A 67567-nucleotide genomic window follows, 5' to 3' on the forward strand; every position below is an offset into this window, starting at 1 on the left:
TTTAAAAGCCACAGAGCCAGCATAGGGAAACTGGCCATTCCACATAGGTAGTCCCAGCTGAAGAGCCAGGAGGACATGCTCATGAGGCACCCCAGGTCTGACCCTGCATCCATCTGGCTGCAAAAGCAAGGCAGATTAAGATCTCCCCTTTCAAGAGCTCTTACTTGCTTCCTAAGCAGTTGTCCTCAGTTTAATCAGTAAATGAAAAAGTGGGATGAAATCTTGGCTCAGTTGAAGCCGAATTACCGACATCTGTGACAGCAGGATTCCCCTCCTGGCTCCACCGCCTTTCTCATCTGGGTCACACAAGAAACTACCAACCAGTCACACTTGACCTGTTCCCAGTGAGATGGGTTCCTGCACCTTTCCAGTGCATGCCCTGACATCCTTCAAGAGGCCAAAGGACCTCCAGCTGCTCTTCTATGGCTCTATACCAGCTCACAATGCAGCCACTGAACAGCAAGCATAGATCTCAGCTGGTGTGGTGCTCTGAACACCACACCAGAGGAGCTGCTGGACCTCCAGGAAGCATTTTGAGAGAAGAAAACAGAGCTGTTCTCATAACATGAGGTTCAAGAGCAAACAGAGGCTCTTGCAGAGCTCTGCAAATCACCCCTTCAGCAGTCTGTGTCTGGCTCCCTTCCTGGGACCATCCCTTCCCATCCTCCATGGGCAGAAAGAGATACCGGAGAGCCACGTGAGCCAACATCAACATCCCAGGAAAAGGGAAAATCACGGTCTTGGAGAAATAAAAACAATTTTGCTTAGCAACAAGAAGAAGTGCCTCTCTCCCCCCAGGGTAACGGCATCCAAAAGACAGCTCAGCAAAACATTACCCACCTAAGACTGGCTCATTTCTCCTCCAGCAGCTGTGTTCAGGAAGGGAGAGATAGTCATAGCCAGAGGCTGCATAAGGATGCAAAGGCTGGTCTACCAAAAAGGGTAATCTAGGAAGGTCAAATGCTGCTAAAAACACTAAAAAATAAATAAGAGAAATGGTATGTGGCTACTGGAGCAGCATCAGGGCACTCTGATAGTGTGAAAGGGTAGAAGAAATCCAACCAGACACACCTGATTCATCAGGCTTTTCAGGAAGAGAAAAGCCCTCATGTCCTCACAGTAATTGGGCCAGCACAGCCCAGTGTTAAAAGATGCTGCAAGTGTGAGCTTGATTAGCTCATCTGCTGCAGGCTATATTTGAAGGGAGCTGTGGCTAATCTTATTTTGATTGCATTAAAATTTAGTTATGGGGAAAAGCCTGGCATGTAAGCAGATATATTAATTGTTTTGGAGCAGCCTTGTCTCCAAAGCTGGTTTTGATTAAAAGGGAGCACAACCAACAGGTACTTCAGAAAGCCGGTGCTGATTTTGACTGCCTCATTTGGAGCAGTTCTTGATGTTCCAACATGCCTGGCAAACCGTTTGAGACCAATACTTGCATTTTCTTGTGTTCAGTGAATGTTTCTATATCATTCACATTTTAAGGATATATAAGTAAACAGAGAAAAGGGATTTGCTTCCTCCTGAGAGGTTAAGATTAAAAGTCAAAATACTTTATATAAATGCATAAGCAGTAAGTACATCTTTTGAAGGTTTCAGGCTCAATTTGCGAGAGCTCCACAGTGTTAAGAGGAGGCATCTCTACCCTGCATGGTTGGGAAACGGTGTTTAGGTAACCGCAAAGGAGACTTCAGGCAAAGAGTCAGAAAAGATCACCTAGAGGAAAGGAAGGATTTTCCCTTCTAACTCGTTATTAAAAATATATATTAAAAATATTATAATCTGAAAAGCTATTTTGCAGCACCATGTTTGTTATTTTGATTGTTTTCAGTTGGGTAACTGTGGAGTGGATAAATGCTTTCTCAGCTGAGAACAAGAGAAACCACTAAGCATCCAATTCCTGTCCTAAATTTATGATTAAGGCAGCTGGAGAAGCAAAGGACCAAAGCCTGTTCCTGTTATCACTCTGATCACTGGCCTGGAGATGGCAACCCCTTGGCATCCTCTGCAGGGGGACACAAATGGTAATCCACATCCCTGCATCAATGCAGCTCTGTGATGCACAGGGAGTCTTTAGCCCCAGGACAAAACCTCACTGCCCATTGGCTACTGACTTGGTTACTGGTGATGCTTGGGGGCCAAAACTAAGCCAATTCCTTTGTTCCCCAGGAGAAATGGGTCTCTGGACGGACAGGGCTCCAGTCCCAAGGATGCACAGTGTTCAGAGGTACAGGAATCCCAAAAAAAGCATTAGCATGTCTTGTCCCTCCTGATGTGTAAACGCTCTTACAGAAGTTTCCTTAATTTAGGTGTAATCCATTTTTTCCTCTGTGACATTTTCTTGGAAGGCAGGAAGAACACTAGCTTCCCCCCCAGCAGAAAACCCCTGTGTCTCTGGACTCATGCGTTACTCCGGAGCAGTGTGGGTTTCTTCAGGCTGCAGTACCCCCGCTCCATCCCTCAGAGGCCAAAGTCTTCGTGGTCATGTTGCGATCAGAGGAAAGGACATGGTATCCACTTTGCTTCTGCTCCGGTGACACTCCACCCTGCACAGGTACAGGGAGATAAGGGTAATTTTGGGACCGTGATGAGGAAGGTGCTGCCTTGAACGTTCCCCAGAGGGGAGATGCAAAAGACCACTTTGTCCATAAAAATGTGATGGCAGGAATGACCTCATCAGTCCAGCAGGATGCTTGTGTATGGTTAATCCATATTTAACCATTCCTATCTTTAAAGCACCCACCTCTGAAGAAAGTACCTCTTGGGGAGGTGGGAAGTAACACCACAAGCTAAATAAAGGACTCGGGAGCAACACGACACATTTCTACTATGTTGCTTACTTTTTTAAATGCCTTTTTTTATACCAAAGGTCAATGAGCAATATTTTCTCCATAGGGAGACTGGGAAAGGGTCCTCTACCACAAAGCTAATTTTTTCATTAAATTTGCTGGAATTCTTTTTTCTGTGGGATTTCTACTTCCTGTAGAACTTGTGTGGAGGAGGGTGGGGAGATGCACAAACACCTATGCTTACCCCATAACCCTCCCGTTGGACATTCACCAGCCCAGTCGCTTTCCCATACCAAAAGAACCCCACTCCAGTCACAGCTAGACCCTCACCCACTAGAGAAGCTACAGCCACCTACAAAACATCATTTTCTGGAGAGCACACATGGATTGCAAGACCCTCACCCCAAAAGTGAAAAGCCAAAGCCTAACCACTGTCAGGGTCAAATTCCCTTCAAATGGTGAAGGTAATAAGCATACAAGAGAAGCTGCCAGGATGAATTACAGAAAGGAGCAGAAGTCAGAATTAAGGTTTTGTTCTTTTTTTCTTTTTTTATTATAAAAAACCCCAACTATTCAGAAGTCCAAATGCAACGGAATATAACTGGCACCATCTAAGATACCTAAGTGTAAAATCCTGGAACGTTTGAAACCCCTGGCATGAGCTGGGAGGTGCTAGGGCTGGCCAGGACAGCTGGCCTCTCCTAGCCCCCATCACAGCAGGCAGCCCAAGGGCCAGGAAACAACAGTGACACCAACAGTCTCTGTAAAACCATTCAGTTTTAGAAACCAAGAACATTATGGGGAAAGAAAAATCATCATCTAAAACTCTTTTTCTCCTTTATCAAAAGCCCTGCTTTAGTGACATGCAAGTCCTGCTGGAAAGGTAAAACATGCACAGCTCTGTCCAGAACGTGGTTAAATTGACCAGTCAACTCCTAGTTCAGGACACCTTCCTCCTGTTGTTCTAACACGCTCATAAGTGCATTGTGGCTGCTCAAGTTACAGCGATAAATGCTTCTGCAGACTTCCCAGGTCTGGGAACCACCTCCTGCAAACTCCACTCCAAGCTGAAACAAATCTCATCCAAGTCTCCTCTGCTGAGCCCTCCAAGCTCACCCTCAGTCCCACCTGGAAGCCCTCCAACAGCATCCTCAGGAGTTCTGCCTGCTCTAGCCGGGTGAGTCATTGGAACATCATCTCCTTTTTCAAAAAAAAAAAACCACCACTTTTTTTTGTCATTTTTATATTTAAATAGAAAAATACTACTTCACTCTGTGTTATGAGCCAGAGACCAGTTGACTTCCAGTGACAGAACCAGGAGCTCTCCCCAGTGCTCCTACACTGAGACTGAGCTCAATGCCAGAAGATTCCAAAGAAACCTCAGAGTGGCCAAAGGGTGAAGATCTCCCCCTCACACCATACAGGCAGGAGCATGCGGGGCTCCATCACAGCTCCTGTCTCCCATTCTCCACAAAAAAGTGCTAACCTTGGAGAACCATAAGCCTGCAGAGAGCCAGAGGTGGGGCTAATACCCCAAATTTGACTCTTGGGGAAGTCAGCTAGAGTTTTAAGCTTTCCACCCACCTACTCACTTTTTGTGTCCAGTTTGTCCCTGGAAGCCACTGGATCCCATCACATGTACACATGAATTAGACAAAAAATAAAACAGTGGTTAAAAGTTCTCTAATACCCTCTCCTTTATCATCTGAAGAGTCAATGACAAACAGACATCAATAAAACTAAATTTGCCCTCCTCCCCATTTCAAGACAACAAGAGTTACTGAGACACAAAACGTGTTATCTTGTACCCTTGGGATTACATCTAGAAAGGAAGTTTAGGGGTGTGGGAAGTGTGGGGGAAGGCAGTGTTTGTGGGCGCAGTGCGCTTAGTTCTTGTACTCAAAAGGTTCGTCTCCAGTTTCGTTGAGGAGACATGTGCGGACGAGGGCCTCTGTCACAGCATAAGGATCACAGTTGGCGGAGGGACGGCGGTCCTCGAAGTAGCCCTTCTTCTCGTGGCCCACATTTCTGGGAATGCGGATGCTGGCACCACGGTTGGCCACGCCAGCGGAGAATTCGTGGATGTTGGATGTCTCATGGAAACCTGTCAGGCGTCTGGCATTGTCCAGCCCCCCTTTGGGGTCGTAGGCACGGATGTGGTACTGGTGACGCTTGCTCAGCTTCTCAATGGCCTCTTCAATGTGCCTGCGAAGGGCAGAAGGAAGAGAGGAAGACACTGAGTGCCTGATAGATGGTATGAGCATCCAAGTGACAGCAGATTCACTGCTGTCCCCAAACCACTTCACGATGAAGCCTATGCCCTACAACCTACTTTTCTGATCATCTCAACACAGGGCTTCTCTCCAGTCCTACTTCTGGCCCAGGCTGGTTCTTGGAAAAGGATTCCCATGGTCTCAAAAGGTCCCTTGGGAGTGCTGTGTGGGACACCAGCAGTTTGACCCTTGGCCAAATCCCACAGACACATTGCCCTGGAAAACCTGCTCTCAGAGGGGAGATTGCTTAACACAGAAGCTTCTATCTGGGAAGCTAACATTGTCACAGGTTGGCTCATTATCTCAGAGCATCACTGAGATTAAGTCAGGAAAACATAGCTGCCAGAAAGAATCCCTTCATAGAGCTCCAGTGCAACCCAGTGCTGTAAGGTCCCCGCCTGCACATCAGCACCCTATAAAAACTCTGGTTTTATATTTTCAGGATTTTCTTGTTAAAGAAAACATGGCATTTGCTTCCACAGCCCGGCCTAGGCAGAAGAAAATAGTCTCTCTCTTTCATCACAGATATAAACAAAAAAAGGCCTGTGCTGAGTTTGTTTGCAGCACTGGCAGTTCAAGAGCTGGACAGCCTGTTACAAAGAGCTGCATCCTGGCCACCTGTGCTTCTGTCAGCACTGATGGAGCTCTACTGCTCGCTGAACATCCCACCCAGCATCAAGAAGGGATTATACCATTGTAGGAAAAAAGTCCATAAGAAAGGTTCAAACATAATGCCAAGCACCAGAGTGACATCTCCCCTGTGGTCAAAAGCTCTGCAAAAAAGCTCGCTGCTACCAACCAAGTCCAGCCTGCTGCCTAGCAAAGAGATACTACTGGCCCATCTCAAAAAACTTACTTGAGACCTCCATCTTCCCGCATGTTCTTGGTGCTGAAGTTGGTGTGACAGCCAGCACCATTCCAGTTCCCAGGGATGGGTTTGGGATCGAACGACACAATGACACCAAAGTCCTCGCACACCCGATGGAGGATGAAGCGTGCAATCCAGAGGTGATCCCCCATCTCAATCCCTTCACATGGTCCCACCTGGAACTCCCACTACAAGAAGGAGGAATCACTGGCTCAGTGGTGCAGAGACATTCACAGTGAGACACTTCCCACCCCCTTACGCTCTGATCATTGATGAAACTACATGGCTCAGAGCCAAAAGTTCCCGCTGCCTCAGATTCTTCCGTACTACCTCATTCCACAAGGCACCTAAAACAATTTACCTGGGCTGGCATCACTTCTGCATTGGTTCCTCCAATTTTCACACCAGCATACAGGCATGCTCGGTAGTGGGCCTCCACAATGTCTCTGCCATAGGCTTTGTCTGCCCCTACCCCACAGTAGTATGGACCTGCAATGGCACAGGTGAACAAACAGCAAGGGGAACATGAGTTTCCAGGAGGAAAAAGGCTTAAATTCAGTGATGACCAAGCACACGTAGGGAAGAACTCTCCAAAGGCTTGGGATGTGTGGTAAAGCCCCAGAATCTGTTTTTCATGGAAGCACTAGCAAAGCAGAACACTGACATAAAGCAAGTCCCTCTGAAAGTCTGAGCTTGTGCTCTGTCATGCTGGGCAAGAGTTTAAGTCACCTGCAGACTGACAAACAAAGCAGCAAATTTAGATGAGGCCAATCTTCATCTTAGCCTTTCTGTAACGATCTTAACTTCATGGGTTAGTTTTTGCCAATAGCCTCCTTGCTATTGTCCACCTTCAGTTCTAGAAACACCTCTAGTCTTTTGGCTCTCCTGAAGCACTTAAGATGTGCCACAGATTACAGTTCAAATATGGCATTAAGGACTCCTGACTTGGTCCAGCACAGATTCCTGAGGGGTTACCTTGGGGTCCAGGGAAGCCATTGGAAGGCCAGCCAAATGGATGTCCATCCGTCCCCAGGAGAGTGTACTCTTGCTCCATACCAAACCAGGGGTGCTGGTTGGACACCATATCCATAATCCGCCTGCAGGTGTGTCGGAGGTTAGTTTCTAGAATGGAAAAGCAACACAAGGCTTATTAGCATCTCTACCTCCATTCCCCACTTCCACTTCATTTACAGTTTGTGTCCCAGCAGTGTTGTTGAAGAATCCCAGGACCAGCCCTTTCTCCACCACCAGTACTTTGTTTGCCTTTTATTTTTCAGGGCAGGGATTATCTCTGCATCACGTACCGATGCTAAGGGCACAAACAGCATTTGGATAGGTCTCCCCTTCCTCTCCCCAGAAACACCACCTCCACCAGGAGAAGAGAGAAGGTCCATTCACCTGCAGATTGGCGGTTGTATTTGAAGACCTCACAGAGAACTAGTTTGTTGGGATCCTTGCGAAAAGGGTCCCGAAACATAGCAGCAGGTCGCAGGTACATGTCACTGTTGGAGCCTTCAGCCTGGAAGGTGCTGGAGCCATCAAAATTCCACTCAGGGAGATCTGGAGCGGAGAAAGGAACAAGCCACAGTGACCCAGGGTCCACCACCATTAGGAAGATGGGCTCCCTGCCACCCTCCAGTATTACAGAGGTGAAGATGGTTATGAAGAGCAGGCCTACAATAGTTTTAATCCCAGCTCAGCTGATTTTGTTCCAAATGGGGGAACAAACAACAACAACAAAAAAACAAAACCAACAAATACAAGGGAAAACAGAGGAGTGCAACTCCTCGGCCACCCTGGGAAACACAAGGAGCTGGGCTGCTGGCCAAGACCAAGCGAACCGAGCAGCACTGAGGATGCTTCCCAACAGCCACGGGGATAAGCAGAGCACCCGGTTTCCTCACAGCGGTGGCTAAGCAAGCTGGGAGAAGGCAGAGCATGAGTTATCTTCAAACTGTAGAAATAAGGGGAGACATGAAATACTCTTATCCATGTTGCATGGCCCAGAAAAGGTGAGAAAGTGTAGGTGGAGTCTCATATGGAGGAGGAGTACGGCCAGCTTGGCCCCCTCACCCACCCCTCCTGGCTGTGCACTGCCCTCCAGGTCAAAGCACAGTGGGAGCAGCAGTGAACTCCACCCGGGCAATGTTATCTCTTCTATATCCTGGGGGGGAAAGCGGGAGGATGGGAAGCACAAAGATTTTGAAGGATCTGTGCCAACCACTCCCTTAGAGGGAAAAGGAGAGGGAAAAAAAAAAAAAAAAAGATAATTCTGCTCAGTCACACACAGTATTTTCATTTCATAACTGTCTCCAGCCAGCACCATGGCAACCTGGGGAAAATCCTAATGCTATTATTGTGTAAGCTGGGACTGTTTGTTCTGAGGGACACAAGCTCTTAATTACACCGGATAGCTCCATTCTTTCCCCTCCACTTTCTTCTGCCAAACTACTTCCGGCCAAAACGAGTCCTTGAGAGTCAATGGGCTGCCGAGCCCCTGCCAACAGCCCCCAGCCCCTGCCAACAGCCCCCTCCACAGCAGGGGCAGTGCCAGGGATTGGCTCCAAACCCTAGGCATCTCACTGAAACTCCGCATCTGGAGAGCTGGGAACTTCCCCCCAGGGTATCTGGGGAAGGAGGTAACTGGGAAGGAATAAGGAGCAGCATCTTCCCCAAATACCATCCTTCTGCCATGAGAAGGGAGAAATGGCATCCTTTCTCTGCAGCAGCCAAGCACAGCTGCTTCCTCCACCTGGCGAGGGGCTGCAAATCCTGCACCTGCCCTCTCACCTTCAAGGCTCTTGGGCTCGTGGTCCAGCGTGCGGGTTTTGCAGCGGAGGTGCTCCCCCGTCCCATCGATCCAGATGTACATGGCCTGGACCTTCTCCCCCTGCGGCAGCTTCATGTACATGTGCTTGATGGCTTTGCTCAGGTGGGAGCTTGCCGAGGTGGCCATGGCTGCAGACCGGACAAGGGGGTTCCTGCAGGGATACATAAACAAACCCCAACTGTAAGGCCTTCCCTGTGCTCCCAGATTTTTCACCCATCAGCCAGGGAGGAGCGGGAGACAGCTCGGCCATGGGGCTGGCTGCCAACTCCAGCAGTCCCATGCCATTCCACGGGCAGAAAACACAGCGGCTCACGCAGATGCAGGCAGGTAGGAAAGTCCTGCTCCAGAAGCAATGACTTCAAAATGTCCCATTAATACCCAAATTCCTGCCAATAAACTAAGCCTTATCCACCAGACTAAGCCTTCAAAAGTGCTCCTCAGCCCTGTGTGAACTTTTCACCTCCACACTCACCACAACTCTGGAGCAAGGCTAATGCACAGGAAAGCTTGGCTGGGGCTTTCTTAGTATACTTCCTCCAGCACGGAGGGCTTGCCAGCCCCAGGTGCCTTCTCAGATCAGCTGGTCTGAAGTTACACAAGCCTTGTCTAGGGCAGGAGGCAGTGCAAAAGAAAGCAACAGGCAGCACAACCAACCCTGAGCAACCCAGGCAGCAGCCTCCAGGCAGGGGGAGGAAGGCTGAAGGGGCTCTGGTCCCAGGCGGTGAGGGTTGCAGCATCCCCGAGAGCCCAGCACAGCCTGGAGCTGGGCTCCCAAGAACAGCCAGCCCACGTGTGTCAGGATCACAGCAGCCGGGGGACACACGCGTTTGCAGGAGCTTGGAAACGTAAACAATTTGGAAATCTGAAGTGACTTCGAAAGTCACTCCGACACCCTATCCCAGGCTCAGGCTGCCCTGACCAGACCTCCCCAGCCCGCCCCGCTATGGCGGGGCTCCTCTGCGCTGGCCGCGGGGTTCTGCTCGCCCCGAGGGGGTCCTCACCGGCCCCATTCCACTGCGAGAACCGTCACCCACGCGTACATCTCCCGGCAGGGAGGTAGGCAGCTGTATTTAAGAAAGCAGCTAAACAGCCTTGCGAAGGAAAATAAAAACTGCAAAAAAGCAGTTGTTTTCGAGAGAAAAACCAGAGCTGCCTCTCTACGCTCCCCCTCCCCCCCCGGCCAAAAGAAAAAAAAATAAAAAGGCGAAGCAAGAATTTTCCCCTAGAAGGTCTGTCCGTCCATCCCCCGGCTGTCTGGCAGCCGGCGGGGAAGCCCCGCGGGGCCGTTACCTGGGCTGGGCGGCGGGCGCTGGGCTCCCACGCCGGGCTCCCACGCTGGGCTCCCGGGGCCGCGCCCGCCGCCGCTTTATGGCGCCGCCGCGCCGGCCCCGCGGCACCGATTGGGCAGCGGCGGCCGGGCCGGGGGGGCAGGACGGGGGGGACGGAGGCCGCCGCCGCTCCGCCTCCGCCTCCGCCTCCTCCTCCTCCTCCTCCTCCGGCGGCAGGGCTGCCCCTGGCCCCCGCCCGTCAGGGGCGGGGGGGGGGGGGGGGGGGGAGGGGGAGAGGTTCCCCGCTTCTCCTCGCACCGAGGGAAGGGGGAGGGGGCGTTACAAAGCAAAGGGAAGGTGGGGGTAGTTTTTGGGTTCTTTTCGCAACCTTCCCGGCCCGAAAAAATAACCTCTCGTCTTGCATACTTCTGGGAAAGCGGTGGCGGGAGCAGATCCAGGGCTTTCTACGGCGTTTACATGAACGGCTGCCTTTGCATAACTCATAGGGATGGAAATCAGCCGGCCTGGGTAAACAGGGCAGCGGGGAAAGAGAGGGAGGAACTTGGAGCCCCCCCAAGCCCTGGGCCCCGGCTCTGGCTTAGTGCACATGTTTCGGGGTGAGGGAACAGGCAGTGCCTGCTCAATGCCACACTTCACCCCTTGGAGCAGGTAATAGGCTCCCACACCTGGATTTGCAGCCAAGACCTTCGCTCCAGGGCACAGGCTCAGTCGCTGTCACATGAGGGAGAAGAAATCCCCAAGTCCCACCGTGGGTGCAAGAGCACCCACTTCAGAGGCACCCAGCAAGCTGCAAGCACTGCCTAGAAATTTTCCATCCCAGCAGCTTGCTCGCTGTCCTGTCTCAGCCCCTGCTCAGCCCTTTGCACCTCCCAGCCTGGACCCAAGGGGCGGGAGAGCGATGCCAGCACTAGCAGAAAGAGCTGCCACCTGTACATACACTCCTATGTGCACACATACAGGTACCAGGCCAAGCATAGGCCACCCACACACCTGCCTCAGGATGACAGGATCCTGGGCTGCCCCATGCCAGCCTCAGGGCAGTGGTACCAAAATTGCTATTCCTCCAGAAGTTGGACCCTCCTGACCATCACAGCCACCCTACTGAAGACACAGCCTCCCTACTGAAGACACAGCCTCTCTACAGTCAGAGTCTAGAGGGGGGGAAGTGGCCAGGGAGAGCTTGATCCTCAGCCAGGAGGAGGTGGAAGTGCTGGCTAAGGCCTCGCCTTGATTTATTGCCCATCAAAAGAGCCAGGTCCCCACCTTTCCTCCAGGGACAACCCATCTCATTCTTTACCACAACCTCGCAGCAGCTATAAGAGCGTGTTAAACCCCCGAGGCTGCCCAGGACAGGTGAAATTGAGATGCTTTTCACCTCCTCATATTGCTCGGGCAAGGCAAAGCTACCACGTATTTAACAATAGAAACTCGCTTCCCCCACACTACCTCAGTTCCTGCACCCCATGTATAGAGCAAAGGTTTCAACACAGACCCAATGCTGTGTTTTACCGATAGAAACTAGCTCAGGATCCCATAGTTCAGCTGTGGTTACCTGAATCTAGCAGCTCAGCTAAAGAAAAAGGAAGCAGGAGCTGGTGCTGAGACCCAGTAATGCCAGAAGAGACCCAAAATAGCTCCCATAAATGGGAGCTGTCAAGCCACAGGTAAAGCCAAGCCCAACCCTTTTCACCAAGTTTGCAGAGAGGCTTTGTTACTGACAGCTCCGATAGCTTCAAATTCTCAGAAATGTGCCTGCTACCTGCAAATTTCCCAGAAACTTGGCCACCTCCTGTGCTGGAAAAGGCTCAGCTCCACCTGCAGAGGTGGCTGCAGAGAAGCTCAGGGTGTTTACGGGTGGAAGTCCATGCGACGTGGGGTGACCCCCATGCCATCCAAGCCTTGGGGCCAGGCAGCTCTTCTTTTCACCCGCTGAGCTCCAAGCGACCCCAAAGGGAAGGGGGGAGCAAAGGCAGCTTACAATGTAAACATCTCTCCATCCAGTGAATGCATGCCGGCTAGCAAACCCCCGCCTGGGAAAGACCCCCAGCGCGGGGCAGGGTTTCATGTCCGGGGGGGGGGAGGAGAATGTCGCTCTCTGCCTCGGGGGAGGTTTGGTGGCAGTCCCACGCCCGTGTCCCCTCCCTGCACAACATGTTTACGAGCCAGCGGAGAAGAGCCGGCGCTGGAGCCGCGGGGCCAGCGCCCTCTCCCGGGAAGCCGGCGGGGGAAGAAGCGTCCCTTTGCCGTCTCGCAGGGTTCCCGGCAGCTTGTTTACCGCCTGCCTTCCCCTCCTCCCCTTGCGGGCTGCCGGGATTTTTTCGGGGAAACACGGCTCAGCCTGTGCCTTCGCCCAGCTGCGTGCTCCAGTGACCCTTATTGTCGCCGGCGTTCAACGCGACAAAAACCTCATCGGGGAGCTGGGGAAGGGACGATGCCAACAGGTGACACCTCCCAGGAGTGGATTTAAATCAGCCTTCAAAGGGCCCCGCTCCAACTGCGCAGCGAGCCTGCCAGAGACAATGCGCCACTCGAGGGACGAGTCCCAACTGGCACATGTTTTTCTTTCTTCCTCCTGTTAATTCGTGGGAACACCTTTATTCGCCTGCCCCGGCACTTCCCTCTGGCACGGTTTATATCCTGCGAGAATGGCCAGGGTTGGAAAGGGCCTGGTGAGCTGGGAGGGTGGGTCAGGGCTGGATGTTGCAGCCTTCTGCCTAAAAGGCAGCAATGCAAACCCAGCAGGGACAGCACACAGTGAGGTCCCCAGTCTCTCTAGCAGAGGTCTGGGGACCAGGACAGTCGAGTCTGTCACGGTTAGCATGAGATGTGACCACTCTTCTGTGCGTCCAGTCCGAATCCACCCTGGCATCTTTTTCCGACCCCAGCCAGGAGCCAAGCAGCAGCAAGGCGCCATAGCTTCCTTCCCCACCACGCCTTGCTGGGGCTGCTGCAACCCATCCCTGTCCTCATGTCCCCAGATGCCCTGGGCAGTTTGCTCTTGGCACAAGGGCCTTGCACCCCTACCTGACTGTGAGGACCACCAGAAGTATGGGCTCATGAATTTGGGAATGCCTTAAAATACCGAAGCGTGACACCACAGGGAGGGGGGAAAAAAAGCAGGCAGAGTGAAATTCAGGGGTTAAAAAGACAGGATATGAAAATTTTCTGTTGTTAGGCCCTGGAGCAGGTGGCCACTGGCTTTGTCCCTGCAGTGCTGGGGCTCTTTCCCAGCGCCCCGGGGCCATCTTAAAGGGTGGCCCCTCTTTGCAGACCCTGCGGCTGGAGACCTGGCCACCCCCAGGATCTCAAACCCTACAGGATGCAGACCTGGTCCACTAAGCCCAGGTACCCCTTTGCCTTTCTGCAGCACTTAAAAAAAATTTAAATAAAGATTAATGATTTCTTTTTTTAAACAGAGATATCGCACAGGGAAGAGGACTGGTCCATTTGTTGTGACTGGTTAGACTGTAGAAGGCCTGACACACCTGAAATGCCCCAGTCCCCAGCAGTGGCAAAGCTGGGAGGGAAGGCCATCCCTCCTCGCCCCGTGCCCAGCAGCTAAGACATTCCAAAATTCAGATACATCATTTTCAAGGCCATCTAGGAAAGCACTTTGGGCTGCAAAGTCCCACATAAGGAAGTGAAACACACCTAAGTGAGAGGAAAGATGGGCTGGGTGTCCTGATGGTGCATTACCTCTATCTATGCCCACCACTGGGCACAGCTGTCTCTGCTTGGACCCACCACAGTGTGCCCACTGCTGATGGGACCTGGGCTCCGGAGGGACTCATGGGCCTGGAGGAACTGGAGATGCAGGCCCTTTCACCCATGATTAGCAAGGACCAGAAAAATGAACCTAACACCTCAGCAAGACGAGCAAGTGCTTAATTAACAAGTTGCCCCAATAAGACTTGAACAGCAGTCACTGAGTGAGGACAGGGAGCTCGCCGCGGGGTGGGGGAAACATCTGTGCTGGGGGGACTGACCTTGTACAAGCAGCAGTGGCCGACCGGTCTCCCCTGGAGCGCTGCGGGAGGCTGATGAAACCCCCCAAGGCAGGGAGGCGGTAGCTGCTCGCCCGATAAGTGAGCAAACATTGCACGCTCCGCAGCAGGCCCATGCTCCCTTTGAAGATGCTGCCAGGGTCAAGGGTAGCTGAGGGGTGGTGACCAGAGGGCTTTCAGAGGCAGAGCAGATTACCTGGGCTGCACAGAAGGGCAATTTAGGAAAGCAGATTAATACATAAAAACATACAGAGGCACATGCAAAGAAAAAAACAGCTCCCTCCCCTATGCGGTTCAGCTGCAATACCCACCCATGACGCATTTAGGAGATGACTGTAGCAGCCAAAAAAGCCTTGTGCAAACCCCCCTGGTTGCTTGCACTTGCCTCTCCACCCCTTTCTCAGCCACCTTGGTGCCAGTCGCCGTACCCGATGCCCACCTTGCCACCCCCAGCAGGAAACCATGGCATTGCTTCGTGCCCGAGCAGCCCCCTTCCCCAGCTGCCCCCGGGGAGGACTCTTTGCAGAAAGGGCATTGCCGCTGCCAGCTCCAGGCTGGTCGGGCAGCAACCCTGGCAGGCAGCACCTACCTCTTGCTGGCTCTGCCTGCACGTGTGCAGACCTTGCGCAGAGGCCGAGCGTTTGCAGCAAGCAGGGGCCGCCACCGAGAAGCACGTGCTCGCCTTCAAAAGCGACCAGGGGAAGCTGGAAGATGAGAACGTCAGGAGCAGGCGGGATTTGAGACCTAGAAATTGCTTGGCTCGGTTTGCTCTGCACAAGGGTGGAGAATATCCCAGGGAGTGCTCAGCGCATGCCTTTCCCTGCAGTTGGAAATTGGTCACAGTGTGCATTGGCAGGGCTGTTTTGTTGGGGTTGGATTTTTATTTTTGTCTTTTTTTATTAGCACTGTTCATGCTGCTAAATGCACTCCCAGCTAGGTCAGGGCCATGTTAGCTGTGGCTGGCAGATTAATTTCAGCCTAATATACTTCACAGCTCCATAAGTGAGAGTGCAGAAATCCTCAGAGCGCTGCCCAAGTGGATTCAATGGCAGGATCCAGGCCCAACATTGTAATTTATAAAAAGTAACTGCAAAGTGCTGTTGTCCATGCTCCTTCCCTATGGCTGAATTAGGTCCCCATCCCTGCCACAGCACATGCTTACCCTAGTCTGTGAAGTCAGATCTGGCCTCATCTATAAGATTACGTGAGCAATTTTGCTTGAGCTGGAGAAGAGGCAAGAAAATGCAGAGCTTGCTGCAGGGGTGGTCAAGCGTAACAGGTCAGAGCCCAGCCTTCACCATAAATCCCAGCCAAGGAGACTACAGACAGATGGCAATAGGCTCAAAAGTATATCTGATTAATGTAAGGAAATACCAGAGATATTCCCACTGAGCAAACAAGTCTTACGCACCCAGGACACCGAGCATGAAAATCACATTGAAAAAAATAATCCTAATATATTCAGGAAAGGAAAGAATATTTAAAGCTGAACTGCCATACCTGAGACATCAGAAAATTCCAATTTTAAAGGTCCTATGGGACCAAAAGGATCAAACCCATTTGCTGACACAGTCTGAGGTGTCCTAAACTATTTATATGAGAACAAGCTGGGGCTGTGTTGCGGGGAAAAATCCTGTCTTGCCCCAAAAGCTCACTCTGGGCATGTGATATTTGTGCTAGAGGGAGAGCAGGTTTGTGCAGCAAGGTGGTTGCACTGTTCCCTCATGCTGGAGTTGTCCATCTTGCAGGGCCTGTAGACCATCACTTGAGACCAAAAGCAATGCAGAGGTGTTTGGGGCTGCTGTGGGTTAGTGGGTACCGACTGCAGCTGGGGGGGGGGGGGAGGGCGGGCGGGGGAACATCAAACAAACCAACTCCCACCCTCCTTGTGCTACCAAAAGGGGCAGGTTGGGCTACCTGGGGAGGCTGCAAACAACCAGTGCCGGAGGCATCGAAGCTGATCCCGTGGTCAGGCAGCCTTGGACTTCGCTGCTGCAGCAAGCCGTGCCAGTTTATGTTGGCCAAGGATAAGAAACCCAGCCCCGGCCCCTCTGCCACCCTGGGAGCCTGAGGCTCTGCTGCTGGCAGAGGTGACCTCAGGTCTGCTGAGGGTGGGCTGCTCCCCGCACTGGGGAACAGAGGATGTGGGTAATTCGGGCTCTGACAGAGAGGGAATGAAGCCCTTCTGACGTGTTTGGTGTTGCAACCTTGCCCTTATCTTTGTACAAAGAGTACAGCCGCTCTGCGCTCTGCTCTGAGCCCTCTTCTAAGTCTGGGCTGTGCTCATGCATCCATCTATTTTTTTACCCTCTTTGTTTTGAGCCTTTTGGGCTTTTTTCGTAATAGCCACACAGCTCGCATGAGCTCCTTTTGCAAGGAGCTGTTGGGGCAGGATGAACAGGGCAGATGTGCCCGTACACGCACCAAGCAAACCTTGGGAAGCTGCAGCCAGGCTGAGTGGGGCTCCATCCTGCCAGACTTGTTGGGGTCTCCTCTTGGGGAGAGACACCATGGAACTGGCCCCGTGCATTTCCACAACAACCATGTCGGCTTGTTCCTGTTCACAATCTTGGTCCTCTCCTGGCAGAAACTGGCACAGTTCTGCTGAGGCCTGCCCAGAGCTGGATGGGCACCAGCACAGTTAGACCAACCTTTGAGGAGCTTACTGGGCATCTGCTCAGTTGCTAACTGGAAAAATATATTTTTTTTGACAGTTGCAACCTTTCCCCAAGGACTTTTGAGTCTTTCATATGTGAGACAGCCACCATGCCAGGACATCCCTACCCCCTCTCCTCTCATCTTTTGGGCTTAGCAACAAAAATCCTTATGAATTTGAGATCAGAGATACTCCTCCCCAGGATCTCCCATAATGGCTTCCCACAGCTCTGCCAGGCACCACTAGACTAAGCAGCTATTTTGTGGCTCATGGCTTTGTTGTCACCACGAGGACACACATCTTGTGTGCACCATGAGGATGTGCACACCACCCACCACTGTTAAAACCGGCAGTTTCAAGCATTTGAATTAACGCAGTGTAACTGGTGCCTTGCAGTGTGGCAGGACATGACCTCCCCAGGGCACATGTGTGTGCACAGACAGTTCAGGCACGATCTCTAACACACTTTCACAAGTCTCTCATGTCCCTCCTAGCCTGGCACAGCACCACAGTCACCCTTCTTGCACAGGGCAGAGCAGCGATGCACAGAGAAATGAGCTCTCTTGCTTGGGGTGACGGAGCAAGCCAGTGCCAGCAGCCCAGGTCTGTCACAAGCACCAGCGCCACAATTAACTAGGAGTTGTCCCTGTACTAAAGCAGCTGTAGAGCCACAAGCTGAGATGCAGAGCCCTGTTGCTGCTGGGGACAGCTTCCATTTCTGATTTGACAGCGCCACCTCGTGAGGTGGCCCCGCTCCTGGGGAGCCCGTGGGGTGCAGGCAGCCGTCCTGCCCCACCGCTGCCTGCACCGGCTCTGCACAGAGGTGGCTCGGGGAGCCTCAACACTTGTGTGTGTCTTAACGTGCCCGTGCCCATGCAGGTGACAGTAACAGGGGCCGCAGCCATAGCAACAGAAAGGGACATGACACTCAACATAATGCAAGTGTGTTTTGTTAATGGGCAGACAGAGAAAGCTCAGGGCTTCTTAGAAACATGAGGTTAGCGGAGTCCATCCTGTAGTCCCCCTTAGGCAAGGGCAGATGTCCAGTGCGGGAAAGGCCACAAAACCCTTCCCAAACCCACCGACAAGCAGACCCGCTTGCCTGCTACAATGCACATCAGAGACCCCAGGCACGATGGTACCCAAGACCTGGAGGGCCCTAGCAGCCCTGCCGGGTCTGACACCACGGTATTACAGACTGAAGGATCAAATACCCACCTTAGGAGCAGATTCCTCCTCCCTCCAGGGAAACAGGTCACTGCTACTGCAAGAGTGTTGTGCTTCTTTCTTTCTCGTCTTCCCACTGGAGGGTCTCCAAGGTTGGGTCTCAGTCCCAAATCTGATGAAGCAGGACAGCTAATAGGGAATCTGGCGTTCCTCTGACCAGGGCAGACATAGCAGGGTCTCCTGTGAAATTTCCATCACCACCTGAGCAGACACACTGAGAGCAACCATGCACAGTACACTGAGGTGTTACCAAGAACCTAGTTCGAAAGCAAGAAGCTTGCTTGACAGGGTAAGGGTTTAATTTCAGGACTGCCCAAGAGCGTGTGAGGGGCTGATGATTAGAAAAGTGACATTTCCCTGAAGGACAGCGAAGAGGGAGGTGCTGAGAGCTCTACAGTCCCTGAGAGCCCACCAGGACAAGCGTGTCACAAGCAGTTTGGCACTCCAGAACGCATCCCTGGGACACAGCAGCATGACAGCCACCGGTGAGTGACCTTTGCTAGAGGATTCTGTCCCTCTGAGCACAACCCAAAAGGCAACAGCAGGGGAAAAAAAAGCAACATCAGGCTTCTGAAATGTTGGTCCTCCCTGTGACACAGCTGTGCCTTCATGCAGGTGGATATTTCCAAGGGCATCCACCCACCAGTAGGCTGATGCCAGCCCACCCCCTTGCATCCAGAGTTTTCAGACACAAATAAGATTTCACAAGATTGTGGGAAGTGTTGGGCATTACAGGTGCACTACCTAGATGTCCTGGGTGGGTGGGGTAGGGGTCTGCAGCAACTATTGCTCTACCCAGAGTCACAACCTGCCTGATGGTGCCTGCTAATTTGGGGGAATTTGCTGCTAGAACCTGAGCAAGAGGACTCAGAGGGCACCAAGACAGTGGGGCTGGAGCAGCAGCACCAGAGCACAGCACACATATTCTCTCTGTGATAGCAGGGTTATGCCTGCTGTCTGGGTAAGGTGGAAGAGCACAGCATGTCCCTTCCAGCCACAGCACCTCCTTTCTCCTGCCCCATGGATGCCACCACATTTGTGCCCAGCCTCTACGAAATGTGTACTTTTCCTATTTAGGAAGCTGCCTTTTGAACTTTTCAGCTCCTGCGTGCAGCCAGACATGTGGTGCTTTCCAAACACCTGTACCACCTGCCCAGAGCACATGGGTGCACTGGACCCAAATTTCATGGACTGTCCCAGATCCAAATCCTCCTATGTGTGTATGGATTGAGCCCATACACATCCCCTAGAGGTGTTCTGGTCCAGCCTCTCAAAATTCATCTTGTGGTTCACACTTGTGTCACACGTGGCAATACAAAGCCCAGGTAACTTTGTCTTCTCCCCCTTGTAGCAATCATAGCCTCCACGGACATGGGGCTTCTGCTGAGAGATGATGTTTTTGTCGACTTTTTCAACACGTTTCTGAATCTTCCTGTAAGTCCACTCCACACCATAAAGCCTGGGACCTTTCTGAGCGCTTTTCAGGTGAACTTTCAGCTTCTGCAGTGTTAGAGAACCCAAGAAAATTGGGAATACACCACACTCATGCTGGAAAGTGAGGGAAACCTGAGGACCTCAGCTTAGAGATAGAGGTCTGAAAGGAAAGACAGTGACCTTCTCCATAGCGAGAACTAATTAGAAGAGCTGGGCTCTGGGCTTCTCTGCCACCCTCCATCTCTTTCAGCTCTCCCCTTTTCTTTCAATACAGGTTTTTGGCCAGACACCCATTTACATCAGTAGCACAGGCCAGTGGGACCTCTGGCCAGAGCTGCCGAGCCACTTGGTGAGAAAATGCCCCTTGCAACGAGAGTGAGGAGGAAGGGCACAGGGTAGGGGAAGGAAGGAGCCAGTTTCTCATTGCCAAGACCTCTCTGGATCTCCTGTTTGTGCAGCCAGGGGTTTATTTCAAATGCAGGCATCATTTTGCTTTTGAGCCCTAGGAGGAGCACAAGCCATTTAAAGTCCTGGTGCAGGGGCAGCTTATAGGGTCTACCCAGCACTCAGTAAACATCCATAGTGGAGTTAAGGAGAGTGTGTGTGGTGGTAGGGAAGGAGGACACAAACATCAGCCCCTTGTGTCCTGTATTCCTCCTGAATTCACCAGGAGCCGAGATCCTGTTGATCCTCAAACTAGCTCAGCCCTCCCTACGAACGTCCCCCTTCCCCACAGCCACAAGCACTGTTTGCAGTGCTCAGATCCCATAGCAAAAGGGAACCTGCTCCTCTCTGTGCTGCCAGAAAACTGTCATGCCTTCCTGCCTGGGATCTGGGAAAGCAGGCAGGCTGCAAGGAGAGGAAGCCTTGCAGGCATCCACACAGCACCGGGTCTCCTGGGTTTGCAGGCAGAGCCTGTGGGGATGCAGGCAGGGGCTCTAGCTCGAGTATTCTCCTTCTTTCTCAGCATGGGGATGGCTTGTATCAAGGTCTAGCAACACGGCACCTTCCCTGCCTCTTTCCCGCGTAGCAAGGATCTGTTACTCACCCTAATCCCCAGGCAAGAGACAGCTCCTTGTTCACAGCCTAATCCTCTCCTTGGGCGCGGGGGGTGCAATGCAGGATCTCAGCCCCCTGGCTTTACTGGCTTGGCTGGAAAAGCACCGCCTGCCTCACTTCTGCAAATCCAGCCTGTGCCTCCATCTCGTCCTTTGCCAGAAGCTCCTGGGTTTCATTCGGTCGGGGGAAGCAGGTGAGTCATCGCGGGCACAGAGGAAACCAGTACAGCTTTGCTGCTACCACAGCAGGGCTTGTTCTCGCTGGGGCTGTCACCACCTGGTGCCTGCCCAGCGGCTCTTGCCTCTGTTCCAGGTTAAAAAGTCATTGCACATCCTATTTTTAGGGATACAGATCACAGGGTTTCCATGGGATGGGCGGGGATTTACCCCACAGCCCTGTTAGTACAGGCTCGCTGCCTCTGTGGAGTTGAGCTGCAATAGCTGCTTAGCAGGGTTTACGATGCAGTTCATGGGTGGAGCAGGGCTGGAGAGCATCCTTGGGCATGGGAAACTGGGGTCCTGGCATTTCAGATTTGCTGCTATGCAGGGTGCCCGGAGCTTTCACACTGTATTGCAATATGTTCCTCATCTGATGCATCCTATGCTGGGAAAACAGGCCTACGCCGTGGTCTGTGTGACCAGCAGCAAGTCTGAATTATCCTCAGTTTACCCCTCAAACGAGCCATCTCAGCCCAGCAGACTGCTTTGTCAGACTGTGTATCAGTGCAAGAGAAGGCCACTGGAAAAAAAGCTATGGCAGCAGGGATGCAGATTTTCATTTCAGAAAAATAAGCAATTCATTAAGGCTTGCTCCAGTGCCATTCCTAAATGCATTGCTGCTTCTTCTCCAGCCAGGCTTAACCTCAGGCTGAAGGAAGTTGAGGGCAAGCCCCAAATGTAGGCAAGAGGTGGACATTTGTAAGGGAAAGAGGCATGACAGTTGGGCAGACTATCACTGACATGAGTGGGTTGTACTGCATCCTTGCAAACACCACATATGCATTGTACAATCCTGTCCAAAACTCCCATGTCAGTGTGATTTGCTGGTCTCCTGGCTCACAGCACTGCTGTCTTCTGGCAGCCTGTGTCAGGGAGGCTGGGGGGGATGCTGGGGGTGCCTGGAGGGCGTTCCTGGGGGTTGCTCCTGCATGCTTCCCCAAATGCTGTGCTCTCCACTCTCTTACAGCAAAACTGCTGAACTGGCAAAGTGCTGATCGGTGGCTGCTGGAGAGGTGCATCAGCGGGAGCCAGGGCATGTGGTGTTTTCGGGCCTTCATCCAAGGAACGGCAGGTGGGCACAGGGTGCTCTGCAGCCCCTTCTCAGCCAGCTGTGGGCCAGCTGCCCGGTGGGACACTGGCACAGAGCTGAGGACACAGGTAAGCACTGGTGGGAGGCACTGCGATCCCAGACATGGCTTTGGAAGATGAGCCAGGAGCAGAACCCCAACATGGGCACTGCACACTGGGGAGATGCATAGCCCTGGATCTTCTCTACACTGTTCCCTCAGTTCAGCCAGGCAGTCTTTCCTTCTTTCTTTTTAAAAAAACACAGTCTACTTTGCTTATCAACAGGGCTTTCAGGGACTCCCTCCAACTCCCATCCCTTGTCTGATTCATAGGGGAAGAACTGACCAACTTCTGGCTCACCACCGAAAGGCTCCTGGGGCTTGATGAGTCAGATGTGAAGCAGAGGGACATCTACCTGTCCTTGCTCCACAGGCTGAAAGCCACTCACCTGCGTGAAGGCTCCACCATCTCCACTCTCTGCAGGACCACCATTGGTAAGAAACATAGGTGCCAGGGATGAGCAGTGCCCTTCCAGTGAGGTGGGCTTTCCTGCATGTTCCCAGTAAGATGGGATACCATCACCAGCTGTGCTTGGCTGGGGAGCTCCCCTGGCACAAACAGGTCTGAATGGAGCCAGACACCCCATCATAATCCCTTGTGTCCATTTCAGGGTCACTGCCGAAACCCAGGCACATTCAGCCCATCAACACCAACAGGGAGATCCTAAGCAAGATGCAGGAACGGGCCCTTTTTATGATTCAGAGTTACTGGCTCCCTAAATTCTTCATCCACTGCAGGATGGGCATGGAAGAGGAGAAATCATGCCAGCCTCTGCTGCAGGAATATTGGGATCGTTTATTATGGACCAACTCACAGGAGCCCTCATGCATTTCAGAGACTCTCTTCACTATGCATATTAAAAGGAGCCAGGGTTTGTCAGGGCCCTACTGCAGCAAAAAGGCCAAAGCAGAGATCTGGACTCTGGTCAAGGAGGGAAGAGACACCCAAGAAATGAAAGTGCACAGTTTTCATGTGCAACCAGAAAGGCAGCCGTGGCCAGCTGGGAGCACAAGGCAATCATGTCTGGATAAGGATGCTGTGGGATCAATTCCTCAGCAGTCAAAGCATCCTGCAACCACTGCCTTTGGAAGCAAAAGAAGAGCAACCTCTCCCAGAAGACCTAGACCCAATGCAGAGCAGGTCCTTCATCTAGAAGAACCCTCTAAAGAGAAGGCCCTCCCTAACCTGTGTTCCTCTGCACCCCTTGTCCAGCTACCATCTCTAAAAAAGCCGGTCAAGACCTTGAGTTTCCTTCCCTGGGCCCTTAGCGCCGAGACCTGTGCAGGACGGCCTTTCAGGGACTTCTTAAAGCGCCAGGACCTGTCCATGGAGATTCATCTCCTGGACCTGTGGCAGGACCTGGAGGAATTTCTGCCTGTGGCGCTGGACACCAGCAGAGAAAACAGTTTCTTCCTGCGTCATTTGCTTGGGGAGAAGATATGCGAGACCTACCTGGAAGAAAGCACCATTCAGCAGCTTCCCTTGGAGACCAGGACTCTCAGGAGCTTGCGGAACCATCTGATGTCTGGAGAATTCTCCCCCTGGATATTCAGAGCCCAGAAGGATATTTGCAAGGTAGAGCGGTGCTGCAGTGATTAGGCTGAGAGGTACAACCAGCATTGGCACCCCTGGGCTGGTGTGAGGCCTGTGGGCATGTTTAAGAAGGTATTTGGAAAATTAAGATGAAAAGATATTAGGAAGGAAAAAAAAAACAACAACCAAAAAAACCCAAAACCCCCACACCTTACAGTTGGTAAGCCACCTTGCACTGGAACCAGTGACCAAGATGTGCCAGGCCAGTGGAGAGGGGCACCCTCACTGGTTTGCTGGGTAGCGGAGCATAGATGAGCAGTCATTTAGCAGCTGTGACCTCAGTTGTTAGAAGTACACGCCAAGAGCCCGGGAATGGCAGGGTAGTGGCCATCCTTTCACATCTGTGTTACTGGTTCCAGCACAACACAAAACACATTTACAACCAAACCCTTCTCGGTGGCCTCTGAGCAGCCCAATGGGCCAACCTGGGTGTACAGCTCCTAGAAGAGCTGTCCTGGGCATCTCAGTGAGGTGTAACCTGCCTACAGTGTCACCACTGTGCCCTCAGGGTACAGTGGGGCTGGGGGTGGTGGTTGCTGCTGGAGCCCTGACTGAGGACAACCCACCTTTGCTCCTTCTCAGGTGCTCAGCTGTTTCTACGAGGAATTTCTGGCTGACGATGACAAGACGTTCCTCCAGTTTATGGTAAAGGGGATGCAGCAGGGACATGGGCATCCTCATGGAGCGTGCAGGCCCCAGAGGGGATGTGAAAAGTTGGAGAGAGGGAGGGAGGAGAAGCCCAGCATTAGCTGCAGTGGTCCAGCATCCCATGGTGTCCCCTGGCCAACGCTGCTGCAGGGCAATAATGGCAGATACCGCCCTGCTCCAGCTGCCTAGAGAACAATCCTCCACTTTTCCACCACCTGTAAGTCAGCAGCACTGCAGGCACGCCCTGCAAGAGCTCCCCTGAGGTAGGCCATGACCCAGCCCCACAGGAGGGAGAAACTTAAACTCAGTCTTTCAGGATAGGCAGGAGTGAGACCAGAAGCAGGCAGTGCACTGGGTAACCACCTCATGGTTGCCCATTTCTGCGAATTAACTCTCCCCCTTTTTCCTTGCCCTCAGCAGATATTACGGTTAATGTGACTTGTGTAGACACACATGCTTATGCCCCTGTCCCAGCACAAACGCCTGGCCAGCACACTGGGGGAAAGGGCATACAGCCTTTCAGCCTATGATTCAACAGCACTCAAGTTTTCCATATATTTTTTTCCACTGTGTAAAGGGATGATTTAAGAAAGCAGAATCACACAAAGCACCCATCTTCCCAGACTATTATCCTTCCTAGCAGCAGAAATCCCACTAATACCTCATGTTTATCAATGCCCTAAATGCTATCCTTACACCAAGAAACCTCCTCACAAACCAAAACACCCAAGCATCCCACCTGCATCCCTGCACAACCTATGCAGGCAATTTTGCTCTTTGCAGACAGTGCACTTCAAACCAACCGTCAGACTTTTCCCCAAACTGCAATGTAAAATCAGCAGCTGATGCTGGAAATGGTAAGGAGAGGCTGTCAGGACTAGCACCCCCAAAGACCTGGCTCACAGAGATGCCAGCATCTCAGTCAGTGAGAGCTAAGCATTTTGGAAAAGTCAGCTGGCAGCTCCTGACCCTGATTTGTTAAATGCTCTTGGTTGTAAGTTAATTAGCTGCCCAGGTTTTTAAGCATCTCTTGTTAAGGAAATTACCCCTCAGAGAACAGACCTGGTCTGGGAGTGCAATTAGCACTTCAGCAGGTATGGAGGCTACGCTGCCCGTGGGCACTATCCCCTAAGCCAAACTCCTCCTGGATCTCACTGCATTGATGTCAGGGGAACTGCTCCGGGGCTTAGCAGGGTTATTTTTGGTGCTTGCTCTCAGCAGTGCGTATCTTGGTCAGAAACCAGTCAGTCACTCACTCTGACCCTGCTGCTTGGCAAGTCATGCAGACTGCTTGCCAGTGGAGAGGGCCAAAACTGCAAGAGGATCTCGGTGGGGGGGCAAGGGAGGCACTCCCAGGTCACCAAGGAAGAGCCAGTCCCAGGGATAGCAGCCAACCAAAAAAGCACATGAGGTTATCTGTCTGCTGGGGACACCTTCAGGGTTGTTTTCAGCCCTCCCGGGTAGATGTTGACATCTTCAGGAAAACTGCTACCTTTGCTGGTAAGCCATTGTCTGGACTACCTGGGGGACCTGCCCCATGTCCCTGGTACATCCCAGCTGCAGGCAGATGTGAACCAGCTTTAAGCAGCTGCACAGGTAGGTTTAAGGTCTACGCTGAGCTTTGTGCTCACATAGATTTCTTCCAGACAGTTTAAAGCTAAAGCAGAGGGTAGGTTTGTACTCTAAGGTACAGTAAAATGTGAGCTAGCCCATCAGGCACAACGCAGGAGTAGCTCCTCAGATGGGGTATGTGCTTTGTGCAATCACCCTCTGCTCTTCTCGCTGTAGTCTCCACAGAGCAATGTCCCAGTGCCTGAAATGCAAGGCCACGCTGTTGAGAAAGATGAATGTTTCCTCCTGTCCCAGCGGATAAACCAGTCCTTGAAGCTGAGCCAGGCCTTGCATGGCACAAGGAACTTGGAAGGTCTCTCCTCCAAGCACTGGCGATTAATTGTGACTCAGGACCTCCGGAAAGGGGGCTCCATCCAGACAGAGGTGGAACCTCTCCTGAGCAGCACTGGTAAGAGGAGGCTCTGAATTTCTGCTGTGGCTCATGTTGTTTCAGGCAGATAAAGCATATTTTGTACACCCATGGTGACCAATGCCCCTAGTGCACAGATCCATTGCTGTACTGCTGACAGGTCATGGACATCATGGAGTGGGTTGGGACAGGGTATCTGGGAGGCATCAGCTGTAATCCAAGCTTTGGCAGTGACCTATGGGCCAAATTCCCTTCTGCTGGTAACAGAGGCACCAAATGTCACATCCCTGCACTGGCCTGGGCCACCAGATCAAATGGAAGCTGCAGCAAACAGACCCAAAGCCAGTGACAGCCACTGTCACCCCACTTCTACATCTTGACCTCCTGTGTACTGGCCATGCTGTTGTAACACCCCAGCTTTGTCCTCTCACATCATCTTTTGAGAATGACATCAAGTTTCTGGGCACCTGCCAGTGCACTGAGAGTGATAGCAGTCACCTGTAGCAACCCTTAGGTAGCTTGTGGGGCCTCGGTCATACCTGAGAAATGCCGTGTTACAGGTAGATCATGGGAACAGGACACAACAAGGGGAAAGAAAAGGTAATGATCACAATACAGCACACTCAGAGCAAGTGCTGGAGGGCTGCCATAGCCAGAAGGAATGAACATGGGATCTGTCTCCTCTTCTCTATCTGATGCAGACTCCCAGAAGATGATGTCAAATGAGCTGGCTGTTCAGAAACCCTTGTTATCTGTGGATAGCCCAAGCAAGGAAAATAAGCTTCTGTGTTTCAAAAGCCCATCACTTGGTGAGTCCAGTCTGAGCAGGCTAGGAACAGGGTGGGCTCCCAACCATCACACCCTTGCAGGTGCTCTAGTATACCCTTAGGGAACTGGACAAGCAGAGGTTTTCCCTGCTTGCATCCCATCATGTAGTAGAACACCTCCAGAAGGAGAGAGAGGCCTAGCTGCCTTTGAAAGCATGCGTTTTGGGGCATTAATCCAGCCAGAGAGGGTGGGAATGGGAGGGCTTCTCTGAAGCAGATGTTGAGGAGGTCAGACCATGCAGAGGTGAAGGATTCCCCCAGCACCCAGTGTCTCCTGAGTCAGGCTCACCATGCTGATGTCTGCTGGGGCCCTTCACCCTACAGACAGCTGTGAGCAGGCTCTGGCTGTCACCTGAGGAAGGGGCCAAACCTGTTCTGTCCCTACAGCTGTTGAACCCAAGAACAGAAAGAAGAGGACTGTTCCCATAAGAAAAACCAAATCAAGCACAACGAAGCCCACAACTGTTGCAGTAGAGAAGCCATCTAGAAGACCCAGGTCTGACACCTTGCGGCACAGGGCTTTGCTGTTTTTTGCTCCTTCCACTCTTTCAGGAAGCAGATTTTTCCCAGTACTCTCCTGTAGTGCCACTGCTCCCTGCTTTGTCATTGGGCCCTCTCAGATGTAGGCATGGGTGGCCTGTGGGTCTGAACTGTAGAGTTACCAGGGAAAGGAAAAAAATGTTTTGACATCCCCAATCCATTCTTCGGATTTACCCCTCACATCTTGTACATGTCTCACATGCTTCATCCTCAATCACTCCCTGGCATGCCACCTATACTACTGCTGGGCAGCTCTCAGATTCCCAGAATAATCACTTAAAATCACCCTGTGACCACACTTAAATCTCTGTAGTCACTGACCATGCGAATGTCCATGTGGCTCACATCTCACCTCATGGGAATACTCTAGACATGAGTCCTCGCAGCTCCACATTGGGATATAGATGGTAACCAGGACACAAGTCCTGAATAGGAGCAACTCTTATTGTTTATTTTGAGAGTCAGCCTCAGGAGCCACATTTAAACAAAGAATATATTCGACCCAGTTCACTGATCTTCAAATAAAGGCTTGCTAACCTCATAAATGACCCAAAATGCCAGTCCACTCCCAGCTCTGGTTTTCCAAAGGTCTGCTGAATCTCTTCAATGTAGCTGTCCTCAGGCTTTACATCTATTGATAACCTCCTCATCTACCAGCTGCAAGTGGCAAGGGTTTTCCACTCCAGAATACCCTCTCCATGACCAAATGTATGAAGCTCTTTGCCATGCAGTGGCAAATTATTGTTTATTTGCAGCAAGTGCCAGAGGGGTGTACAACTTCCTCCTCCCATTAGTCCTTTCAGGTGCCCCATCCTTACCTGTCTCCCTCCCTTGGTCTTTGCGGGGCTGCCCAGTCCATTTGCAGGTTCTGAGGTCTGCGTCACAGACCCAAAGTCCTGTCTTCTCATTGACTCCCTGGGTAAAGCCTCCTCTTCAGGCTAAGATCGGTTCCTTTGGATACATGGCAGCAAAGCTGTTGGGCAGGTGCATCTATGGCAGAAAAGAAACAGCTTGTCAGGGCAATCCCTCCCTGGATTCCCAACAGCTTGGTGGATGATGATCTTAACGGTCTTTTCCAACCTAAACGATTCTATGGGCAAGACAGGCAAGGGAGACTGTGCTCGACCAGTACTTTTACTGGCCCATCTGCTTCACAGATCCCATGTACCAGTCATCCACATGTTTTAGCTTTTCTTCAGGTGTCTCTCATGTTGGAGAATCAAGCACAGAGGTCCTGGCTATTTTCCAGGCCACTGGTGGCACAGAGATCACATCTCCTGATGTTTCCTCCTCTACAGGCACTTTGTAAAAGTGCTGCATAACCCTGCCCACCTGCAGTTCTTCAAGCAGTTCCTCGAGGAGCACAATGCAGATGAACCACTGCGTTTCTGGATGGCTGTGGAAAAGCTAGTTGCAGAGACCAACCCCAAGACAAAGAGCTTCCTCATTAACAGCATTGTCAGAAATCATTTCCGTGCCGAAATCCCAGCTGGTAGGTGCCCTCCCACCCTGCACTTTACTGCATTCATGGTTAAAGCCTCTTTTCCCTGAGCTGGACGCTGGTTGCAGATGTTATATCCTCTTGCAGGGACCTGCCAATTTTCCTTTCCCATTCAGTGGAGGATTTATTTGCTGAGGTCTTCCACTGCCACTTATATTTCTAGTAAGGTGGTCTACTTTTTTGGCAGGATCAACTGACCAAGACTTACAACATGCAGTTCCTGCAGTGGCAGAAATAGCGCTTCCCTATCTTGTCTCGTTCAGATGCTCTTGGAGTCACAGCTTCACTCCCGAAGTATGCCATTAGCACAGTATGGAAAGGAAAAGGGATGAGAGAACCAAATTCAGCAAACAGAAGACAGGGCAGACAGAGATGGGACAGGGGGCCACTTGCAGATGTGAGGGCAGGAAGAGATGTCATGGTGGCTCAGGAATGGCTGGCAGATGTAGGCAGTGACCGCACTTCTCTTCCAGAGGAGCACCTGGACTGCCACACTTCTATCATCAGAGAAATAAATGAGGCCGAAGTAGTCAGCCCCTTCATGTTGATGACAGCACAGATCTTTGTTCAGAAAGAAATGGAAAAACGATGGTGAGGACCTGGGTTGAGCTGGTTCCTAAGCCCAGTGGTTATGTAACCACATCCTTCCTGTGGGAACCCCAAGGTGACAGACAGCAACTGCTACGAATGTATTTCCCTATGAGCTATCAGGCAGAACATCAAAATCCCAGCCAGACCCTCACCCCAGCAAAACTGCTGTTGCAGCTGCTGATGCATTTACCTGTGCAAGGCCGGCAGGTCTTGTCCCACAAGGACCAAATCACTGTTGGGCTTGCAGAGTGCTGGACTGGAGGAGGAAACACACTGCAGATAAGCAGGGTGGACATTCCCAAGCCTGCTACATGCAAGAATAGAGTCCAAGGGAGGGGATCCAGCCCCCCGTCCCTTTCTCCAGCCTCCTCCAGGCACAGAAATACCATGGGATCCCAACACCAGGGCTGTCCCTGTCAGCTGCTCCCCCTACTTAGCCACCCTCCCACCAAACCACTTCCCTCCTCATGCATCTGGCTGCCCTTGATGCTCTCTCACTCTCTCTGATCTCCCATCCGGCAGGTTTAAAGAGTACCAGGACCTGTTCCCCCCGAGTGATATGCAGAAGTCTAACCTTCGTTTGCAGCATGGGATTGGGAACTCCATGACAGACAAGCTGGTAAGGAAAGACCCTCTCTGCTAGCAGGCTGATGATGTTATCCAGGCAAGAGAGGAGATGCTGTGGGTCAAGCAGTTCTCGCGTGAATGGGGTGAGGGAAGCAGACTTGGAGGGTTGCAGAAAGGCAGCTGATAGATAAAGCCTCATTCCTACAGGCTCTGGAGTCCTGCTCCATGCAGACTCCACCAAATTGCATCAGGACATGCCAAGTGATTCACACAATCACCTATAGCTGCCACTGAAACCCAAAAATACTGGAAAGCAAAGATGATGACTGGGTCACAAATCCCACTGCCAAGGCTGGGCTCCGGTGCTCCAGCTCACAGTGGTGGGTCCAAACGGGAGGGGTCTGTCTGGTAGTGAGCCCTTTTGCTGCAGCCAGGGGCTGGCTCCCCAGGGCTGTGCCGCTGGCTGATGCAAGCTCTGCCATGTCTCCACAGCGGTGGGCCTGGTATGCCATTCATGACCTCGTCAAAAGCATGTGCAAGTTCCGGAGGGAGATGGACAATGACAAACACCGTGCAGAGTTTGAGGACTTTCTCCGGCAGGAACTAGGAAACATGGAAGAAAGTATGGCTAGATTCTTGCTACGCCCTCTCCTCCCACCCCAAGACAGTCCTGGGTTTATGCAGAGAAGTAAAAGGAGGAAACCTGTGGCTCGTCTCCCATCCCCATATGCTGACTTAGTTTTCTCTGCTGGAGGCATATAAAAAGCCAGAAGAGAGGGTGCCTGAGAATGCCAGATACTGCTGTGCAGAAATCTGCATGCTTAGGCACTAGAGTTGGGAGACAAGGTCCAGAATTTTGCACAGGCAACATGCAACATACACATTCATTAAATATCTCATTTTCTGATGAGGGTGCCCCATGATGCTGCTGCATCTCTCAAGCAATAATGTATATGCAAGTTTGCATCCCTTCCACAAAAGGCAGGAGGCACTAAATGAAGCCAAGGTGACACTGGCCAAAAGTAAATAAATGGAGATGGTTTTCCATGCAACAGGGAGATGAACTACAGAGTACTCTGCCGAATTATATAGATCCTGCAAGTTTACACACATGTTTGAGAGAACACTGGAAAAGCTGTTAGAAAAGAAATCCACTGAAATTGCTAAATACACAGAAACCCCATCTAGATCAAGAAGTTCCTGGAAATGAAAGTGTTAGGAAACTGGAAAATATTTTATATGGGGGAAGTAACACAGATGTTTTACATTTCCTTCTCACTAGTTATCTGCTTCTGGCCTCCGTCAGAGAGAGGATAATGGTGAGGCAGACAGGCAGACTTTTGATCTAATGTACTGTGGCCATCTGCTATGAAAACAATGAACATAAGCACTCCATGGGTGCCAAGAGGAGGATGGATGGAGGAAGTTACTAAGCTAGGAAGAAGGATGCACACTGGGTGGGCCTGAATTCCCTGGAGAGCCTGGCTGCAGGAAGGCTGTAGTCCACCTAGGTAGAAAGACCCCCAGCAAATTACTTGCATGCAGCAAAAGCAAGAACAGGCAAGGTGAAGAAGCAGGGTATAGCTCAGCATCAGATGCCCAGCTGGCCTCAAACCCAGTGCTGAGAGAAGCAGGACACAGCAGCTCTTTCTCTCTCTCAGACTTGCCCATCCGCTCGATGCAAAGCAGCAGCACCATGAGCACTTCCCGGTCCCACATAGCCTCTGCCAGGACCCCACCAGACAGCGATGTGGTACTAGTGAAACGCCACCTGTTTAACAGCCAGCTCATTACCGTCAATTTCCTCGTCGACGATCTCCGCTTTTACCTGGAGATCAGCAAGTAAGTTCCCTTTCCACTGGGTGCTCAGGTATCACCAGTCTCCCTTGGCTCTGACCCAAACCTGTCCTGCAGATAGTGCCCATCTCTCAGCAGGGGATCCTTGCTCCATCGATTTGTTAGCACACACACTGTTAGCCTGTGCTGCAACCCTTAAACTCCTATCAGCACCTCTATGCAAGGCTGGACATGCACTGCAGCAAAGGACACAACCAAAGTCTCACCCTGTAGCTGTCTACATCTAATCTGCCCATGGTTACCTGCCCCTCGAACCCCCAAAAGCCTCCACTTCAGCCAGAAAAAGTCCCCTGACCCAGTAAATACAGAGCTAAGACAGGACATGGCTGTCTAACCTAGCAGTCAGAGCACTTGTCTCAGAGCAAGACCCCACATGCAATTGCAGATTTTCCAGGCTGGCTGATTCAGCTGAAGCTCTTGCAGCCCGCAACATGCAGTCAGAAAAGGAAGTTGCCTTTCTCAAAAGGAAAGTTGCCATCATCAGCAAACTCTTCCTGAACTCCGATATTCCCCCCAAGTTGAGGGTAAGGTGCTGGGGCCTGCCCAGGAAGGCTGAAGGCTGCTGTCTGCTCATTGCTCAAGACCATTGCATTGCAGCTGTGAGCAGGGAAAGGGGAACCAGGCAGAGGTTTGGATCTGCTCCAGCCAAGCATGCTGTGAAGCTTCAGAACATGCTCTGGAGCTTGGGACTGCCACTTGGGCTCCCATGGATGGGAACTGATCCACCATCAGACCCATGCTACCACTTGACCCAGATGGATTTGGAACAAGTGCGTGGATGAGGAGATGGTGAAACCCCCTATCTGCTGGAGAAATGCCAGGGCTGAAGCACCAGGATGGGTGCTGCACTCCATCAATTCAGTCCTTGCAGTCTCGAGAGGTCAATGTCACCATCATCCCCCTGCCCCCCACACTGCATCCTCTTCTCCTATAGCAATCGTGGCTCTGCTTATCTTCCCTTTGGAAAGCACAGCACAGCACTTTCCACAGAAATCTAGGGGAGATCCCATCCTTGTACCTGGGACATAACTAGTATCTCTTCTTAAAGGCTGCTGAAATGCAAGGTGGGGGCAGGGAGAGAAGCATGCCTCTAGGGCCCACCAGCAGTGCCACAGACTGCTTTGGTTAACCATGGTATCTTCCCTGGCCAGGTAAACATCTCTGAAGAAGAGAGAGATTTAATCTGGAGTTTGTCTTCCAAGGGGCTACTGAACCGTGTCCTCTACCACAGGGCCAAGGTCATCATCCTCCCCATCCTGATGCACTTCTGGAGAAGGTACCTATCCCCTCTCTCCCAAGGTGGCAGAGGCTCTGTGGATGCCACCCTCTTTCTCCAGCCACCTGTTCCTCTGATATAGTGAAAATGCAGGTGAGACACTCCCCGAGCTCAGCTGTTGATGTCTGCCTGGAGGTTTGCTGTCTTTGGTATTTCTCATACAGATTCTGTACCTGGAAGGTGATGAGGAGCTTTCGGGTCTCGGCAAAGGACAGGGTGCCAATCTCTTTGCCCAGTACAAAAACCTCCTCTGAATCACCTGCCATCTACAGTCCAAGTAAGCAAAGTGCCTGTCCCCCTGCTCCACATTTGTCATCAGGCTTGTTCTTCCAATGCAGAGATGTCCAGACTTGGGTTTTTGGTGTTCCACGGGGTCCCCTCAAGATCCAAACTCCTCCCTTCACATAGCTTTGATGACATTCACGGTGCAGGCCTATTGGTAAATGAAGCATCTTTGGAACCATTCCTTCCCCTCAATTTCAGTCAAAATTGCCCAGTGGTTTTTTAGGTATTTCTTTGGGGAATATGGAAGTGGGTACAGAGAATTCATGAGCAAAGAGCTGTTGCATAACTCTTGTTTACTTTGAAAATCAAGTTAAAAATACTCTAAACACACACCCTAAAACAGAAATAAAGCAACTAATTTTTTGGGTTGCAAGTCAAATGGGAGCAGGAAAAGGAGAATAATCATGCAGCCAAACACCAGGCTCAGTGGCATTATATGGATGATGCTTTGAATATCTGGAACAGAGAAAATGTTTTGTCAGGATTTGAGGTGACACTCACTAGGGCATCTCTGGGCAAAAAGGAAGATTGCCCCTCCCCCTTCCTCTTGTTTAGTTTCAATACACGGAATAACTCTAAACTGAAAAACACAAAGAAAGTGGTGCTGTCAGTCTGCCTGACAACCTGGCTTCCTGGCTGAATATTCATTTGGTAATTGTCTAATTGATTTTTGATTAAAGGGGAAACCAAAATAGGCACGTACTAATCTTGCTTTAACGGTCAAGTGGGCATCAGCAAGCTGGTGTTCTGCTCCCTGTCATTTAGCACTGTCAAGTTCTGGTTTAAAATCAGCAGAGTTGTAAGATTTGATACCTACAGGCGGGTGCTTGAGCTACTGCTCCACAGCTGAGCTGGGGTTCTCGTGTGTGCCAAGACTGCCAAGACATGTCTATTAGCTCAAACCACCCCACCCACCTTGGTTATTCCCCTAGATAACACGCAGTCTTCAGCAGGAGTCCTCACCTTACTATACAGCCTCACTGCACTTCTAGGGCCTTTCCAAACATAGCTGTTTTAATGCAAAATCCTATTGACACCAGAAATAAACAGACAAAACCTAATCCATCAGATATATTCCCAGCTACCAACAAGCCAGAAGCGTGGTGTTATACAGGAGCTACCTGCTGTGTTATCTGTGACAAAGACACACGTTTGCCAAGATTTTCAAGAAACTAGTGGGGAAAGACATTCAATCAGTGCAAACTGTTGCAAGGGTTAGGACAATGCCACCACTTCCCAAGCAGTGCAGTCTGTATTTAACTATGCAGAGCCTCAGAGAGTGAGTGCAGTGAGATACTCCTCTGGAGATACAGCTGAAGAATGGCTAGAAAAGACTGATCTTTCTCACGTGGACATTAATCCTGCAGTGAATGTCCCTGGGGCCACTGTTGTCCCAATTCCTTGTAGTGCCTCACAGGGACGAATAACCAGAGCCAGGCAGATAAAACCCCTCAGCTCCGGCGATGTGTCATGGGAAGAGCTGTCTCATTTCTCCTGCCCTAGCCTGCATGGCTGGCATGTTCAGCCTGGTTGAGTGGGAAGGGCAGATACTGTCACAGCTTGGTAGGGCAGTGCTGTATCTGTGGGGTGCAGTGCAGGCTGGCTCCTGCTCTGCATTACCTCCCAACGTACAGGCAGCCCTGACTGTGGCACCCTAACTGTCAGAGAGGAGCAAACCAAATCAGCATGTAACCCAAAAATACCTGCTGGTTTTGACTATGCTAATGCCCGTACCACCTTCTGCTCAGGACACTTTTCTGCACCTTATCACACTTTTCACCAATGACATTTATCTAAGGATCTTGCTTTTCTGACCTTTAAATAAAAAGCTTGCTTTTCAGCTGGGAAAAATTGTTATGTTATCTTTAAAAGGCACTAAAATTGCTAGGGAAAATAACTGTAATTCCAGAGAAAACCTCCTATCGCCCACCTCTTGCTTTTCCCTTATTTTGAGGGTTACTGCTTTGCGCATACGCAGTATGTGTGTGGCTGGGAAGGTGCTGGACACGAATCCATCTCCCATCACCAGGCGTCACTGTGGCACTGTCTGTGTCCTTATACAGAGCAGAGGGGCCAGTCCTGCCGAGAGCAGACATACTGCTTGCACACCACTTCATAGGCATGAGCACAGAGCTCCTCTTGGGAGAAGCCACCCCTGCAGGCACAAAGCTGAGAGCACATCTGTGCATGGAGGCACCTGTGCACAGACATACCCCCATCTTCAAATGCCATTTCCTCACACGCCTCCCACCTGCCACCCAGTACCCCCCGACCCTGCAGCAAAGCCATGTCACCCCTGCCCTGTAGCCCCCAAACAGCTTCGCAGTCAAGGAGATCTGGGTAACTCATATCCTTGCTCAACCACCCTTCCTTGACCTCTGTGCAAGCCCCATGGGATTTAAAGGGGACAACATAGCCTGCTGTCCTCCATCGTTTCCCATCAGAGCACTTGCCACACAGTACTGATTCATCTCTTCTTCCTCACCAGGCAATCGCACCACCATTGTCTTCACACTGCTGAAAGGGGTCCAGATCCTACTGCCTCAGCCCCAGAAGAAAATGGAGCCACTGGAAAAGCAAAAAGGTGAGCCAGGGCTGAAAGGAGTGCTCCTGCTCTCAAAGGGAGCTCTGGCTGCCATGATGGGAGCTGGGCTTTAAGGCTCCCTTCACTAGTCCATGGTAGGAAGTTTGTGCATGTTGCTTTTCCCAGATTCAGATAAAAGCCTCAAGAAAAGGCTGTCATTCAGCAAATCTGCCTCCTGTCCTACAGAGCAGGTAGGTGGTCACAGAGACAGTCTGTCTCCCCCAAAGCACAAGCACATGGAGCAGCAGAGCCATGACTCCCTTTAAAACCCAAAGGCCAACTGGGTGGGTCTGTGCAGGATGCTGGTCACCCCCACAGTCTCCAGTAACATTCATGGAAAATCTCCAGTTGCTGCACCTCTCCATGCCCTGAACACCCCCCACCAGTGGCCACTGATGCAACATCTCTCCCTTCTCTGCAGGAACCAAGGGAAGGAGAGACCTCCAAAGAAGAGCAGACGTCCCAACCTGCCCATCCACACTGATGAGGACAGGGTGTGCTCCAAGAAATCTGAGCAGCCCAGACATACTGCATAGTTTGCACTTAATCAGCCATAAGACCTAAAAATAAAGCAACTCACAGCATACTGAAGCCTGCCTGGTAACACAGTGCAGCAGCTTGCACCCATCACTGTGGCAGGGTTATGCAATCACACATTTCCACCCAAGGAGATAGACTGCCATGTGGACAAGGGTCTTTCCTCACAAGTATCTATAGAAGGCTGCGTTGCCCATAGCTGAGACCCTGTAAGAGTGTAAATAAATCACACTGGGTGCACAGCACAATAACACCTTTGAGGCCTTTTGACAAGACCTGAAGGTGCTTAAAGCCAGAAAGCCTCCACAATACTTTGTAAATACTTTGCCTGAATATGGGGAACCTCAGAGACCACCAGTCTCCAGAGCCACACTGCACAGGGAACCGTGTTTCTTACTGAGGACCACAATTGCCTTCCTCTGCTCAGCATACCTTACAACCTTGCCTCAACTTCTCTCTCTCTTTCTCTCTCACACACACAAATAATATCAAAGACCTTTGTTTTCCCCAGGTGAAACTGAGTGGCTTTGCCAAGCCTCTAGGAAGCTGTAGAAATCCCAAATGTACTTTGGACCTCATGAAGAAAAGACCATGACCTTTCTCATACCTTGCCTCTGACAGTTCCCTGGCAAACTCTCAACTTTGTAACTTTTGAGCTAGTTTTAGCTATTTTTTAATCCTCAAATCCTAGAAGTCTGCATCCTGGGAATAACACAGGTGCATTTAAGGCAGATGATGGCGTGTTTCATATTTGTCTGTTATGCTTATCAGGGCTTTGCTTCTGGAGGATCAAAAAACCAAACAAACCCAAAGTCCAACAACATATCTGTAAGTGAGGCACTTAGAAGTGGCATCAGCTTCCTACAGCCTGGGCTGTGACCAGCTTCTCAAAATTGCCCTTGTGCTGTAACTTGATTTTGCCCCAAAGGCTTTCAGCTCCAAAAGCTAGCTGTATTTTTGTGTGCTTTGCACTAACACTTCAGGCTTTGCAGCCTGAGCCCAGCTGAGCCTCGTCCCTAGAAGGCTTCACAGATATGCCTGAAGCTCAGCACAGCAAAAATGCAGCTAAGAGCTGTCTTCACTCCACTGCTCTGCGGACTTTTTTTTCCCAGCTCAGCACAGGAGACACACTGACTTGGGGCTATCCCTGTGCACACAAGCATGTCCTCAGCACACAAGTGATGGGATGGGGAGCACCTGATCCCATCACATCAGGCTGAGCCAGCTGCCCCTGCAGTCACCCAGCAGGAGCAGGGGAAAAAGGCAGAAGCACAGCAAAAGCACAACATACAGGCATGACAGCAGGGGAATGAAGCATGTAAGGCCAGATCAGCATGGCCTTGGGCACCATGCATGGTCTGTAAACCCGCCTGTACAAGGCAAAGCTCCTCTCAGAAGGGCACTGATGCTGGGAGCCATCAGCACATCAAGCAGCACTAACTCTGGCAGCTGGCTCTGCCCCTGGCTCCCCAGGACACCTTTCCCCCCAGGCTGCAGCATCAGGCACTGCCATACCATTCGGTCCCAATACTGTTCAGCTGTCCTTGCCACTGGTTTTCCATCCTGGCTGGCCCCTTGCTGGATGTTTGCCCATCCTTCCCGACCCTGTAAGGAGAAGAGGCATCCTGGTGTTTTCCACAGAATTGGTCCCAGTACTGCATCCCTGCCTCTTCTAGTGGCCTGACTCTCCATGAGCAATAAGCTTCGCAGATACCATGCATGGATCAAGTTTTTCCGCTGACACCAGCCTGCTGGCACCTCTGGCTTCTCGGAAAGCAGGACACAGCCCTGCAGACCACACCAGCCTTCCCTGGAAATTCTTCCCAGCAGCCTGATTGCCCCAGAGAGACAAGTCACAACCTCCATGGCTTTAATCATTGCACTGGTTTGGACATCTTTGCAGAGACTCTGCTTTCAGGAAGGCCTTTCCACAGCCTTTTAAGGCTGCCAAGCCACAGCTCTTTAACAAAACAGCAGAGTGATGCAAGAAGACGCAAAGGTCAAAGCAAGCTGGAAACGTGACATTTTTACAAGATGCTGAAGGAGCCCAGCCCACAGCCTCACCTTTCCTTGTGCAAGAGCAGAAACGTGCTGCTGCAGCACAGAGCCACTGTGGTCCCCACAGCACCCCTGCTCCCCAGCTGCTGAGACCCAGACATGCATCTCTGGCTGTCCTTCTGCTTTCTGGGCACAAGAAAAAGAACAGCAACAACAGAAACAGCAGGGAGGAAAGGAAAAACTAAAAGTATTGACACAAGAAGAGTCAACATTCTCCTTGTTGCATTTTCTCTAATGGCAACTCATCAACAGTTGCGTAGTCAAGCTTTCTTGTTGTTACATTTATGTATTTTAAAGGGTTCCCAAGACCATCAGAAGGACCTTTGCTCTGAGGCAGGACCACTGATGCAGGCTGGCACACAGACCTCATGAGCCACAAACACATGCGTGGCAGTCTGCAACCCAACTCATGCACGGCAAAGCCTGAGGGTTTGCAGGTATATATACCTATAAGCACACGCAGCTAAACAATGATTCATTCTGGGCAGCAATTTATTTGTAGAGGAGGTAAGTCAAACATCCACTCCTAGAGTTTTACATGTATGCAAAGAGACATGTGCAAACATTGATGCTCGTCTTTGTACTTCAACTCATCCACAAAATCCTCACAATCCTCCCCAAAAACAATGCAAAAAGTCCCACCATTCAGTTCCTTATTTCACTAGAGACAGCTTTCTTCCTAGGTCAGGAAGCCTTCAGTATTTCTCAACATCTTTCCCATCAGATATATGTACGGGCAAGAAGCAATTCATCTGAGCAGTAACAAAGCCATCTACCACTTTACCTAAACAACCAAGAGGCACTTCCACAGAAAGGCCAACAATCCCAGCCTTTTGGGTATTTTATAATGCTGGAGACTGTCTCTTTCTGTGCAGAGGGGATGGGGGACCTCATTCATAAATGAGTGTAGTAAGAATCAGTTTTCCAGGCAAGTTTATTCCAGATTTGGTTCTTCAGAGGTGAACTGAAAGAATAACAATCTTGGTTTGAAAAACATTAAAAACCTTTTCAACAGCTGAAAAATACTTCCATAAGCAACATACAATCATTGTGCAAATTGGAGCATTAGGCAAGAAACAAGCAAGCCTTTGGACAGTCAGACACACATTGCATGCCGCAGGATTTCAGAAGTGGGTTTGTGCCATCCAGCCTCAAATATCAAAGCTCTGAGCTGGCTGCATGTGACAGTTGTATGGGTACCAGCTCTGTGCAAGGGCACCGAGTCTGGCAAGAGGACAGTGATATACCACCAGCAGCACTGTTTTGAAGCCAGGGGGTGCCTGTGCATAGCCCATCTTGCAGATCCAGCCTGCCACAGCAGAGCTTGTCCTTTCCAGGAGGAATTGGTGTCTGCAGCCCCTTTGACATCAGCGACTTTTTTCAGGTGAGTCAGGACTACTCACAGTAGCAGAGTTTTGTGGGATTGTGCTCCTTACATCTGTTCCTCATGGAAACATCTCCTGCGTCCCCCCAGAAGTAGTCCTTCAAGTCCCATCAGGCTGGCTGAGTATGCCTCGACCAGATCAGAGGGATAATGGGCCAAGGGCAACTCTGCAGCCAGACCATTGCCTATGCATCTAATTTTCTGGCTGCTGTGTTTCAAAAACACTGAAAAGAGAGAATCCCTTACTTTCTAGGGATAGGTGAGCAGCTCATCAGTGCAAGCTGTAGGGAATATTGGCACTAGCAGGGAGATAAAGCTTCTTTTCCTTTATCAGAGAGTCCCATGTGGCCTGGCAATGGCTGAGCTCTTCTCCTGCCTGCCAGATGTGTTGGGTATATGGAGGTTGTCCCACAGCTCCCTGCTCTCCATAAGGATCAGGGCCTTGATCTCTACCTCACAGAGACAGGTAAGCCCAGAGGGACAGAGGTAGTCAAGGGAGACCTGGGCTGGCACTCGACATTGTTTCTCTTCAAAGCCTGTGGTTGTCACACCAAACACTTCTGAAGCATCTTTTATTTCTTAGTCTAAGTCTGTGTCCCTCTACATGGTCTCTCCCATCTCCTTGCCCACTTACTTCAACTCTTTTGCAGATGAAGAAATAGGGGATAAAAGAAGGCAGTGATGGTTGGTTCAGACATGGGATATGAGGCAATAACATCCTACAAAGAAGGGTCCTGAATGTCTTCAAAGTGACTGTATTCAGGATTCTGGCGTAAACTGTTACGGACATAAATGGTAAGTGCTGGAAAAAGCTTCAAGAAATACTCAGCATAGTCTCCTATTTTTTTGCTGATCCTGAAAGAGAACAAAACAAAAATGGATTTTTAAAGCTTGCCCAAGGAATCAAGTGTCCAGGATGCCCTGGTTCCTCCCTTGCAGAGAAAAAGCCATTCCAGAGGAATGGTTTCCTAAGAAATCCTTGAACTGCAACTTTTCTATACCATCCCTAAGCTCTTCAATCAGTTTTTTCACTATTCCTCCAGCACCTCCATCTGCCTAATCCCACCTGCGTCTTCACTGAAGAGCAGTGCTGGCCACCAGCCTCAGTGAAACCATCAATAGGAGCTAACACCACCTCTAACCTCACATAAAAGCGCCCCTGACTATAAAGGGTTGGAGACTCTGGCAGCTCTTTAGGAGTGAAGATCGCCTAATGGGATCTTCTAATAGAACTGGTGCTTCCTGATCCGTATTTCAAAGTACTTCAGCACAGTAAACATCAGCACTTTGGAAGTACTAGCAAGGTAGATAAGGAGGCTTTTCAAGTGTGTAAAGGATGATACAAATATTTAAGTGTGATCTAAAAACCTTCCTGGAGTTATGGGAAGAAACACCAGCCTGCAGCAAAAATAATAGCCCAGGACACATTCACAGTGTCCTCTGCTGTAAAGCCATGACCTGCCTCAGCTGTCACAGACTCCTCTCTGCCCCACAGGCTGCTCTGCAAAGGCAAGGGTGCAGAGGAAGCTGCCACCAGTTCTCTGGAGTGGAAAAGTCTGGTTGAGGGTGTTCTGGGAGTGATGTGGGTGATGATCTGGGAGTCAGATTTTTCTTCAAAATCTGAGGACTAATCCTGTGGGCTAACTTCCTTTTCTTACCCTCAGGAATTTTGAGGGCTGACTCCAGACTGCTTGCTGCCGTGATGCACAATCTTTCACACAGTATTGTGCTGCCAGAGGATATAGTCCATGAAAGCTCATGTCATTAGAGCAACTATCTCCCACATCCTGGCTGTTTTCACCCTTCTGGAAAACCATCTGAAGAAGATTTTGCTCTCAAACTCACTGATGCTTGCAGATACCCAGATGCTCCCTTTAATGCAACTGTGGCAGATGCAAGGATGTGAACATGTACCTGACATCTGGGTGTTCATCCAGGTTTCTGATGAGCCTCAGTAGGTCAGTGACATCATTGCTATATTTGAAATGTCTTCCTTCCCTAGGATTTTCCATGATATTCAGAACACAGGTGTCAATCTGAAAAAAAGGACTTAGATTATTCTTTACCTTTCACACATCACAAAAGCAGCACAACTACCTCCACTCAGCACAGCCACTGCCTTTCTGCAAGGACATAATCTTGCATGGATAGATCTTGTGACCCTGAGAAGCATATTTCCCAACGTGAGCAGAAGAGTTCATTCTGCAGGCCATGCACTATACAGACCCCCAAGTCTGCTAAGTGTTTCCTCTCCTGCCTTGCCAAGGCATGGAATTCATGTTAGGACTGTCAACATGGCACAGGACATCTTCGTGCATTCTTGGAGGGCAGGAGGGACTCGGAAGTCTTGATTAAACCGTGCCACTGTTGAGAGGGCCATGCAGATTGCCATACTGAGATCTCAAAAGATGCAACATGTCTTTTCAGGATGCTGCCTGCAAAAGCAGGCCTGGTCTCATTGCTTTTGAGCCAATCTAACAAAACACTTCTGCCAGAAATTTGCTGGTAACGAGGGCCAGAGGTCTTTGTCTTAAGGGGTGACCAGTAAACACCCTTGAAGATTTGCCAGCTAATTCTATAACAACCATCCCCTACTACCACTCCAGTCAACAGAAGCTCCCTTTAGCATCAATGTCTTTAGTCTGGTGTATTTTGACTATGTGGCTTAGATTTAATTGTTTCCCCAGTTATCTGTATTTCCGTGGGGCTACTTTTTTCCAGTTATGGTTTTAAACAGGGCCTGCGAAAAACTCAGGAAAAGCTTCTGCCTGAAAGTCTACCTCAAGCCTCATATCCACCCAAAGAGAAGAGGATTACCTTCTTGGTCCACAACGGGTAAGGAAAACTTTCAGTAGCATTAGGAGCTCGAAAGAGAGCTTTTCGGTTGGAGAGATCTTTGATTTTATTCCATATACTCTTCAGGAACTTGAACCTGCTGTGGAACGAGGAGCTTCGTTAGCTGCAACAAGACACTGCTGTTCCCAGCGCTATAGGCAAATCCCGAACAAAAAGCTTTTCCGTTGTACTACTAGGACTTACGCCTGTTTGCTCCAGAAATAGGGATGTTTGCTCAAACCTTCCAAGCCTCGTTCATCATGAGAGACCAGGCTACTTACAAGGTCCAGAGCCTCCTTATAATCTGAAGAATCAGTAGCCAAATCCTTTGTACTGACTTGCTGAAGGGGTTTCCTACCCCCTGTTAAAACATACAGCACCAGCCTGCTGAGGGCCTGCAAAGAAACACATCACTGCTCATGTGCCAGATGCATGAAACTTCTTATCAAATGGAAGAAGACTGGTATTCCTAAATGAGCAATCTGTATATGTGAACACACACGCACCTATAGGTGTGCAGAAGTATACAAATAAACACAAATACAAACTTAGAAGCTGCGTGCACAAAGACAGAGGAGACAGGCATCATAATCATGCTCACACGTTATCTATGGATATCCCAGCACCAGCCTTGCATCCTAATCACTAGCATCCTTACGGAGCATCTATTGTTATACGGGTGTTCCCAAAGATCAAGGTGTTTTCTAGTTGAGGATGCAGAAAGGCTTCTCTTAGGATTCACAGCAACAGAAAATACCGGAGAGAATCTGAAATTGGAAACCTTACATTGATTCGCAGGGAAGTTACCTCTAAATCTGAGTTTAAAAGTTCTTTTTTGCCTTCAATCAACTTTTTTTTATTATCAAAGTCCGCCAAGTAAATTTTTCCACCTAAATCTGAGGAAATAAGAGAAAATGTTAATAAATAATAGTGGAAAACCTTGATACAGTCTGTCACTGACTACTGGATGGCCCCTTCTTTAGAGAACAAATCTCTAAAGAGATCTTCTGTCGGTTGATCTGTCTGCAAAGCCCTGGAAAGGAGGGCAGATCTAAGGAGACATGTAAAGCTGTTCTGTTTGCTCCTCTGTGGCTGTCTGCAATCATATCTATACTTATTCAAAGAGGAGAGCTAATGCCACAATACCCCATTCTGCATAGAGACATCTGATTTTTTACAGACAGCTATGAAACATCTTTTCTAAACTACAGGTGACAAGAAAGCTAAATGAAAACACTGAGAAAGCAAAAGATCACCTATGAAAAAGTTGCGGGGATGCAGATCCCGGTGAGCAAATCCGAGGGAGTGCAGCTCTCTCACTGCCTGGAAGATCATCCTCAGAGCATCTTTGTAATCCATTTGGTTTTCTGGTTCCTGTAGGTGTTCTTCAAGGTTTTTCTCCCAGAGGGGGAAGCACAAGTACATGTAGCCTCCTGCCTTCTCAAACTGGAAGAGCTTCAGTAGATGTTCACAGTTACCACATTGTTCGAAGAACGCTTTCTCTTTGTCACTCTCTGTACTGCGGCTTATTCTTACTGCTACCTCTGTCCCACCATGGAGCCCCAGGTAGATGCCACCTTGGGAAGTATCCTGAATTCTCTGCTGGATGTATTGAAATGTCTTCAGTTTGCCAATCATAGGGCGATATATTTTATAAAGTTTTTTCAGCTGGTCCCTCCAGCGTTTGCTTTTTGGCTCCCAGTCTGTGAGGGTTTCTGGAACAAACCTGGCATTATACTGACGAAGAAGATGTAGCATGTTATGAGCACGGTTCCTATTTGCAACAGCAATAAGGTTCCCAACATCAGTCCTTGCTCCCTTTTCACACAACAACTTTGCTATATTGCAATCATTTTGCTCTACAGCCACCATCAGTGCTGTGTTGCCCTCCTCATCTGCATCATCAATATCTATTTCACCCTTCTCCAATAAAGCTTTCACCAAATCTGGGCTCCGCATTTCAACAGCTAGGATGAGGGCAGTTTTCCCACATTCATCTTTGCTGTTCACATCAACACCGCAGTCCAGCAGGAAATGGCCTATGGAGACAGCTGAGTCATATCTTTCCTTGGCACAACCCTCCTCGAGGGCATGGATCAAGGCATTTCTACCTTTGTTGTCACAGATGTTCACATCGGCCCTCATCTCTTGGACAAGAGTTTTTACAACCGAGAAATGTCCCTTCTTACAAGCATCCATCAGTGCTGTCCCACCTCCTTTATGCAGTTTCAATTTTTCCTCACTAACCACCCTCCTCAAATTCACATTTGCTCCTTTGCTATACAGGAATTTCAAGGCTTCCTGGTTCCCATACCATGCAGCCTCCATGAAAGCTGTGAAGCCGTTGTCATCGTGGTCATTAATATCTACCCCACGATCAAGGAGGAGCTCCAGTATATTCACGTTTCCCACTATCGCTGCCTCAGTAAATGCAGTGCCACCATTGTCCTTCCTGGCATGTGGACAAGCACCCTTGTCCAGCAGAAGCCAGATGAGGTCCTCATCATCAGCTTGCACGGCGCTCTGCAGTGGTGTCCAGCCACTTTCTGCTTTGGAGTTCACATCTGCCCCCTTCTCCAGCAGCTCCAGCACATCTTTTTTATTATTGTCCCTCAGAGCAGCATTTAACTTGAAGGCAAGGTCTTCTGCTGTCTCCGTGCTGGAAGAGGTAGATGCCTCCTGCTGGCTGCAACCTGTGGGCTCCATGATGGTCAGAGGCAGGGCTCTGTACCTCTGGTGTTCCTCACCTGAGCCCAGGATCCTACTGAAGGATGGAAGAGGTGCAATGCTCAGTGCCTTCGTTGTGGGGGATGCTCTGGGTCTGGCTGATGAAACACACTAGGTAGGATAGACTGCTATTTTAAGGGCTTTGTGGTCTTCACCTAATTAATAAACAGAAAATCTTGTTTTATTAAACTGTGAAACCTCGCCATTTACATCTGATGTCCTGCAGATCTGTGTGAGGGGCAACTAAGGACAGCAACGCCAGTGCCAGCTGAGAGCTAAAGCCAGGCAAGAAGCATGACTTTAGCATTTACCCAGACATACATACCCATCTTGTTCACTTGCCTGGTCTCAGCACTAATCACAGCCCAGGCAGGCATCCTCAGGGCGCTGGGGTGTCTGGGCAAGGCAATGGGGGAGAATCCAGAATGTTCTTGCTATAAATGTTATCTCAGATCTACTACACTTTATGTAGTAAATCAGCCTCCCCCCCCCCAGGTGATGTTTTTAGGTGGAGAATGCAGCAGGCAGTCAAAGATGGCATTCCCCTTCAGTTTTTGATGGCAGCCACACACAGAGTCGTGGGAAGTCCCTGATCCAATACCTGGAATAGACAGAGAGCCAACCTTAAGCCTCCACAGACAATTAGGAGACCCTACCTGCTCAGAAGCCTTTCGTAAGCTTTTCATGACATTAAAAGGTTAATCAGGTAGGACCTGATCTATCTATATCTACATAGTATCTAGAAAAACTGGAGCCCCAGTTCCCATTTCCCTGGCTGCAAAGGCTGGTCAAAGTTACCAGCACTTTCAGGAGTCAACATCTGACAAGCCGAACTGTGAATAAATTATCTAAGCAAATGAGAAAAGAGCAGAGAAGTCTTAAGTTATAAAGCCAAAGTATAAAGTCATATGAATTTACCCTCGGGAAAGCCAAGGACCACTTTAGGATGGTTTCTCCCCCCACTCCCAAGCCGGAAATGAATATCCTTCGCATTGTTTTAGATGCATTTCATTTCCTTGCAGTAACTTCTATGCCTTTTGCCACAGAGAAAAAAAGTTAAAATGTTACTTTCCTGGCTGGAAAAGCAGCACAGCATCCCCGGGGGCACGGTGTGGCTAAAATTCTTCACCCACCACCCCTGTCGGGAAGGCAGAGTTATGGGCAGGGGGAAGGCAGGGTCTGCACACCTTCCTCCTCCTCCACGGAGCAGCAGAGCCCTGCCCTAGGAAATGTTTAAACGAGTCTGTCCCGTCTCACTGGCTTTCAGCCAGGAGCTGCTTTGCATCTGCGCACCATGCATGCCAGCTGACGTGCAAGGTCATGCAACCCTGGCTGGCGTCATCCGCCACCGCCCACCACGGGAAGGCAAGGAAGGGGTCCCTCTGCCCAGCCAGAAATCCAGCCACTGCTTAAAATGCCTTCAAAGCCAGGAGCGGCTTTTCTCAGCAGCTGCTCTTCCCTGCTGCTTCCAGGCAAGCACCCCCAGATAATATTTGCTTCCCAGCAAAGTATGTTCTGTCCCCGCCCAGGAAGGAGCAGCCTTGGAAGCATTTTACCCACTCGTGGGGGGATGCTGGGCTTTTTGGAGGGTGTTTGGCAATTTTTTTTTTTCAGCACGCAGCAGAGAGGTCATAAGAAAAGTGCTCTCCCCATACAGTCCCACATATAGAGACCCTGTTTACAAACATATGCTCAGCAGTGGTTCAGGGGCTGAAGGCACAGAGGCATTGAATGCACCAGTGCTGGGGTTTTTTGGGGGTAGGGGTTTGGGGCTTTTTTTGGGAGGTGGGAGTTTGGGTTGGTTTTTTTTTATTTTAAGCTTTTCCTCACCTTTTGCTTGCTGATGTGACGCCCATCTACAAGAAGGGATGGAAGGAGGATCCGGGGAACTACAGGCCCATCAGCCTGACCTCGGTACTGGGGAAGGTTATGGAGCGGTTCATCTTGAGCGCACTCACCAGACAAGTGCAGGACAACCAGGGGATCAGACCCAGTCAGCATGGCTTCCTGACAGGCAGGTCCTGCCTGGCCAGCCTGATCTCCTTCTGTGACCAGGTAACGTGCCTAGTGGATGAGGGAAAGGCTGCAGATGTTATCTACCTGGACTTTTTACTAAAACCTTTGATGCTGCCTCCCACAGTATCCTCCTGGAGAAGCTGGCAGCTCATGGCTTGGACAGGTGTACTCTTTGCTGGGTAAAACACTGGCTGGATGGCCGAGCCCAGAATATTGTGGTGAATGGAGCTAAATCCAGTTGGCGGCCGGTCACAAGCAGGATTCCCCAGGGCTCAGTGTTGGGGCCAGTCTTGTTTAATATCTTTATCAATGATCTGGATGAGGGGATTGAGTGCACCCTCAGTAAGTTTGCAGACAACACTAAGTTGTGCGGGAGTGTTGATCTGCTCGAGGGTAGGAAGGCTTTGCAGAGGGACCTGGACAGGCTGGATCGATGGGCCGAGGCCAGTTGTATGAGGTTTACCAAGGCCAAGTGCTGGGTCCTGCACTTTGGTCACAACAACCCCATGCAACACTAGAGGCTTGGGGAAGAGTGGCTGGAAAGCTGCGTGGCAGAGGAGGACCTGGGGGCATTGGTTGACAGCGGGCTGAGTATGAACCAGCAGTGTGCTCAGGTGGCCAAGAAGGCCAAGAGCATCCTGGCTTGTATCAGAAATAGTGTGGCCAGTAGGAGCAGGGCAGTGATGGTGCCCCTGTACTCAGCACTGGTGAGGCCACACCTTGAATATTGTGTTCAGTTTTGGGCCCCTCACTACAAGAAGGACATTGAGGTGCAGGAACGTCTCCAGAGAAGGGCAAAAAAGCTAGTGAAGGGTCTGGAGAGCAGGTCTTATGAGGAGAGATTAAGGGAACGGGAACTGGGGTTGTTTAGCCTGGAGAAGAGGAGGCTGAGGGGAGACCTTATCATTCTCTACAACTACCTGAAAGGAGGCTGTAGTGAGGTAGGGGTTGGTCTCTTCTCCCAGGTCACTAGCGATAGAATGAGAGGAAATGTCTTCAAGCTGCATCAGGGGAGGTTTAGATTGGATATTAGGAAAAATTTCTTTACTGAAAGAGTGGTCAAGCATTGGAACAGGCTGCCCAGGGAGGTGGTAGAGTCACCATCCCTGGAGGTATTTAAAAGACGTGTATACGTGGCACTTCAGGGCATGGTTTAGGAGACGTGGTAGTGTTGGATTGAGGGTTGGACTTAATGATCCTAGACGTCTTTTCCAGCCTTAATGATTCTGTGATTCTATGATTCTATGAAATCCATCCACATGAAGAAATTAGCCATGCTGCTAAATTTCACCCAGGGAACTCTGAGCTCCAGGTGTGTTTATGCCACAGACAGCATGTTTCTAACTGCACCCATGCTGGCAAGCAGGCAGCTGGCTGCTGCCCTGGCACCAGCCTCCTTGTAGGTAACTTGGTATAAATACAGTGCCACCTGAGGGACCCCAGTCCTCCAGCCCCTCCCATCCACCTGCTATGCATGTGCAGGAAATACGTGAAGGAACCCAGGCTGTGAGGTGCCACCCAGTTTCCCTCACTGCCCTGTAATGTAAGATGAGCTCACCAGCTTGCAGAGCCATGTAACATCCCCAGCCACCTCCACTGAACTATGCCAATTGCAAGATTTAGACCACACTTGAAATGAGGCTGAAACCACATTAATGAATTCATGCCTGGCTTTCTGCAGTACGTTGGTACATGCAGAAACTGGTCATCTGCATATATGCACAGAGACATGGCTGGATGCACAGGGTCATGAATGCAGAAAAGCACACCCTAAAGGGGTGCATGGATGCAGTCCTGCACATGTTTTACATGCATACCCAAATCCTTATGCACCCTGCATTGCTTGCTCATATCGGCATGCCAACATTCACAAATGCATTCGCAACATTCACAAATGCTCTGAAAAGCTCCGCCTGTGCAGGAGTCATATCTCTGCACCTAACTATCATATTGAGCATCCTGCTTTCCACAGCATGCAGCACATCCACAAGGTCTGGAAACATCCCTCAGTCTCTGCATGCAGTTTCACAGTTTGTCTTGCCACAGGTGACCTTGACACAGCCCCACAGGGACAAAGACCATGAAACAATCTCAAATCACTGTCAAGATCCCATTTTAATTCACAGAAATCTGCTGAACTCAACAGCATCTCTCCCAGTTTGACCAGAGCTGGGGCTCTAGCTGCCAATGTTCAGCTTCCCATTTGCAGGCTGGAAAAGAGAGAAAGAAGCAGAGCAGGGGCGCATCACTGACCCAGAGCCAACAATAAGGACATCCAAAAAAAGTCAGTGTTACAGTACATAACAATACCACATCACCCAGCCACCAAGTACAGAAGCCTTCTTCAGCTTGCTGATTTAATTAAAGTAGTCCAGGGAAGATGAAAACCCCCAGGATGGTAGAAACCCAAACCCAAGGATGCTGGGAACAAGGTGTTTGCAACCAGCAGGGCTGTGGCAGAAGTGTCCTGTGCCTGTACACCAGCAAAGAAGGATTTGCTGGTAATGCTTTCCCTGTTTTTCCTCCCTGATCCAAATTGCTTTCCATAGATTCATACGCAACAGCTTAAGATCAAACTCTCAACTTCTGTGACAGGCAGTTTATGGGGAAGAGAAGGTCCTCAAAGGTTTTCTAAAGTATGAGAGTCATGGGGGTCCCCTCCACAACTGTTCCTGTAGCCTCTGGGCTATGTAGTTCCTGCTGTATTCCTTCTGCAAATTCATTATTTGCCCCCATGCAGACAGGGACTCAGATGAGCTGCAGAGACACATGCAGCAGGGAAATCAAGGGCACAATTGAGCAAATCTTCCTTTTCCTCCATCCTGATAGACCCACACACATTTTGCAACCCTTCCCTTGAGATAACATCCGTAAGCATCCACACCCTGGCCACCAGCCACAAATAAACATGAGCTAAAATGCAGCAACAAAAACTGCCTGCCAAAGTCAAAATAAGTTTTAATGTAGCTATGAATAGTGGGATGGCCTTTTCCTTCATGTGCCTGTACTTGCTTCCTTATTATATTTTCAAATGGGAATGGCCCAGAGTTTATATGCTTGGCCATATTGATGTGACTTCCAGTGTTATAACTCAGGCCTGGAAAATAGCCTACAGAAGGATGCAATTTAAACACTGACAGGTGATGCTGTCCATGCAGGAACATCAACCACATTTCACTTTACTGTGGAGTATTTTAACATTTTCTTAATCCACATTTGCTACCTTTTTAGGCTGCTGCTCAATCTTCATCACCACAAAACCAGACCAGCACATCTGCCAGCAGGAGTGGGCTGGGAAGAAGAGGTAAGGGCAACAGCAAGGCAGGCAGGGACCTCACTGAACAGGGCACTGTGTCCCAGTCCCTGGGCAAGGAGAGCAGAGCAGGTCCATTGAAGGCATCCCAGATCAGCCAAAATAGGACAAACAAGGAGCCAGGCTGAGGACCTGAGCTTAAATGCATTTCCTGAGCAGCTGAGGCACCTCTCCAGCAGCATTTCTCCTAGCTGTTTCTCATTCCCTGCTTCTCCCCACAGGCTGAGCCCAGGTTGCAGCTGCACTGGATCAGAACAGCCCTCCAGCACAGGTGGCCCAGCCCCAGGGAGGCAGAGGGCTGCAGAGCCTGGTGCTACCCTCAGCTCCCCAGCAGTGTCAGAAAGCATGAATATTATTATTAATTTTTTCTCAGTTCTGAGGCACCCTTGGGGGTAAGAATCCCTACGCACAGCTGGACCAGATTGGCAACCTTGGCATTTAGCCACACACGTAGTAGAGGGACACGAGCCATATGTAAACACATCACTCATGATTTCTGGCGCTTTATTCAGGCCAAGGCCGTGAAAGTGAAAGCCGCAGAGTGGGAAGCAGTGCAATACAGCTCCTCCCTCCCTGTCAGCTGGCACAGGGGCTGGCAGAGCACTGCTGGGTAAGGTGCTCACAGTATTTGAAACGGCTCAGTGCATCCCCTTTGCTGGTGAGCTTCCTTCAAAAACACATTTAAACAACATTTTGTAGCATTTATTTTCAGACTCTCTTTTAAAAAAGAAATCATGGATGTACACGCATGCAAACACCTATGAATTTGCCTGCATATGTGCGTTGTTATGCATGTGTATCCATTGTGGTGCATGCAACAGAAAGCTCAGCATCCACACACCTAGACATGCACATCCACCTGCCCAAACACGTGTCTTTATGGGGCCACTTATGCACATATGTATGTGCCCTAAGGCTGCTTGGTTCTGCTGGAGTGGGGACCCCCAGCTGCAGAAGGAGACAGGGCAGCTGAGAGGCGATGCCACCCCACCAAGCTGCTGCTGGGAACATGCTGGGTCCCAGGGCAGAGGGAAACTGGTGGTTTTTTCCACCAAATAAATCCACATCCTCTCCCAGCTTATGGAAACCTGGCCCTGGAGCAAATATGTGTCATGCCTGGGGAGGGGCAGCACAAGCCCCCATGCTTGCTCCCCAGAGTTAAAATCTTCTCTGCTGCTTCCAAATTCACAGCCTCTACCCTGGGAAACTTCCATCATGGTTTATTGGAAGCAACCGCAGCTGGATGTGCCCAAAGGCAGTCACGGGAAGTTTTGGCTCTTCTTTCTCAAGGCAATTTTGTGGGTTGGTGGTTTTTTTATCCTCCCAAGGCTTTAAAAGTTTTGTTATATTACCACTGGGTTTTGCCAGCAATTGCAGAGGACACGTTGGACACAGGCATGGTTTTATTGACCAAAGTTTCTCTTTGGGAAGCATCTCGGACTTGTAGAGATTAAACCACAGTGAAAACAGGATACTCTGCTATCATTTGTGAAGTCTAAGCACTACTGCCGAGGCTAAGGCTCAACCTGGCCCATCCATTTCCATGCATAGTGCATCAAGAATGGATGCAGCCCCAAACTTCCTTCTAAAGAAAGCTCAAAAGATTTTCATTCTGATTTTTCTTACTTTTTTGTTGGCCAATTTAAATATTTTTAAATGGACAATCAGTTTTAAATTAACTTCAAGGTATGCAAGACAAAATATTCTCTTTTTTTCAGTTAGAAGCTGCAGTTAAAAAAAATCATTATTTTGTTTCTATCTGCTTTTAGACTGTTTTGCCGCTCTCCCCAAGTCTTTCATGCCAGATAAGTTAAATACTTCCTGGACACACTTCAGCTCATTTCTTCCCTCTGACATGCACTAAGATCAGGTATACATGCAGACTGCTGTAATTCTGAACCGTCTGTCTTGTAAGACAAGACCATGCTTAATGAAATAGTGAATAAAAGATAAGGGGAAGTTTAAACAGCCTTCCTCTGGTTAGGTGGATGAGAACTGTAGGGAATAGAGATAGAGAAGAGTTGATGTATTTTATAAAGAGCGATGATCCTTGGACTGCCATGGATGAGGCATAAAGTGCTGTTATAGATGCAGTTGCTTGTAGAAGGCTTTTTAATGGCAGAGGCTGGCTTGTGCTAATAGTAATGCCTGGGGACCTGAGTGCTCCTGAGTTAGTCACCTATGATGCCGTCTCCTCCTCCTCGGCAGTCTGCTCACACTCTCCTCTGCTGACGCAGGCCAGTTAGTTTTGGCTTCCGAAACACACAGTAAATAGAAAGAAGACAACTTAAAAACATGTTTTGTTTCCTTTTTATTCAAAGCATTAGCATCTGTGTGCTACACTTGGATGCTCCCCTCCCTGCATCGCTCGTGCCGCAGGCAACCCTCCAGTGCTCCCTCAGTCCCTGGAGGTGCACACACCATGCACCCTGCCTCTGCCCTCCTACAGTATCCCGTAGGGACACGGGGGACTCCTCAGACCTCAGAGACAGCACATGCTGCAACAAGGGTAGGATGTTTTCTAATATCTCCTCTAGAGCCAGACAATTCCCCCCTTGTAAATGGATTCAATCATCAGCTGAGTTACCAACGAAAATCAAATATTATTTATGACACCAACTCAAAAGCAGTTTTTGCAAACAGCAGCCTTAACTTGAGTCCTCCTATGTTTTTAAGACAACTGTGTCTTACTGATATTAAATAGGTATTGGGAACTGCAGTCCTGTAAAGTGCTCAGAAAATGGCGAGCAATACAAACAGTACTGAACACCCTGGCAATTAATATATTAAAAACTTAACTTCTGCTTCCTTTCTTGCTGTGAACTGTTCAAGTCTCTTCAATAAGCCAAATACCATGAAGCTTTACTCTTCACAAGTCTTCCCCTTCTTTTTGTGTTCCTGACATTGAAACTTTTAAAGCGACTGTAAATGCCCCTTGAGGCATCCAACACAAGCAGCTTTCTTTAGTATGCTTTGCAAGGTGTCCAAAATTAGAACGTAACAATTAATTGAAAGCCCACAACCAAAAAAAAAGGTGTTGTCACAGTATTTTCCTCTTTACATTTTATTTTATAATGACAATACTTTGTTAGAAATGGAAACAGACCATTGTGTGTTGTTCACTTCAGTAACACAACAAAGGTGGTTCCAGTTGTAAAAATAAATAATAATTAAGAAAACAGCTAAAATCTCCCTGTAAACACAGCCAGGACCCACCGAGGCTCAGAGGTAGAACCGGGATGGGGAAAGATGGAAGAGGACTTAGAATAATGACCCCAAACTGGTCCTCGGTCCCTTGCTCTGCTCAAACAGCTGCACAAAGCCCGAGAGATCCTGTGCTCCTGCCAATGCTGGGGGAGCAAAAGATGGTTCCCTTGGCAAGGAGTGAGTACCAGTGGGATAAGGACCTCCAGGTTTGGTCTTTAGGGATAAATGGAGGTACACATGGCAGCCTCAGGCTGTATCAGTAGGAAACAATGCTAGTAGCACGTTCCTGGGAACCCAGCACAGGCCACTGGTGGGCTTCCCATCACCCACCCACACAGCTGCTGGCACTGTTGCTGCCAAACAGGATCCATAGCTTTTCAGGGAGGCTGCAGGACCCAGAAACACCTGCTCATAAGGGCTTTCTGAAGAGCTCACACCACAGGCCTGAACTGATGAAATGTCCTGCTGCCCCACGACACTGAATTCACAGCATTTTGCTTGGCTCCCTGGGTTTCTGGTAAAGTGCTGTGGCTGCAGACCGGTTTCACCAGCCAAGGGAATGCCAAGTCCAATTTTAAACCAGAGGAAAGCCCCAAGTTTTCTCTCCCGTATGTAAAAAATAAGTTTTCAATATGATCACTCACCAAAGTGCCTGTTTTACATCGCTATTCTCTGTCTAGGACAAGCTGCTAGTCTATGTGCAGAGATGCCATCCACATCTTTAAGGAGAGAAAGGAAACAGCACAGAATGCAAAGCATCCTTTTACTGCCGTCAATAGTTCTCTGAGCTCATGGGAAACCCGCCACCTTAGACCCCTCTAACAGCCCTGCCTGACCGCAGCTCTCGCTGCTGCTATTCACATACCTTGCTCCATGGTCATGTTACAGATCTGTCTGAACATCCTTCAAGTTATTATACAGAAAAGGTGGGAAGCATGCTAAATGCTACAATATCCAAAATTAATTTACAAGCTCCTTGGAGCAAGGGACATGCATATGCTTTGAGCAGTGCTTTTCTAATAAATATCTATATAATAATAATGATGATAAAATAAATAACAGTAATAGTAATCCAAAGTTATGCATGTGACCTAAGATTATGTGCAATCTAAAGGTCATGCAGTTTAAGCAAGGGATAAAAACGTCACTGCTAGGGACACGCTGTACTGGAAGAAGGTGTAAAGCTTTCATGCAGAGCATGCGTAGGAAACAGCAGCATAAGGATCTCAGGATCAGGAGAAGGCAGGCACAGTGTCCCTCCAGCTGAAGATGCCACATAGTCTTTGGACTTTTATCCTCACCATTCCCTCATAGAAAAAGCCCTGCAGGCAGGTCTGGGGCAGTTGCCCTGGGCACCACGGGAATCACAGGCTCCTGCACTGGCTCTGCAGCCAGCAGCTGATGCTGCAGGTCAGAGGCAGGCTGGAGCGCTCTGGTCACAGATGCTCAGGGGAATCTAGCCTCTTTTTCCCAGGCTTGCAACTCAAATCCTATTTCTTTCTGTCCCTGTGGTGGTGCAGGTCTCTGGTTGTGCTGCAAGGGGAGGCATCGGGCACACGCTGGCATGTGAGCCGTTCCCACCTGCTCTGCTCCTCCGGGGAGGGAGGACCTCTCTTCCCAGCAGCTCGGTGAGAAGCAGAAGCACTTGAGGTCCTGGGGATCCTCCTGAAATTCCAGGACTTCAGCGAAAACCCCACCGCACAGACCTCAGTCCTTGCACGCTGCCTCTCAGCCTCTGCCTGGTCCCCCAGCCTGTCCCCATGCAGTGGATTCAGGCTCGGGTCAGGTATGCGACCGCTTGCTGATGCCGCGGCTGGTGGCCTGCTTGGTCATGTCCTGGTAAGAGGCAGACTTCAGGAACCGGGGGTAGGAGTCCTTCTCCATCAAGGTGCGGGTCTTGGCCTGGGCTTCATTGAAGCAAGCAGAAGTGGCACCTGAAAGGTTCTTCCGGGTAATCTCCCTGGTTTCGTGGTCAATATTCACCTGCAAGGAAGCAACATCCACAAAGATTAACTCAGTGTTAACTCCCCTCCCATGGGGGAATGAAAACTGTTTTCTCCATCTTCAGAGAAGGGTGAAGATGCTTGCAAGCCTTTACATCCCTCTGTGTTGTTGAAATCCCACGTGTAGTTGAAATGAAAGCTCTCATGAGCCATAACACATATTCCCACTTTAATAAAACCTACCAGGATATTTTATTCATTTCTCACCCTATTCAATGCCACAGGACAGAAGCAGAAAATGCTCTCACCTCCCTGGGGGCCTCACTTTGGACAAACTCCTCAAAGATCCTGTTGGCCTTGGAGGCCAGCTTAGTTTTCGACCGGGTCTTTTTGAAGTCCTCACAAGCCAGCCAGAAGTCAAGGTTCTCCTCACTGAACTCTGTCTTCAGGAAGGTGTGGAAGGCTGTCACCCCACCTGGGGAGGGGAGAGAATAGCAGTTAACAGGGCAGAAGAGGGGGAGGAAGAGGAGGATGGCTGCCAGATGCGGTGCTGCTGGCAAGCATCGCCCTGGGAGCTCAGACCATGACATCTGCAGATTTCCTTTCCCTCCAGGCAAATTCCACCCTCTGAGACATTGCTAATTGGCCACTAGACTCCAATAAAATCCTTTCCCACAGACAAGTAATCCTCTGTTTTATTTATCTGACCTTTCTGTAATGAGGCTTCAGAGTATTTTCTTTACAGCTTCGGAAAAGAGCTAATTCTACCTAAGGAGAAATCCACTGAGGTATCATTACGCCTGCAGGAACCAAGCAGCAATGGCTTTATTTTTATTTCTCAGCTGAAATCTAGGGGGAACGAGATGCTGAGGAGTATGGGAGAATAATTGCAGCAAGGATTTCAGAGCCAGGCTGGGGGGATGTATTAAGTTACAAAGCTGGAAATGCTTGTTAGCCATCACAGCACGTGAGGAAGGCTGGAAAAAAAAATATGCTTATCCTCAAACTAGCACTATGGAAGGACTTTTTCTTGCTGTGGAATAGCTTTTAAGGTAGCCAACTACTTTTGTATTAAAATTTGGCACTTCTGCCATTATGGACCTGCTTTAAAGCTCAGTGTAAGGAAGGGACTACTTGTGGGACTCAAAAAGAGTTTCTCTCTCTTGGGTCTGGAGGTACTAGGGAGAGAGGGAGACAGCACCTTACAGGAACCCTGCGCATCACCATATGGATAGCAAATACTGGAGGGAAAAGCAGTTATGTGTAATTCAGTGAAGCAGCTGAATTCCTTTTCCCTGTGGAAGAGCCATCCCTGGAGGCACAGGACAGACAGACAGAGGGCAGCAACGCAGTTTTCTAAGCAGCAAAAGCCTGTGGGGAGGTGGCTTCATTGCTGTACAAGGGAGGACACTGAGAGCAGACACACTGCCTTCTGAGTGTGGAGAACGGGACGGTATGGTGTGACATTCACCCTGACTGACTGCTGCACACAGGATGCCCATGATGATGCTCGTGTCCTGAGGCAGCAGCAAAGCATTGCGAGACAGTTCTTGCGTCCCCCAGAAAGCACCCATCCAAAAGAAAAGGGTACAACTTCACAAGCCAGGCAATAAACCTCATGCATCAGCTCTGTCAGGGCAGGAAAGGGGCCTCTTTCTAAATCCTAAACCATCTCATTTGAGGAGACAAGATTTCCTTGTACACTGACTCCCGGCATACAGTCACCCCCTTGCTTACAGGGATCATGTTCATCCTATACACTCTCACCAAGAGAAGAAAATAAGATCCTACTCACTTTTACTCTTCAGGAGCTGGTCGAAGGACTCCCTCCATTCAAGTACCTCTTGTGAGGAGTCTCTGGAAAATACAAAAAGATGTAAGGCTCACTGTCCCACCACCAACACACCTGCCCTACCATGAAGGACGGGAGCACTTCAGTCAAACAGCCCCATTAACGGGAGACAGCACAAAAATTAAGGCAGCAGCACTCGGTAGGAAACCAAAGCGAGACCCCAGTGTCCATTACCTGTGGGCTCTCTTTCCTTTCTCCCTTTCTTTTACTTTCCCCGACAGCTCACCACACTTCAGCTCCATAGCGCAGCTTTGGCCAGGTAGCTTCTCTAGAAGATATGCAGAGAAGCCCTCTTCTGCTGGTACAAGCCCAGCAGAGCCTTCTCTGCAAGAAGGCGCCTTGCCTTCAGCAGCAATATTTAGTATTTTATTTTTAATGCTGCCTGCATTCCCTGGGTGTCCCCGGCAGTGGTCGAAGACACCAGGAGTTGCGGGAGCCGCCTGAGTTTCTGACCTTTTGCTAAGGACCTGCTTTCCTGTGCCTAATGCCAGAGCATCAGTTCTCCAGTCTGATTTTATAACTGGTGGAGCTGGGAAGTGATCCGCCTTCCCTGCCTGCTGGGGTGGGACCACGGGGAGGGTGAGCTGCATTCTGTCCTCTCTGCTATGCAGATGGGCAGGAGCATTCCCCAGGACAGCCTGGTCCACGGGGACCTGTCCTGGGCTGAAGCTGGGACGTTGCACTGCTTGGCTTACCTCCGCCTGGAGCCCAGCTGCAATTTGCTGGAGGTCCCAATCCTGTGTCCCAGCTCTGGTTTATGAAGCAGAATCCCTAAGCGGGTCTTCAGATCCTTGGCTCTGGAAAGGAGGAAAGGGAGAGGTGGGATTGCAGGACTGCCAGACTGCAGCTGCCACTCCCCCGCCTCACAGAGGCTGCACTCCATGGACCCGACAAAGCTTGGTGGGGCAGCCCTCAGTCTTCAGCTTCAGCTGCTTCTTTGCTTCTAATGTATAAAATAAATGCTCCCCCAATTGCTTTTTCTGCTCTTTGGCAACTACACTCAGCAGAACATTAAGCCCAGGGGACTGTTTCCTCCCGCTCGCTTCCCAGGTAGTGCCACATGCATTTATAAAGCACAGCGAGCTTTTTCCTCTGGGGCAGGTAACAGAGCAGCTGCTGAGTGCCCAGCTGGAGCCCCCACCACCCCCCTAGCTCCCTGGAGCTAAACTGGCTCCTTTTCCCATCCCCTTCTCCTGGCAGTGCTATGCTGCTCTCCAAACACTGGAAAAACACAGTGATTGCTTTCTGCTCAGTAAAGCAGGAGCATCTCCCTGCTGAGAGGCTGCTGCAGGAGGGCTAATGCTTCCCTGCTTTTTTTTGGGGGTGTCCGTGAGTCACCAGGGTCCTACCACCATGCCATGGAGATGGCTGCACTCCCCCGTGGCACCATCCACCTACTCCATGTCTTTGAGACCCAGCGAGCCTGGTGGCAGCACGATGCTCCCGTGCCAGAGCCCTCTATGCGAGACCCTGGGATGCAGCTGCCTGTCACCACAGCTCTGTGGTGGTGGCACGGAGGCACCCACCTGCCGGGAGATGTCTGCAGCAATATGGCTGGAGCTGCTGCTAAAGCGGCTCCTCTCCCCAGGGTCCCCCCAAGGCAGCGCGCGGCCCTGCTGCTATTTGTGTGCTGCAGCTCATTCAGGCATCCCAAGGCACTCATACAAAAATAAGTGTTTAAATGTCAAGCCGGCGGCGTGGGGCTCTGTAGCCATGTTTGGCAGGAGGAGAAACATGTCACTTAACATTTCGACCGTGTTGACAAAAATAGTCCTGCTGCTGTCAACCTGAAGCAAGTTCTGCAGAGATGGAGCCAGAAAAACAACCCTCGTGTGTTCATCCACCTGGACACACACAGGGCAGCCCTAGCCAGCCTCCTCTTCCCCTGCATGTTTTACATCTGTGCTCCCCTCCTGGGGATACAGCCAAAACAAATCACACAGGCCATCCTTCACTGCATGTTTCCTTGCACTCTGCACCCCAATATCTACCAAAACATCACGGCCACAGGAACAGAGGCTGGCCCAGCCACTCCAAAGTTAGGTGCATCTTTTCCAGCTAACCCTCTGCATCCCAGAACTGTGGTATGGCAAAGCCCTTACCTTTCCAGGCAAGTGATGGGGAGTGCAGCTAACCCCCGGCACATGCTGAGAGCTGGGCACCCAGGCATCCAGCAAGTCATCGGGTCCTTACAGCAACAACAGCAGCAGCAGCAGCAGCAGCAGCATGCAACAGGCAGCTACGGCACCACCTGCACCCGTGGTCATGTGCTGTCGTCTGGAAAAGTGGTGAGGAGCCGTGCTTTATATCGGGTGGGAGGCGGGAGAGCTGGGAGGGGGACCCAGCATCGCTCCAGCCTCCAGCCAACCAAAAGCTGCTCTGGCAGCGCCCTGTGAAGATAACAGCTTAGGTAGGTTTCTTTTGTACTGCTAAGGGAGGGGGGGAATGGGAGGCCCAGGCTTGTCCTTGAGCATCACAGTCATAACTGCTTCCTCGATAACAGGAAAAAACAGGCTTGTTTCCACCGACGTGCAGAGCGTGCTGAGTAACTGCCGGCAGGCGGGTACGCAAATGGGGAGAGTGAGAGGGACAGGACAGATGCCTTAATGCACGGCAATTAGTCAGCTCCATCCTGCTGCCTGAGGACTTCCAATCCTCCCAGCACTGCAGAGGCTGTCATGGTGGCATTGCAGCAGCACACTTTTACCCAGGTGGTTTAAACGGGGGATGCCAGTCCCCAGCAGAGTCAGGCTGTTTTGCAGCATCCCAGGGGCAGATGCAAAGTCCGGGGAAAGGGTTTGCGCTCCCCAGGACAAAGCAATACACCTCCCCTTGCACTGCATATAGAGCAGAAGGGTGTAATGTTTCCACATTTCCCCAAATTACGCTGCCAGTCCACAGTTAGAATAAATAAGGACTGATGTCTGACCCCACATACTGGCAGAAGTTGTACTTATTCATCACAAATTCTCTGCTGGGTTTATGGTGGGAGAAGAGAAGGGGAGGGAATGCACATCAAAGAAAGTCTGAGCAAAACATGGGAAAGCATCTGATAAAGGTGGGTCCAAATGTGAACTGAAGATTGAAAGAGACTAAAAACAGGGTAAAGGCTGGAAACTGGAAAGGAAGGACTGAACCAGCAAAACAGAAGGATGAAGAGAAAGAGTTCAACCAGTGTCAGACACTGCACACCAGGAACACCAAGATCTGGTGCAACAAGCAGAGAGGCCCATGACAGCAAGCAGGTCCCCCATGCCAAGGTCAGGCTCATGCAGGGTCCCAGAGAGCTGCCCTCCCTTCAGTTCCCCAGTTGGTAGCTCTCGGAGCTTTAGGAGCGACCCTAAACCCCCCTGCCCGTGGTTGTCCTGGGGCAAAGGTAAGAGCTGCCATCTCCATTCCTCATCCTCTTCCTTCCTCCCCACTTGGTCCATGCTATTACCAGCTCTGTAGCCAGCACGGACATTTTTCCGGAGCTCAGGTTGTCTCCTACCCTTGCTACCTGCATTAATCACACGTGAGACATTGCTGGAGCAACTTGCCTGTGGGAGATGAGCTGTGCCAGGGGAGGTGGCAGCACACAACCATCTCAGCCCCAGGCGAGGGAGAAAGGTTCCCCTCAAGCTGCCTTCAGGGAAGAGAAGCATGAGGATATCAGGATAGGTGACTTTCAGAGGACCACTAAGCAGCTCAGCTCCCTTGAACTGTAATGGGGACTCCTACCTTTCTCCCACCACTTAGAAAAAGCTACTGAATTTTCTTGCCCACAGCTAGCCAAAAAAAAAGCGTCAGAACTAATGACCAAACACATGTTTTTAGCTCCTGTCTTGGCTTTAATGACAAGACCAGGCTCTTCCTGACAGCTCTGGTTTTTTTCACTTGAATAAAAGTTTAAGGCTTCTTGGTTAGCAGATATTCAGCTACAGATAAATGTTTGGACCTATGGAAATCTCCTGTTCATATCTTCCCTGTGCCTTAAAGTCATGATTAGAGCTGTGATCTTTGCTGTGGATTTAAGGAAAGAAGGGGCAGAATAAGGGTGAGAGGGCTGTAAAATTGCCTTTGCCTGTACAGATGCTAAGAAGGTCTGTGCATGCCCACAGCATAGACATCACTTAGGTGGACATAACATAGGTTTTGGAATTGCTTGGCCACATCAGCCTGGTGCCCCACTCCAGCTCACTGCCATCCTGATGTGCGTGTAGGCTCCTGGTACCCACAGGAGAGGGTCACACCCGGGTATTTCAGCACTGGCCATACACACATACCCTTTGCACTCACCTCATAGCTGCAGCTGTTGGCCAGCAATAACAGCCACGGGCCTGGGGTGGTAACAGCCCTCCTCCTCCATTACATGCCTCCCTCCCTATCTCCTCCCCAGTTCTCTGCTCAGATGCAGTGCTCAGTGATGCCCTGCTGTTGTTTTGTCTTATCATTTTGGGCCATGCTTGGTGTTAAGCGGGACTTGATCTGTGTCCTTTTTCCCTTTAAAACTGTGCTCTTGCACTGCAGCCTGTTCTCCCACCTACACAATTGCAAAGTCACAAGATGCTCTAGTGTCTCTCCCTGGTGTTTGATGCATCCCCTGAGCAGGTTGTACCTAGAGCAAAACCTCCAGGAGGCTGGGCATGTGTTACAGACACAAAGGACAGATGACTTCTGGCAGCAAGTCCGTGGTCCCTGAGACAGCCGCTGTGCTGGGAGCCATGGGCTGCTTGAAGCAGCTGGGGAAATGTAACTGTACGGCAAAAACACAGCTGGCATGGCAGCAACAACCATGGCCCATGGGAGAGGAGCATGGGTGATGCAAGCCATAGCAGAGAAACTCTGCAGATTTCTGCCTTGATATTACAGCCTACTGAAACCTCCACGTTGCTTCAGCCCCTGCCGCCCCACTGCTTTCCCCCCCCCAGAAATAGTGTGTTTGGCAAGTGCTTTTGTGGTTTTTGCCTTGTACCCTCTGTAGCAGCTTTTGAAGCACTTGGCTGAGGTGAAGGCAGAGCTGATGGCGAGGCAGAAGTGCGGAAACACCTGCAGTGGGACTTGGTCTCTGCAAGCCCCCACAGAAAGGAGAGACCTCTAGAAATCCTCAGTGGGAGGGAAAGACTCAATCGAAGGCTGTGTCTTCTTGGGCACCACAGTCACTCAGCCAGAAGAAGCACAAAGCTGTAGGAAATGCCACGATCACAATGGGGTCCCACGCTTGGGTGTTTGAAACCAGTGCATGGCTCTGGGACACGGCACAGTGCCAGTACCACATGGACGGGTCTGAGCCCAGTGACAGGAACATTTTGGTGACATCTTCCCTGCCAAGGCTGGGACAGACCCTCCTCCCACTCTGCCATGGCCACCAGCCCCCTGCACAAACCACTGTATGGCAGCTCTGCTCCCTTGGGCAGCTTTTTTAACTCTCCCCTTCAATGGGGTGGGAGATGCTGTTCAAGGATAGGCAGCTTACGAACATGGGATGCGGTAGGTGCAATATTTTATAATTCAGAGCTCTTCAGTAGGGTTATGCAATAACCTCCATGCCCAACGACGTACATGTACTCAGATGTCTTTATTCCGCTCTATATCTAATTTAATTACGTGCTTCCTGTCTCATTTAGCTTAGCAGCCTCCCGCGGCTCCAGCTCAGTTGCCTCTATTATCAGTCCTTGTTTTGGAACACAAAAAACTCATCTGTGTCGCAATGCCTCGGGATGGCTCCCTTCCCGTATCAGTGCAGCAGCCTTGCCGGCGGTAAGCCCACCTCCCATCCATGGGGACTGGCTCTCAGGGTTTCATTTCCACCAGGGAGGTCCCGACAACCCAGGCAGGGTGCACCGGGGGGGACCCTACGTGCTTGGGCTGGAAGATGACTGGACCACTTGCAGTTGAGATAGCAGCATTCACAGCTGGCCAGTGACACACCAGCAAAGGGATTTGCAGGGGTACAGCTACCAGCTTCTCCATCAGAAGAAAACACAAAACCACTCAGCCCCAGATGTTGCTGCTATTGTTTCTGGGTTAGCATTTTTGAAGCACCAGCAACCTTGAAAAACAGGAAAATAAAGTTTTCAGCCCCAAAACTAAACAAATTATGCAGGTAACAGGGAAATGAGGGACTGCTGACAGGGTGCAAAGGACCTTGTGTATTTGTCCCAAAGCACAGCCAAGATCTGAAGAGATATTCTGGTACCAGGTAGCTTTGTATTTTTATATGGTTTGAGTGGAATAAGAAGGAGAGGGTACAGAAATAGATGGGAAGGGGAGTCAGGGAGGAGGAGGAGAGGAAGAGTCAGGGCAAGCCACGCTGCTGGGGTCTCGCTGCATTGCAGAAGATGTGGCCCAGACCTGCTCACTGAGGAGCCTAACACCTGATTTCTCCTAAACTGATGGGAAACCACAGAGGTGGCAATCAGGAAGAGTAAAGCCTGAGGACAGCACTGCACGCTCCCTGCATTGCGCCAGCAGAGACTGCCAGAAGCCTGGCAAGACCCCCAGGGCTGCCTACATGAAATCAGGGAGGTGCTGAAAGCAAAGGAGTAGATGGAAGAGACTTAAAGGCACTGCTCATGTTGCACAGCCCCTTCCTCCCCCAGCAAGTTGTTGTTAAGCTCTGGTTGCATTTAAGGAGAGATGTAGGCAAAGGAGATAGGGAAAGATGTGCTGGCAGGGGATCACCAGTGATGGGAGGTTGCTGCTGTGCTGGCAGGAGTGCAGCATCACTTAGAAGCTGGTGATGGTGCCCAGGAGGAGTAGGGAAGCCACCAAGGCCACAGCAGCAGCAGGGTGTTTGCAAAGGGTTCCCAAGGAGCCACACTGCAGCTGGGTCTTGGCACAGGTCACAGCTTGAGTCTGGGACAGCTGGGCTGCTGCGGGATGCCATGTCCATGTGGCTGGAGGTGAGCCTTGCTCCATCTGTGCCTCCCTGCCCAGGGTAACCCCCACCCCATTGCAGGATAGGCAGCTGCCCGTGCAGGCAGTGACACTTGTCCCTTGGTGGCTCCTGTGCAACAACAGGCCCTCACCATAACCCACGGGGCGTTTAATTGATTCCCAACAAAAGCACACTCTGTGTTCACATGAAGCACGAGAGGAAATAGCTGCTCTGGAAATTTGCAGCAGTGCGGAAAGAGATTATTGAAATAAAAAAATTAGAATTACAAATGAGCTTTTCAAGGGGCAGCTGTTATCCACTCTGCTCACGTGCTCTCTTTGCACAGTGCTGGAGCACATCTGCATAGGGAGAGGTACCTGACAGCAGGTATTTTTAATCTTCTCTTTCTGTTCCCAGCACCTGCTCTTTAAAGCCACTGAACAGGAGGGGGGGGGGGGAAAGGCAATGGCTAAATTTATCCTAACTAAGAGGAGAGACAGAGCAACACTAATGGCAGATCCTTCCTTGGATGCATGTAAATTATTTTGGCTCAGAGACAGGCTTAGAGAAAGAAGCAGCAGATGAAAAGAAAAAGCAATAAAAAAAAAAAAAAAGGAAGGGAATTAGGGCAAAAAGAGAGGGATAGAAAGAAGGCAGAGGTACTGATAAATCCCACTGCACTGATTTCCAGAGAAAAACAGGCTCATTTAATTTTTGTTTCTAAATACAACCCTGTGGAGACGAAGTAGCAAACACTCACCCCTTGGCAGGGAGGGAAGGCTGTGTACCAGGCAAAGAGTGCCCTGAGTACACTCAGGGCTAGGCCAGATCCAGGTCACTGCTCTCCCTCACTTGCCAGACCTGCTCAGAAGATGCTCTGCTTGGCCTCAGCCCTTCCCCATTTAAGCCCTTTACTCCAGCCGAGTTGCAACCCCCATGAAGTTGCTTCAGCCCACACTACCACAGACCTCCCACCATGCAATTTCCTGCTAATACCCCCAACTGCCATCACTCTGATCCCTGCCCCTACTAACACCTCCCCTTTCCCCTTTAGTACCTGGGATTGCCCTCAGCTGCTGCCCAACCCTTTCCCAGCAAGCCCAGGCTCATCCAGACTCCTTAAACTCTCCCTTGGGACTCACCAACTCACTCTGACTTATCTGGCTTTTGCTGCCTGTCTCTAGCTGGTGCACATCATGGTCCCCAAATGTGTCTTCCCTGCCTGCTAAGCTAACCCTTGCCTTTCTGGTTTCTTGCTTGTTTGCTGCCATCCCCGCTTCCGACCCTCATCCTGGGTTTGTTGGTGACTCACCAGCCTAGTCCTACTCACTTCTCCCCTGTCTATCCTCCAAGGATGGATCAAGCTGAGACCTCAATGTAAGCTGCCTGCTGGAGGCTGGGGTTTCTTTTTATAGGTGGAGAAAGTATTTGTTTGCTCTTCGTGGCCTGATTGTGCTTGATCCATCCACACTGCTCCTTTTCCTGGGAGCACTTGCTTGTGCATCCCCCACCACTGGTCCTGGTATGGGGAGCAGACCTGGCGCTTGTTTTCATGCTTGGCAATAAGGCAGCATGACCAGAACGCTGCCAGAGGGGCAGGTGGGAGCCATGCCACCCATGGTGTCAGGTCCGAAGGAAAGGCTGATGCCCAAGCTGTGCCACTTTTGCCATGGCAACTTCTGGCTGCATGTCAGTGTGTGTAATGGGCTGATAAAGAGTGTTTTCTCCCTAGACATGGCCACTTTTCCCCACAGAATGGCAGGATATGCACAGAAGCAATCAGGCTGGAGAGAGCTGACAGGCTGTTTCAGCAGCCCCTTGTCCTGTCCCATCCCCCACCCCCACCCCCTGGTCCCAGCAGGGAGAGACATGCTTGGTTTTCCATTTTCCCCCGAAGCATGGGTTGAACAAGCAGTTACCCACTGCTGCAGCCCTGGCTTCCCCCTGGGAAGGTCCTGCAGATTTATGTGTGGTTTCCATGAGGTACCCGCTTCAGCACAGCAGGTAGTTTGTCTGCGATAAAGGACTGCTCAGACCACCCATCTGCACCGGCCACCACCCCTCTCCATGCTGCCTGCCTCCACTGGCTGAAGCCAGCGCTCCTGCTCAGCTCCAACCATGGCTACTCCCTGGGCAGACGCTAGCAGCCCCTCACTGCAGGGAACATTTGCTGCAGCCTTCTCCATGAACGGCTGCTCCTGATGTTGCTTGTGCTCAGGTCCTTGGCTTTGGGGTTTGGGGTAGGCAATCCATCACAGGCAGCAAGAGGGTGTACGCAGAAAACGACAGCAATGCACTGGTGGAAAGCTCTTTAGGTTTACCTTCCTTATAGTCTCCTACATCCTACTGACAATATATCCGACTCACCTCCCCAAACTATACCTCCAGGGAGACTGGATCTAAATTGCTTCAAAAGAGGAGATCGACTGCTTAGAGTTAATATGTCCCTTCTTCGCTGCCCTGTCCGGCATGTCTGCACCAGTGAAACCAGCACACAGAAGGATGAGGGCAGGGGCCAAGAAGGCACAAGCTTCTCCCATCCTTTTCCTCCTCAGCAATTCTGCTAGGAGACATACCTCCATCACCAGGTTCACAGTCCCCACTTTCCTCTCTACACACGAAAAACATGCTCAGCTTGCACCTTTTCAGACACTCAGGCAGAGAGCAAGTAGTCTTAGGCTTTTTATTATGTCCTCGTGGTCTCTATACAGTACAGGTGAGCAACACTTCACAATGCGGTGACATGATTCAGGGGGGATAGCATCGCCAGTTGGACATCTGGTATGGCTGAGGAGCTTCTCCAGCCTCATT

At 50.4% G+C, this 67567-nt stretch overlaps 4 protein-coding genes across 6 annotated transcripts; 1 reads left to right on the plus strand and 3 right to left on the minus strand.

Moving 5' to 3' along the window:
- Positions 1–3312: 3312 nt before the first annotated feature.
- Positions 3313–14820, minus strand: GLUL (glutamate-ammonia ligase). Of its 2 annotated transcripts, XM_075096962.1 has the most exons (8): positions 14643–14820; positions 14036–14254; positions 8721–8911; positions 7329–7490; positions 6906–7052; positions 6292–6419; positions 5919–6118; positions 3313–4994 (listed from the first exon to the last, which is right to left on the minus strand). In XM_075096962.1, exons 2-8 carry the CDS (start codon positions 14167–14169, stop codon positions 4676–4678), a joined length of 1281 nt encoding a protein of 426 aa, XP_074953063.1. In that variant the 5' UTR covers positions 14170–14254; positions 14643–14820; the 3' UTR covers positions 3313–4675. The 2 variants fall into 2 exon arrangements, with proteins under 2 accessions (XP_074953063.1, XP_074953064.1); XM_075096963.1 differs by lacking the exons at positions 14036–14254; positions 14643–14820 and adding an exon at positions 10051–10175.
- Positions 14821–18511: 3691 nt separating this feature from the next.
- Positions 18512–36509, plus strand: RGSL1 (regulator of G protein signaling like 1). Its single transcript, XM_075095507.1, has 22 exons — positions 18512–18581; positions 19288–19370; positions 19645–19719; positions 20493–20622; positions 21615–21719; positions 22048–22209; positions 22386–23350; positions 23951–24013; positions 25805–26033; positions 26690–26806; positions 27212–27320; positions 28663–28856; positions 29339–29456; positions 29979–30075; positions 30516–30645; positions 31685–31865; positions 32266–32404; positions 33032–33156; positions 33321–33433; positions 35930–36025; positions 36152–36216; positions 36447–36509. The coding sequence occupies exons 1-22, from the start codon at positions 18512–18514 to the stop codon at positions 36507–36509; spliced, it is 3429 nt and encodes a 1142-aa protein (XP_074951608.1).
- A 3027-nt stretch (positions 36510–39536) lies between these two features.
- On the minus strand, positions 39537–46777 carry RNASEL (ribonuclease L). Of its 2 annotated transcripts, none has more exons than XM_075096964.1 (8): positions 46635–46777; positions 45909–46167; positions 44096–45721; positions 43647–43735; positions 43044–43234; positions 42822–42939; positions 41919–42040; positions 39537–40859 (listed from the first exon to the last, which is right to left on the minus strand). In XM_075096964.1, the coding sequence occupies exons 3-8, from the start codon at positions 45543–45545 to the stop codon at positions 40724–40726; spliced, it is 2106 nt and encodes a 701-aa protein (XP_074953065.1). In that variant the 5' UTR covers positions 45546–45721; positions 45909–46167; positions 46635–46777; the 3' UTR covers positions 39537–40723. The 2 variants fall into 2 exon arrangements, with proteins under 2 accessions (XP_074953065.1, XP_074953066.1); XM_075096965.1 differs by lacking the exon at positions 46635–46777 and adding an exon at positions 46485–46600.
- A 7180-nt stretch (positions 46778–53957) lies between these two features.
- On the minus strand, positions 53958–60211 carry RGS16 (regulator of G protein signaling 16). The gene is made up of 5 exons (XM_075096966.1): positions 60000–60211; positions 58593–58694; positions 57841–57902; positions 56354–56520; positions 53958–56085 (listed from the first exon to the last, which is right to left on the minus strand). The coding sequence occupies exons 1-5, from the start codon at positions 60077–60079 to the stop codon at positions 55885–55887; spliced, it is 612 nt and encodes a 203-aa protein (XP_074953067.1). The 5' UTR covers positions 60080–60211; the 3' UTR covers positions 53958–55884.
- Positions 60212–67567: the final 7356 nt, after the last annotated feature.

Source organism: Phalacrocorax aristotelis, chromosome 6, assembly GCF_949628215.1.
Source record: "Phalacrocorax aristotelis chromosome 6, bGulAri2.1, whole genome shotgun sequence".
NCBI classification, from domain to species: domain Eukaryota; kingdom Metazoa; phylum Chordata; class Aves; order Suliformes; family Phalacrocoracidae; genus Phalacrocorax; species Phalacrocorax aristotelis.

Coding starts and splice junctions, on each gene's coding strand:
- RGS16 (XM_075096966.1), bottom strand. CDS start 60,079: ATGACTTGCTGGATGCCTGGGTGCCCAGCTCTCAGCATGTGCCGGGGG. Junction 58,695..59,999: donor CCCATCACTTGCCTGGAAAG/GTAAGGGCTTTG, acceptor CCTCCTTTCCAG/AGCCAAGGATCTGAAGACCC. Junction 56,521..57,840: donor CCAGCTCCTGAAGAGTAAAA/GTGAGTAGGATC, acceptor TCCCCTCCCCAG/GTGGGGTGACAGCCTTCCAC.
- RNASEL (XM_075096964.1), bottom strand. CDS start 45,545: ATGGAGCCCACAGGTTGCAGCCAGCAGGAGGCATCTACCTCTTCCAGC. Junction 43,736..44,095: donor TCCCCGCAACTTTTTCATAG/GTGATCTTTTGC, acceptor TTATTTCCTCAG/ATTTAGGTGGAAAAATTTAC. Junction 42,940..43,043: donor TATTTCTGGAGCAAACAGGC/GTAAGTCCTAGT, acceptor CTCGTTCCACAG/CAGGTTCAAGTTCCTGAAGA.
- RGSL1 (XM_075095507.1), top strand. CDS start 18,512: ATGTTGGTCCTCCCTGTGACACAGCTGTGCCTTCATGCAGGTGGATAT. Junction 28,857..29,338: donor CCGTGCCGAAATCCCAGCTG/GTAGGTGCCCTC, acceptor CTTCTCTTCCAG/AGGAGCACCTGGACTGCCAC. Junction 33,434..35,929: donor ACCTGCCATCTACAGTCCAA/GTAAGCAAAGTG, acceptor CTTCCTCACCAG/GCAATCGCACCACCATTGTC.
- GLUL (XM_075096962.1), bottom strand. CDS start 14,169: ATGGGCCTGCTGCGGAGCGTGCAATGTTTGCTCACTTATCGGGCGAGC. Junction 7,491..8,720: donor CGAGCCCAAGAGCCTTGAAG/GTGAGAGGGCAG, acceptor TCTCCGCTCCAG/ATCTCCCTGAGTGGAATTTT. Junction 4,995..5,918: donor CGGGAAGATGGAGGTCTCAA/GTAAGTTTTTTG, acceptor TGCCCTTCGCAG/GCACATTGAAGAGGCCATTG.